This window comes from Lupinus angustifolius, chromosome LG13 (assembly GCF_001865875.1).
Source record: "Lupinus angustifolius cultivar Tanjil chromosome LG13, LupAngTanjil_v1.0, whole genome shotgun sequence".
NCBI lineage: Eukaryota > Viridiplantae > Streptophyta > Magnoliopsida > Fabales > Fabaceae > Lupinus > Lupinus angustifolius.
The window spans coordinates 14,290,003-14,354,804 of NC_032021.1; the positions used below are offsets into that span (position 1 = coordinate 14,290,003).

The window sequence follows — 64,802 nt, forward strand, 5'->3', positions numbered from 1 at the left end:
ATCTTACTACAATTGTATTTGTACTCAGTTGCATGCACACACATCAAGTAATTAAGATGAACCACCTCATGCATATGATTGTTGTTTATAATTAAAAAATGTTCTGAAATTTTATCCATTCCATTACTCAAATTATTGGTTACTAAAGTTAGGAAGATATCGAGTTCCGTTTCATTCCTTTGCGTTAATGATTTAATTTAATTTTTCTTACAGTTGGAAGCATGTGCACACCCCTTCTTTGATAATCTGCGAGACCCGAAAGTATTCTTGCCTAATGGGCGGGCAATGCCTCCATTGTTTGATTTCACAGCTCAAGGTAAAGTGAGGCTAAACTTGCCTTCATCGGTTAACTAAACATTTTGCAGTTGCTTATATTTATGGATCAATGCAGAACTTGCAGGCGCACCTGACGAGTTGCGTCGGCGTCTCATTCCTGAGCATGCAAGGAGTTGAGTTGATTATCAGGCATTGTAAATGGTTTTTTTTTTATTGATAGATACCTACCCCAGTAATATATGATCTACCTTCCCTAACAATCCAGGTCTTAGATATCCAACCCTGAACAATCATATTGATTATACAAATTATATGAACCTCAAGATCATGCAACTTCTTTATCACAAACCCTGTAGGGTAAATATCAGATGAATAGGGTTCCAACTTCCAACCATTTTTAAGTAGTTTATGACTCTGATGTTGCCTCAATTGTAAAGTTTAAACACATGCTTCATATAGTCAAGTATGTTTGTCCCATGAAGTGGACTATGTGGAACCATTATATGAGTAGGCATCTTTTTTTGGAGCATGTTTTCTCTACCAAAAGTGTGTCGGTCTATAAAAAATTATTTAAATCAAAAAATTAATAACAAAATCTTTTTCTGACCGATCATAATAAGTGAAGGAGAGCAGCACAATCTTATGGAGTGCTCCCTTTTTCTTAAAAGAAAGGCATCATTCCTTTATCATGCACCTTTCCACTAGTATGTTTTGTTTCTAACAAATTATCAAGTCTAAGTATAGAAAATGAAGACAATATGTTATTGTTCTAAAAAAATTAAATAAGGAGTCTGTATACTTCCAGGATTTAATATATATACACTGACAGTGTAAATGTTTTTTACAGTGTCAGTCAATCATTTTGGTAATGATACATTTTGGTAACTTCTATTCACTAATTGAGAAAACATTCTTTTTAAAATTGACACTATTTAGCAAGTTAACTTTTGTGAACACGTAAATGACCATTTGTCAAAATTCAAGTTGAATTTATTAATAAGTAGTGGAAATTACTCATTTATTGAGCTAAAAATAATATATATTTGGTAGTAATGTTGTATATATATAATAAGATTTTGATTATTTCTTACCATAAATGAAATTATCAAATATCTTTCCCTTTTATTTTTATAACAGATGTGATATATGCACCCCTTATTGTTGTGCAACAAACATAATTCTACATGTTAGAGTTCATTTGTACAACACATTAGTACAAAGTATTAGTTTGTGGACCACACTTTGAATTTCTATCAGAACTTATTTATTGGGTTATTCTACGCTACTTCTACAGGAATTTCTAAAATTGTAAAATCATCGACCAACCAAAATGAATTAGTTACTTAAACCTATGTGATAGGATACAGTATCATAAAGTAGGCTTTTTCGTATGTCGATGGAAAAAATATATTTAAGTTAAAATTTTAATAAATAATTATCTTTCTGACTGATTATAATAAGTAACACATTTTGTGATACAAAAGATGTTCTCTCATAGGTGATAGAGTTCCTTGATTATGTTATAAAATAGAATAAATTATATTAATATCCTGGAGTTTTAGTCAAACCACCCTTCCCATTTAAACCATCCCGAATTATATATATACATTATACTAACTATATCTATAAGAGAGAAATAAGTGTAATTTTTTAAATAAAAAATGGTGACAAATGTAATTAAAATAAACAAAATATGATATATTGTGAAGATGAATTCAAATAGTACATGAGTCAATGTCTATTCATTATTTTGGTTTAGTATAGTATAAAAGTGATTTAAATATCATATTAGAATTATTGACACAATTTATAATGAACCAAAAATAACTAGTAAACATTCTCTCTTATACTATTTGAGTTTGTTCACAATATAATATATTTTGTTTGAATTAATTACATTCTTACCATTTTTTGTTTAAGAAATCATACTTATATCTCATATAGTGAAAATAAATATAATATATTATAATTATGGATGATTTGTTTGGGTTAGAAAAATGATGATTTATATAAGAGTAAATTACATTGACATCCCCTGAGTTTTAGTGAAATTACACAAATCACCCCTCACTTTTCTACACCTACACAAACCTCCCATAGTTTTTATACTTCCATTACACTAATCACCTCTGCATAAGAAATAAGTGTAATCTTTTAAACAAAAATTGTGATAAATGCAATTAAGTTAAACAAAATATGATATATTGTGTAGTCTAAATAATATACAAATCAATGTATCTTTATTATTTTTGGTTACAAAATGCACTAACAATTCTAAAGAAATATTGTTTAAACCGTTCTAATAATATATTGTAACGAACCAAAAATAATAAAGAAATAACGTTTATCATATTTTTTGTTTAAAATATTACATTTATTTCTTATGCAGGGGTGACTAGTGTAATAAAAGTATAAAAATTAGGGGAAGTTTATATAGGTGTAAAAAAATGATGGGTAGTTTATATAATTTCACTAACACTTAGGGATTGTCAGTGTAATTTACTCTATATATAATTTCAAAAACTAAGAAGTATATGTATAATTTACTAAAAATAATACTAGACGAAGGTTGATGTTTATTAGAATTAGAAGTGGACCATCAGTGCTCTAACTACTGTTCAGAAATACTCTAGCACTCATTCATTCTTAAATTAATTATTGCTATTATTTTAACACCCATTTCCAAAGTTGATGACCCTACTAAAATCCAAAAAATACATCTAGATAGCACGTGTAATAATGTAATGAAATGATTTCTAACAAATTCATCAATCATGAAAGTTTAATATTCAATATAAATCCATTTTTTATTTGTTTTACTCAATTATTGTCTTTTATGTCTTTTTCAACACCTTTTAATATATAATATAATATTGGTAGGGGATTCACTTACTCCTAATAGTAAATGGAAACAAACTATCCATATTTTAACTATAGAAAAATCCAATAATTTAAATTAGTGAATAAATTTTATGTATTAAATTTTCCAAGAATAAATAACTAAGATATGAAATAATTTTTTCCTTATTTTTGGAGTTAATAAATATCTATAATATTTATATATTGTCAAACATAGATTGTATATTATTCCTTTGTAGTTAGGAGTAATAATATAAAAAATTCTTACTATTAAATAATAATTTGGAAAACTCTTAAACATATCTATCAGTACATCTTTTCCTTCTTGAACTACTTTGAAATGTTTACTAAAAGCATGGAACACGAGTTCTATAATTACTTAGCTGGCACCAGCTCACTAAGCCTCTCTTGAATGAAACCTGTTGTGGAAATAACAAACAAGATTTTATCTGATTTCTCCTTCACCCAAGTTGTCTGTAACTAATTTTGTTCAGAAACAGTGTACTAGGTTTGGTGGTGACATAGGTTTTGGTGCAATTAGTAGAGAAATGGAAGGTTACAAGAGATGGGTGAGACAGAACAAAGAGTTTGTTCACTCCTTCGAGACTTTGTCCGCTGTAAGTAACGTATTCATTTAGTTAACCTTCAATGTCTTTTTCATTTTATTTTAAAACCATTTTTCTGTATATCATCCTACTATATTCCACTAAAACATATCATTAATAGATAATTCCAATTGATTTCTTAACCACTTGACTCTCAAATAAAAGTAATAGAAAACAATGGTGGATATGTAAAATTTTTTTACGCTGTCAGTGCATAAATTTTAAAATCGTCTGAATTGTAATATTTATGTTTAATTAGTGTAAAAATTTATACACACTTGTACCATTTATTTGTATTATATTTTATTTTTTTAAAATGTGACTCATACAATGTCTCAGTACATATATATTTTTTTCTTTCTTGATAAGAGGGGTGGATTTTGTTGTTTTAGCTGTTTGACTAGGTAGTTAATTGTAAGACATAATTTCCATATATGCTCTAGTTAGACTTTCAAATTTGAGAAATACCTTCATGATAGGGTGAAAAAGTGTGGTGTTCTGTAGTCTATAATTATAATTTAGTTTTATCAGCATGAGGCAATCTTTTGAATCTCTTGTCAGTTTGAGCCAGTCTAAGTATATCTTAAATCAATTTAATTTGTAAACCTACAATGTGCTAAGCTTATGTTTCGATTTCTGTGAGCTATACTTGTTTGAAGGAGCAGTCACACATCCGAAAGTGATTAGTTAACCATATGGTGAGGGGATACCTTGTTTATACCAAAAAACCTGTAATGTGTTGGTGGCTTGTAGTTACTAGGAAAGAGATACTGGTATGTGTATGCAGTTTATTCGGATACTAGTTAGTTTCATTTTTATCAATGGAAAGACTTTCTTTTAAGTGAACTTGTTATATGGAATGGAAGGTTAATGAGAGAATCTAGTAACTATGGGTATTGTTGTTAACATTTTAGTTCCAATTTATTTTTCTGTGGCTCATATGAGTCAATGTTGAGCTGTATGTTCAAACTGCATTTGTTAGTTATTGACCTAAAGTATGTTAGTTGTTACCTTACTTTGGGAATGAAAATGTGAACAGGGGTTGATGTGGGTTCCACCTGAACTTTACTCAGACTCAGAGATTGTACCAGAAGCAGGTTTTGTAAAATTTTGGTAACTTTTGAATTTCAAAATTACATATTACTTTATCCCTCTTCAAGCACTTACATGTTCTTCTGGTGACAAAATGGGAATAAATTTTTTCAAAAGTAAACAAATATTGTGGTTGACCTGGAAAATGAAAAAGGTCGGCCCAATGCACAAAGCTTCCTCTTAGTGGGGTCTGGAGAGGGTAGCTAGAAATAAGTCTATCTATCATGTGTTTGTTTTGTCTAAACAATACTAGCTAGATATAAGTTCATCTATCAAGTGTTTATTTTGGTATAACGAGTGCTTTAAATTGCAGTTGTTGTTACTGTAATTCAGTCATTGTGGTCGTTGAATTTGATGCAGTCCAATGCGCCCAAATGTGGTCTGATATGGTTGCGTTGTAGCCCGATGCGGCCATGTCGGTGTGATTCAGTGTCACACTGTAATAGCGGTGTGATACAATTGTGGTGGTCAGCCACAACCGCAATATTGCAGCCGCGTCACGTGATGTGGTCCGCAATTTGAATCACTTAGTCTAAACAATGCTATCTAGAAATAAGTTCTTCTGTCAAGTGTTTATTTTGGTCTAAACAATGCTAGCTAGAAATAACTTCTCCTGGAAAACATTGTGCCTTCCAGATTCCAAGTGTTGCAGAGTTTCTAAGTCATGTTACATTCCTTGGAACAGCATTTTCTTTACAGTGGAACAATTTCTACTTTTCCTTTTTTCTCCTATTACATTTAGCTGCAACATATATAGTTGTTACTTAAAAAAACCTTTGTCTTCATGCAGTAACAACCATTCTGGGGATTATTACAACTATCAATGCACATATAATTGAAACAGCTCCTACCCAGGATATTACAGACTCTACCGAGTCTTACTCATTTCCCTATTCATTGTTCTTATCTGTAGTAGCATGCTTAGAATCATTAGTTGAAGGTGCCGCACAACATTACTATGGTGACAATAAGAAATGGAATTTCCTTGTTGTTACTGAAGCCTCAAAGTAAGTAGTATCCTATAATTTATCATGCCCCTTTTCTAATTATCTTCAGTTTTTGTCACAATGTTTTAAATTGTGGTTAGTGCAAGCCATTGCAGTCCGATGCGGCCTGATGCAGTTGAGCTACGGCCCGATGCGACCACATTATTGTGATTCGGTTTTACTGCAACTTGTTAAAGATGACTCATTCTCTAAATGTTAAAGATGACACATTCTTAGTTAGTTTCGGTTATGGTAGTTAGGGTTGTGTTTACTTTAAATGGTAGTTTGAGTTTTAAGCAACTATCAGTTTTTCCATTGTATAAATTCTTGAACTTTGCCTTGTGTAGATGAATTCCAATAATGAAAGTTCAATGCATTTTCTTATCTTTTGCTCTTTCAATTCCCTTCTTTTCTTTCTTGGTGAATTGCCAAGAAACTAAGACAACTGCAATATTGCGGCTGTATCACATGATGCGGTCTACAATTTAAATCATTGGTTTGTCATTACCTCTATTGCTATTGATCCATGTTTTTTGTTATCTTGAATGAGTGTAACTCAGGGTACTGGTCAGGTTATCTTTGTTTCGGAAAAGTGGATACAAAATGCTTCTATCAGGAATGGAGACTTCTAATGATGACACAGATTCAATTAATTTGACTTCACAAGATCAAACAGGCTCAAAGCCTGGTTCAGGTCATGCTTTTAGCTACATGAAAAACAATCACAGTCCAAACCCATATGATGTGGAAGAGAGAGCACTATCTGCCTTAAGCAGATTTGGAGAAAATGCCAAGATGGTGTCAGAACCAGTGACACAAAATGGGGTCGGCCAGAACCATCAAAGAGAAATTGCGGCTCAATGCACGATGCTCTCATCTAGTCGAGTTGACCTGAATCATCATCAAGAAGCAAGTATGGAGCCACCAGGCAATATGTTTTGAAGCTTCTTTTAGCATTTGTATTATTGATTATTACACAGGAAATTCAACTAATACTTGCCCATTGTGTTGTTACAGTTTCAGTGACAGAGAGACCAACACTCTTAGACATATTGTCCAAAAAGGGTCTTTGTGGTGTTCTGTGTTTTATTGGAGAAGTTCTATTTATTACCAGACCACTTGTTCATGTTTTATTTATCAGAAAGTACAGTATTCGGTCATGGACTCCTTGGTTCCTTTCCCTGGCTTTTGACTGCATAGGAATGAGTATTCTATCACTAGCTACAACATCTGTGGCTGGTGTAAAGGAGCCAAGAGTATATCTTTCTGCATCGGAAAAGGATGAGGTTTGAGTTTCTTATATAGTTACATGTTTCAATTATTTAACTTACATATCGCATACCAAGTTCGGTGTACCACTACCAGATTCCTTATAAAAGAAGTTATGTAAAAATGACCAATTGCATAAAACCGGTTACCATGAACTATGTAATTAACTAATGTTTTAGAGCTCTACCATGTAGACATGTAAACTGCATTTGTGCTTTATGGTTTTCTGCATGAGTCTTGGCTCTTGCCAATAAATCATTTCTTTGGAAATTGGTAATATCTTATTTGCCATTAATATCACATGCATTAGAAGAGGTGGTGCTGAATTTTTTTTGCTTCAGGTTAAAAGAAGAAAGCTGTTATTTGTATTATACATACTGAAAGATCCTTTTTTCAGCAACTATACAAGGTAGCAATGATTTACTTATTTTTCTTACTTTAATTACTCTTTCTCTGTTTTAAATTTTTTGCAAAGTGTCTCTCATGAGTTGGAGAGGGCGAGCCCATGTGACGTGGAGATCATGTGTTCAAATCCTGGAAAAACCTATTCTTTGCTTATGTATATCTACCCTCCCCATATCCCACTAGGTGGAAGACTCGTGCACTGGGCCATGTTTTTTTCTGTCGCCTTAGTTGGAGAAAACAATTGATGATAGAACTAACTAATTTGAATATTTTAGGCAAAAACTTCAAAGCATTGAGAAAGTTTTGGAACCAGTACCTGTCATAGGATTTCTGACAGGTTTGCTTTATACTTCTTTATTCTTATTTCCTTTATAGTACCTTTTTTGCTTTAATTTCTATTCATCATTCCATCTTGGTCAACTACTATAAATTTCTGATGACTTTTCTGAATATATCTTATTTTGCAGCTCAAGCTGTTGAACTAATCATTGGATATCAAACAAGATATACTTACATTTCAGGATCATGATATAAAACTGAAATGAAATTCTTCGACGCCGTCCGAGATCACGGGAAGATATTCTTTTTGTGTTTCCACAATTCCGGATTTATAAAATAACAAGGAGATATAGAATCCACTACTGTCTTGATTAACAAGAAACCAGGAAAGCTTGAACAATTCAGTGCACAACAATCCCATGCATGGAAGGTCTAATGTAGTAACAAATGTATTGCAGAGATGGCTCCACTGTCTACAACTGAATATAAATTGAGATATTCTTTGAGAATTTTCATATAATAAGCAATGAGGGTGAGTGTGATTATTATTATTGTTCTGAGCATCAATTGACAATTTATTATGAGTTTATTAAGCTTAGAAATGCATTATGTTTAATCTTTCAAGCATTAAGCTTCCCTGTTAGAATTGCATTACATATCAGAATAAAGTATCTCCTAGTATGAGGAGATAAATTATCTTCTCTTACCACTACAATCATGACATGTGTTTCATTTAACCATTTTCTACAAAAATATTTCTAATCACTAGAAAAATAGGACACATGTCATGATTGTACTGGCTGGAGGAGATAACTTATCTCATGTTGTTTGGAGATACTTTATTCTCACTACATATTTACATTGCTTTTATCTTAATTTTTTGGTTATTAAACTGGTCACAAAGCATGGTTTATAGCCACATGCTTTAATCCTTTGATCTATAAGACCCACACCATCTTCATTGGATACGTTCCTCAATTACCTTTTCTAGTTTCCTTGTTTCATAGGTTGCTTTCATTGCTACATGTGTCTATTGTTCCAAGTATATGAGGGCATTTGTCCATTTGTCTCAATTTCCTCTCATCTCATGCATGTTAACAGTTTCCTTTATTCTTCTGTACTTGAGCCAATGAAAGTTCTTTAAGTTTCTAACTAAACTTGGTGATCTTTGTTAAACTCCTGAAAGTAACAATAAACAACATGAGATAAAGATGATGATACTGAAAAGAAAGAAAAGAAAGAAAAGAAAAAGGCTACAGAGGTCTTCCTTTTTCCTATTAAATTTATTCATAGGATTTAAGTGGAGTCCCATATTATATGTGATAAAAAGTATCAATCAAGCTTAAGATAAAGTTTTATCGCATGACTATAAGACTTACAATGTTATATAAATTGAATGTTGAATGATAAAATATTAACAAGAAAATAGATTCCATGTAGCGGAGGTAAGAATATTATTGTGTTGGATAAGTAAACATACTAGACAAGATTGGAATAGAAATGAATGAATTTTGGAGAAAGTTAAAGTAGCTAAGAGTTAGAGTAGCTTCTATTGTAGAAAACAATGGTAGAATTGTGCCTTGGGTGGTTTGAGAGATTGGTAGAAGCCTCTGTAAGGAAAGTAAATCAAATGGAGGAGACCAAGAAAAGCAGACAAGATGATTAAAAAGACTCAGTGATCAATATTTTGTCAACGAACATAATTTATGATAGAACATTGTGGTGTCATTCGCTTCATGTAGTCGACCTCAGTTGATTGATGTTGTAGTCTTTCATATTTATAGTTGGGGGCAGAGAATAGTTAGGATGGCAGAAAATATATTCTTTACAAATGCGGAGGTTCTTTATAATAAGGTGACATGATCTCTACATTTTGGTGATTTTGCTTGGTATTAATGACTGGTTCAGCAGAAGACCCTTCTATATTCTTTAAAAGTTATATAACCATGCAATATTGACAAGAACTAGGAATAACAACAGTCAAACATTTTCTTATTAGATGGGCTCAACTATATAAATATGATGATTTTATAAATTCTATCACATATCATTCCAAAGAGAGATTGAAACAAACATAAACAAGAGTGAGCTTGATAACTCCAGAAAATAATGAACCAGTGTTACTTCAAAATTCCCGCTGCATTAACCCAGAAAAAAAAGTTATGGAACAAGAAGTAACAAGTATATATCTGAGTATCTGACAAAGATCTTTTTCTATTTTAAAAGAATTCGGATAGAGAATTTTTAATTGGTGTAATCAAATGAGTTAGTTATAGTAGTTGAGAGTTGTCATTTATAATAACTAGTTAAATTTGTTGAGCAAATATGAAAACTAGTATATTTGCAAGTATTTTTGAGGCATTTGATCAATAATTACATTCATTGAATACTCACAGATTTCTCTTCCTAACTCATCTCTCTCTTTTTCTGGTTTTCATCTTCATCTCCTACAATCTTCCTTTCTCCGCAATACTAACTTTTGGCATCAAGAGCCAACAAGAAGATAAAGTTTTTCCGCTACAAAAAATGGCCCAAACAACAGAAAATTTTGCCACAACTCTACCTATGCTAGATGGCAAGAACTGGAGCAGATGGTGCATACAAATGGAGGTCATTTTTGAATATCAAGATGTACATGATATTGTGAAAGAGAGGCTGCCAATCTTGGAAGAAGGAGCCATTGAGGCACAGCGAAATGCACATAAACAGAACAAGAAAATGGACTGTAAAGCAATCTGTCTCCTTCACCAAGCAGTGGACAATGCCCGCTTTGAAAAGATTGCAGGATATGCAACAACAAAGAAAGTCTGGGATGTGTAGGAGAAGCACTATGCTGGTGCTGCACAATTGAAGAAAATCCGTCAACAAACCATGAGGAGGCAATATGAACTCATGCAGATGGAAGAAGGTGAAAGAGTTGCTGACTTCTTCACTAGGTTGATCATACATACAAATGCAATGAAGACTTATGGTGAGAAGATGGATGATGCAACCATTATGGAAAAGGTCCTAAGAATAGTGACTCCAAAGTTTGATTATGTGGTGGTGGCTATTGAGGAATCGGGAAGAGTTGAAAACATAAAGATTGAGGAGCTTCAAGGGTCACTTGAAGCCCATGAACAGAGGCTTAATGAGAGGATCACAGATAGATCCTCACATCAAGCTCTTCAAATACAAACATCAAAGAAATGGGCATTCTGTGTAAATAATTCAAGGAAGAGTCAATGGAGGTACTCTAATTTGAAAGGTAGTTCAAGAAAGAATTATGCCAACAATATTGAACAACCAGAACAGTTGAATAGGAGAAAGGGTTGTAAGCAATTCAAAGGCTTTGATGAAGAGGTTGTGCAACTCATGATGACAATAGATTGCAAAACCATAGTAAATGACACTTGGTACCTTGACTCTGCCTGCTCAAATCACATGACTGGGTACAAAGAATGTATGTTGATTTTGACTCAACCAAGAGAAACAAAGTCAAATTTGCAGACAATAGAGTGGTGATCACTGAAGGAACAAGAGATATCCCTCTCAAGATGGAGAGTGGCAAAAAAGCACATATAACAGATGTGTTATTTGTTCCCAAAATGAGGACAAATCTCATCAGTCTTGGCCAACTACATGAAAAAGGTTTCAATATGGAGCTGCATATTGGAGTTATGGATGTCTAAGATAGTTAGAAGAGGAGGATCCTACAGACTCCACTATCAAACAACAGGACATTCCAAGTCAAGCTAGAAATTGTAGACTCACAATGCTTGAATGCAGAAACTACTTCAAATGAATCTTGGTTTTGGCACCTAAGGTATGACCATCTCAACTACAAAGACCTTAGATTGTTAAGCACTAAGTAAATGGTCATTGGTTTGCTAGAAATTAAACTTCAAAACTCATTTTGTGATAGTTGTCTAACCAGCAAACATGCCAAGACCTCATTTAGTAATCACACCCAAACCAGAGTTGTTAACTTACTATATATTGTGTACTCATATGTATGTGGACCCTTTGAGGTTCCCTCAATAGGAGAAAATAAGTACTTTGTCTCTTTTATTGACGAGTCTAGGAAGAAGATGTGGATCTATCTCATCAAAACAAAGAGTAAAGTATTTGAGAATCTAAAGAAGTTCAAAGCTTTGGTAGAAAGACAACGAGGGAAACTCTTGAAGATTTTCAGAATTGATAGAGGAGGTGAGTTTACCTCAAGAGAGCTTGAATACTTTTGTGAAGGACAAGACATCATTCATGAAGTTACTGCTCCATACACTCCACAACATAATGGAGTGGCTAAAAGAAGAAACAAAATTGTCATGAATATGGTAAGGTGCATGTTGAAGTGCAAAAGTCTGCCTCATAATCTTTGAGGTGAAACTGTGACAACAACTACATATGTACTAAATAGATGTCCAACTCAAGCCCTTGACAATCAGGTTCCTGAAGAGGTTTGGACTGGAAAGAGACAATCAGTGAAGCATCTAAGGGTGTTTGGTTCAGTCTGCTACAAACACATCCCATATTAAGTGAGAAAGAAGTTAGATGACAAGAGTGAACTAATGATTTTGTTGGATACAACCCAATAGGATCATATAAACTCTTGAATCCTATAACTAATAAAGTAGTGTTCAACAGCGATGTCTACTTTGATGAGATGAGCTCATGGAAAGAATCACTTAGAAGGGTTCAGAATAACAACTCAATAACTGTAATTCCTATGCAAGAGGATCAGGAAGTCACAGAAGAGTTAAATCCTGATCTAAGAACAATGAGTCAGGAAATCAGGGCTGCTGAAACTAGGCCAACAAGGACAAGGCACTTACCACTAATGCTCAATGAGTTTGAGATTTTTGTTGTAGATGTAATTACAGATGAAGGTGATTTGATTAACTTAGCACTCCGAGGAGAAAATGAATCAATTACCTTCTAGGAGGCGCTAAAGGAGGATGTGTGCTTCAAGGCAATGAAGGAAGAACTCAAAGTCATCAATAAGAATGACACCTGGGAAGAGGTTGAACTATATGATGGTAAGAAGCCTATAGTAGTCAAATGGGTGTATAAAGTCAAGTTAAGACCTGATAGAAGTGTCTCTAAGCACAAAGCAAGACTTGTGGCCAAGGGATTCATGCAAATGGAAGGTTAGGAGTATAATGAAGTCTCTGCGCAAGTGGCCATATTTGAGACAATTAGATTGATTGTTGCTCTTGCTAGTTGGAATGGTTGGAAACTATGACAACTTGATGTTAAGAGTGTCTTCCTCAATGGACCCCTTGAAGAGGAGGTTTACATACTCAGCCCCCTTTACACAACTCAAACCAATGACCATCTCAACTACAGAGACCTTAGATTTTTAAGCACTAAGGAAATGGTCATTGGTTTGCTAGAAATTAAACTTCAAAACTCATTTTGTGATAGTTGTCTAACCATTAAACATGCCAATACCTCATTTAGTAATCACACCCAAACCAGAGTTGTTGACTTACTACATGTTGTGTACTCGGATGTATGTGAACCTTTTAAGGTTCCCTCATTAGGAGAAAACAAGTACTTTGTCTCTTTTATTGAAGAGTCTAGGAGGAAAATGTGGATCTACCTCATCAAAGCAATGAGTGAAGTATTTGAGAATCTAAAGAAGTTTAAAGCTTTGGTAGAAAGACAATGAGGGAAACTGTTGAAGATTTTCAGAATTGATAGAGGAGGTGAGTTTACCTCAAGAGAGCTTGAATACTTTTGTGAAGGGCATGGCATCATTCATGAAGTTACTGCTCCATACACTCCACAACATAATGGAATGGCTAAAAGAAGAAACAAAATTGTCATGAATTTGGTAAGGTGCATGTTGAAGTGCAAAAGTCAGCCTCATAATCTTTCGGGTGAAACTATGACAACAATTACATATGTGCTAAATAGATGTCCAACTCAAGCCCTTGACAATCAGGTTCCTGAAGAGGTTTGGACTGGAAAGAGACAATCAGTGAAGCATCTAAGGGTGTTTGGTTCAGTCTGCTACAAACACATCCCATATTAAGTGAGAAAGAAGTTAGATGACAAGAGTGAACTAATGATTTTGTTGGATACAACCCAATAGGATAATATAAACTCTTGAACTCTTTTTGATGATGAAAAATACCACATCAAAATAGTTAGAAACGTTTGATGAATTAGCTTGACGATGAATTTGCATAATGGTTGTTAATGGTTCTTATTCACAGTTGAAGCGCCTTTGCTCCCCCTTAGGTAAGCAATGAAATTACGGAAGCTATATACAACCTGCATAAGCTATTATACAACCTGCAAATACTGTTTACACAAACAAGCAACCTTTATCCCCTTTTGACATTGTCAAAAAGATATAATTATTCAATTCTAGTCAAAAGTTAGAAGAGTTATTAGAGTTATGACAGACTGTAATTAATCAATTAATTTTGGGCGATTAATCAATCAACCAGCTGTAAGAAGCTTGAACAAATACACATTTATACATCATTTAATCGATTAACAGCAGACCTTAATTGATTAAATGGACAGCAAACAGCAACAGAACTGACTTAATGGCATGAAAGGCTATGTTTACTCAATTTAAGCATGGAATGAGTAAGCATTGATATATTTGAGCAGTTAACATCAGGCTTAAACACTCAATATTGATGCACACACTAAACATGATCAAGATCCATTAAACATAAGAGTATACTATTTGTGACATAATTACCATTCAAGCATGAGAAAGATAATTTGAAATCATTTAAAGCATTGTATCAATTTCAAAGCAGTAAATCAGCAGAAGATAGGAGTTATTACAATCTATATAAATACAAAAGCATAAAATAAAAGATAAGTTCTCAAGAGGGTAACAAGGAACAACAAGGTTCAATACTGGTGTCGTTAATCGATTAACAGTTTGGCTTAATCGATTAAATGCATTAGATACAGCGTTTTGGATGTTTTTTAAAAGCATGCAAGGATTTCAAACTTTTTAACAAATCATTTTTTAGCAGTCACATATATATATATAAAGCTTTTATACAAATAATCATGGATCATACAAGGAATATTTAGCATTCAACATGTTTCCATTTTGAAGCATACAAAGCAAATAAATCATGCAAGACAATAACATAAGCTCAATCAAGATATTTGTCATCAAGGATTCCTAGTTCTCTTCGAAGAACATAGAAAGTATCTCGTGAGAGGGGCTTGGTGACAATATCCGCTAATTGCTTAGATGTTTCAACAAATTCTAGCACACAATCACCTTTTTGAACATGATCACACAAAAAATGATGCCTTATTTCAATATAATTGGTTCTTGAATGCAAGACGAGATTCTTGGAAAGGTTAATGGCACTCGTGTTATCACACTTAATAGGGATCTTTTCTAATATAAGCCCAAAGTCCTTAAGTTGCTGCTTCATCAAGAGGATTTGAGCGCAACACACGCCAACGACAATGTATTTTGCTTCAGCGGTGGACAAAGTAACGCATGCTTGCTTTTTACTATGCCATGCTACTAAGGAATTGCCTAATAGGTGACAAGTCTCACTAGTGCTCTTTCAATCCAACTTACACCCAGTGAAGTCAGAATCAGAGTAACCTACCAAGGATAAGGAAGCATCCCTAGGATATCATAATCCCATATTTATTATTCCTTTTAAATATCTCATGATACGTTTTACATCAATATAATGTGATTCTTTTGGAAAAGCTTGAAATCTAGCACACATACAAACGCTAAACATAATATCGGGGCGACTAGTAGTCAAATACAATAAAGAGCGATAATCCCACGATATTTGGTTACCTCAATAGCTTTTCCCTTTTCGTCTTTATCAAGATTACATGTGGACGCCATAGGTGTGGATGCATCTTTACATTGCACCATATCGAACTTCTTTAGTAATTCTTTGCAGTATTTCGATTGATGAACGAAGATGCCACTTTCCATTTGTTTAATTTGAAGCCCAAGGAAGAAAGTCAGCTCACTCATCATTGACATCTCAAACTCGCCCTGCATCAACTCAGAAAATTCCTTATAAAAGATGTCATTAGTAGATCCGAAGATAATATCATCAACATATATTTCAACAAGTAAAACATGATTATCTAATCTACGGATAAAGAGAATGGTGTCGACCAAACCTCTTTCGAACCCTTTTCCTAATAGGAACGAACTCAATCTATCATACCAGGCTCTGGGAGCCTGTTTTAGGCCATAGAGGACCTTCTTGAGTTTATACACATGGTTCGGGTATTGGAAGTTTTCAAACCCTGGTGGTTGGTCTACGTACACCTTCTCTTGAATATAGCCATTTAAAACTGCGCTCTTAACATCCATTTGGAAGAGTTTAAAGTTCATGATCGATGCGAAGGACAAGAGTATCCTAATGGCCTCAAGTATGGCTACATGAGCGTAGGTCTCATCATAATCGATGCCCTCCTCCTAATTTTTGCCTTTGGCCATTAAGCGAGCCTTATTTCTAATTATCAAGCCAGATTCATCTAGCTTGTTATGAAAGACCCATCTGGTGCCAATTACATGATGTTCTTTTGGTTTGGGGACCAAGTCCCACACATTATTGCGCTCAAACTGGTTTAGCTCTTCTTGCATAGCTATACCCCAGTATAAATCCTCGATGGCTTCATTGATGGTCTTTGGCTCTATTTGAGATACGAATGCAACAAAATTACATTTGAGATACGAATGCAACAAACTTACAGAAATTACATAAAGAACTACGGGTTACCACCCCCATAGATATGTCACCTAACACCTTATCGAGTGGATGGTCCTTTTTGGTTTTCCACGCAATAGGCATGTCCTGATGTTCTTCATCTACTGTTTGCTCAGTATATTCTTGTTGGATTTGGTTCATGTCCTTTGAATGAACTTCTTCTAGTGTACCTAAAATGTCATCAGAAAGGACCTTTCTCTTCTCTTTTGGACAAGATTCGTCAAAGTGAACATGAATAGATTCTGCTACTTGCATGGTATATTTATTAAACACATGAAAAGCCTTACTATGTAAAGAATACCCTAAGAATATGCCATCGTCAGCCTTCGAGTCAAATTTTCCTAAAGATATTTTTCCATTATTTAAAATAAAACATTTGCACCCGAATGCATGAAGATGAGCAATATTCGGTTTTTGACCTTTAAAAATTTCATAAGGTGTTTTCGAAAATGTAGGTCTAAGTAGTTTTCGATTCATTACATAACAGGCAGTGTGAACTGCATTAGCCCAGAAATATTTTGGAGCCTTGCCCTCATTTAGCATGATCCTCGCGAGTTCCTCTAGAATTCTATTTTTCCTCTCAACAACTCCATTATGTTGAGGTGTACGGGGAGCTGAGAACTGATGCATGATGCCATGCTTATTACAAAACTTATTAAATTTATGATTTTCAAATTTTCCGTCATGGTCGGATCGTATGTAAACGATTTTCAGGTTAGACTTGTTTTGAATTTGTTTGGCTAGACATTTAAAAGATTTATATGCATCACTCTTTCATTCTAAAAACAAAGTCCACGTGAATATAGAAAAATCATCAACAATTACTAAATCGTAATAACTTCCACCAAAACTCATAATTTGTGATGGTCCAAACAAGTCTATATGGAAAAGCTCCAAAGATCTAGTAGTGCATATCGTATTCTTTTTATTAAAGGAATTCTTTACTTGTTTATATTTTTGACACATGTCACAAGAATCCTGAGTTTTAAAATCGAGTTTTTGTAAACCGATAACCAAATTATTTTTAGATAATTTTTCTAGATGNGCTTCACATGAATGTGAGCGACTCATCTATGCCAAAGCTAGATGTCATCTTCTTTTGAAATAAAACATTTTGAAAATAAGGAAGTGACATCCTCCAGATTAACCATATAAAGATTATTTACACGATATCCAACAAACTTTATATTATTAGATAATACGTCACAAATAATACAACAGTCAGAATCAAATGACACACGATTACCTTTGTCGCATAATTGCCTGATGCTCAACAGATTATGTTCCAAACCTTCTACGTATAGAACGTTCTCGATTATAGCATGGGTTGAGTTGCCAATCTTTCCGGTGCCTAGGATTCTTTCTTTGTTGTTGTCTCCATAAGTGACAAAACTTTTTTCTTTTAATGACAAGTCTAGGAATTTTGACTTTTATCAAGTCATATGTCTCGAACGTCCGCTATCAAGATACTAATATTGCCTATGTGTTTGTAGACATACTTGCAAAATAGATCACCTACTAGTTTCAGGTACCCAAATTATATTGGGTCATTTTCTGTTAGTAACCAGGGAGTTATCTCCCTTTCTTATTCAAGCGTAAACACCACTAGGTATCCCATATTTCCTGATGTAGCAGGAATGAGAGGTGTGGGATGATGGAACATACCCTAATCCAGTATGGTCACCAACGTTTCTCGTTTTACTAAGCAATGTATCTAATTGGTGTTGACTATTTGTAAGTTTTACGAGTTTTTCATTTAGTTTAAAATTCTCATTTTTCAAGTCCTCGCAAGACTCACAAGTAGTTGTTTGACATAAATTATTTTCAGAGCAATCGCATGAATTACAAGAAAAAATTAGATCTAAAGTTTCATTTTCCAATTTTAGCTCCTCTAATTCTTTTTGTAGTTGTATTATTTTCGGATCATTTAGAAAAATTATTCTTTTTCTATCGGCACTAATTTTTGCTAATTTTTTAAGCTCTTCATGCATCTCGACATAAGCATGGTATAAAACATCATATGAGGGAGAATCATCAGAAGAGGATGATGTATCAGAATATACCTCATTAGTAGCATTGTTTGTACTACCTGATCCACAAGCCTCATCTACTATGGTCATTAGGCACAGCTTGGCGGTCTCCTCTTCATCCGATGTGCTTGATGTCGTTTCTTCCTCCGATACATCCCAAACAATGTATGCCTTTTTCGATTTGAAGTCCCGGGGAGTCTGAATCAACTTTCTTCAAGTAAGTGGGACACTGGAACTTCATGTGACCCAGCTTACCACATTCATGGCAAGTGAAGCGCTCATTATTCTTGCCTTTCTTAGTTGATTCTCGCGCCTCTTTCTTTTGAAATCGCTTGAAACCTCCTTTCTTCTTTAGACATTTTCCAAACTTTCGCACTAGAAGGTTTAGTGTTTCTTCATTAATGTCTGAGTCAGAGTCGTCATTGTCTATCTCTTCAGTGGGTTGTGATGTTGTAGCTTTAAGAGATATTCCTTTCTTTTATCGATCAGACTCCTCATGCATGGTCAGACGTACAAGCTCCATCTCGTGCTCTTGAAACTTTCCAAACAGTGTTGCCAAAGGCATGGAATCTAGATCCTTGGACTCCATGATTGCCGTCACTTTAGGTTGCCATCTCCTATCAAGACAGCATAAAACTTTATTAGTGAGTTCTCATCTGGTAAACATTTTATCTAGAGCAATAAGATGATTAATAATGTGAGTGAATCGCTTTTGCATGTCACCAATTGATTCACTTCATAACATACGAAATAATTTGTATTCATGTGTCAGCGCATTCAGCCTAGCGCGCTTGACCTCGCTAGTGCCCTCGTGAGTCACTTGTAAAGTGTCCCACATTTCCTTGGCTCTTTGACATTGAGATACCTGAAAGAATTCATCGTAGGATAGGGCCGAGGTAATTATATTTTTGGCGCGAAGGTTATACTGAACCTTCTCGCGCTCCTCATCGGTTCATAAGCTTTTGGGCTTTTCTTTTGGTTCGCTATCCACTAAGTGAAGTGGGACGAATGGTCCACTGATCACGGCTTCCCAAATGTCCGAATCAATGGCCTCTATAAAAATCTTCATTCAGACTTTCAAGTAGGCGTATCCCTCGGTACTGAATATGGGAGGGCGGTTAATGGATGTGCCATCACCGCCAAAGGGGTTGGTGTAACCCATTTAAATTCCCTAAGGATAACGCGGATACGGTTGAGCTAGCATGTCGTACTAGCTCTGATACCACTTGTTAGGTATCTGTGGCCTAGAAACACCTAGAAGGGGGTTGAATAGGTGTAGCGGTTATCAATCACCGCTTCTCGCACCAAAACCCAGTTCTGGAAACAACTCAGTTAATCGATTAACAACAGGTCTTAATCGATTAACACACACAAAACAGAAAGATCAGAGCAGCAAATTGCACAGTTATTTATAAACAGATAAGGCTTCTTTGTTGAAATCTAGAACATCTAATCCTTGGTTTGACTCTACCTATCGCCTGAGAAAACCTTTCTCGCGAACCAGCCCCAAACAAGATTCTTGTTCTCAAATCAAGACCTCCTAGTCTTGGTGAAGAATCACGATCTCTGTGGTGGTAAGACACCAAGAAATCATTCCAATACACACTAAAACAGATTACAAAATCAAGGTATTATAAGCACAATAATGCTTGAAATATAACAATGAAAGACCTTAAGACTAATCCACTCACATTTGACTCAAACCATCATATACATGTGAGTTAATCAAAAACAGTAATCACAAGATATCTCTCTAAGAATCTTTACTGATAATGCATGAACATGGGAGCAAGATAAGGATGAGACTAAGCATATGCAAAACAGTATGCAAATAACAAAGAATCAATATTCAATATGGCATGTTAATCTCCATTCCTCATACATGCAATTCTCTCTGCAAAGCAGAATGTAAAACACGAAATATGCTCTCTAAATATGCTCTCGAAATATGCAATTCTCTCTTCCTTACACTTTTCTGGAAATTGGCTAAACTTATACAAGGTAGTTTTTATAGTTCCAACCATTGCAATCAGTTAAGCAGTTAAAACAGAAAACAGTTATAACATAAAACAGACTTGTTAATCGATTAAGGTAACACATTAATCGATTAACCAGTGCAACATGATTAAAACATAAATCAGTTGTAACAGAAACACTGATATACCATAAAAAAAGTTGAGTTAATCGATTAAGTCACCACATTAATAGATTAACCAACATATTAAACATGTGGTTCAAAAGGTAAACTACTCATATGTTATGCTTAACTTCTATACATATTTTAGCAATTATATTATGCCTAATATGCACATATAACATGTATGATTAATGCATGAACATACAATTAACTAGATGATATGTCTCATGAATATGATATGACAATTATAATGGCTTGAGATGTATGTTGACTTACTACATGTTGTGTACTCAGATGTATGTGGACCCTTTGAGGTTCCCTCATTATGAGAAAACAAGTACTTTGTCTCTTTTATTGATCAGTCTAGGAGGAAGATGTGGATCTACCTCATAAAAGCAAAGAGTGAAATATTTGAGAATCTAAAGAATTTCAAAGCTTTGGTAGAAAGACAATGATGGAAACTCTTGAAGATTTTCAGAAGATATAGGAGGTGAGTTTACCTCAAGAGAGCTTGAATACTTTTGTGAAGGGCATGACATCATTCATGAAGTTACTGCTCCAGGAGTGGCTAAAAGAAGAAACAAAATTGTCACGAATATGGTAAGGTGCATCTTGAAGTGCAAACACATCCCATATTATGTGAGAAAGAAGTTAGATGACAAGAGTGAACTAATGATTTTGTTGGATACAACCCAATAGGATCATATAAACTCTTGAATCATATAACTAATCAAGTAGTGTTCAGCAGGGATGTCTACTTTGATAAGATGAGCTCAAGGAAAGAATCTCTTAGAAGGGTTCATAATAACAACTCAATAACTGTAATTCCTATGCAAGAGGATCAGGAAGTCACAGAAGAGTTAAATCCTGATCTAAGAACAAGGAGTCAGGAAATCAGGGCTGTTGAAACTAGGCCAACAAGGACAAGGTACTTACCACTAATGCTCAGTGAGTTTGAGATTTTTGTTGTAGATGTAATTACAAATGAAGGTGATTTGATTCACTTAGAACTCCGAGGAGAAAATGAATCAATTACCTTCTAGGAGGCACTAAAGGAGGATGTGTGGTTCAAGGCAATGAAGAAAGAACTCAAAGTCATCAATAAGAATGACACCTGGGAAGAGGCTGATGTACCTGATGGTAAGAAGTCTATAGTAGTCAAACAAATGTATAAAGTCAAGTGAAGACCTGATGGAAGTATCTCTAAGCACAAAGTAAGGCTTGTGGCCAAGGGATTCATGCAAAAGGAAGGTTATGACTATGATGTAGTCTTTGTGCAAGTGGCCATATTTGAGACAATTAGATTGATTGTTGCTCTTGCTAGTTGGAATGGTTGGAAACTATGACAACTTGATGTTAAGAGTGCCTTCCTCAATGGACCCCTTGAAGAGGAGGTTTAAATACTTAGCCCCTTTTACATAACTCCAACCAATGACCATCTCAACTATAGAGACCTTAGATTGTTAAGCACTGAGGAAATGGTCATTGGTTTGCTAGAAATTAAACTTTAAAACTGATTTTGTGATAGTTGTCTAACCAGCAAACATGCCAAGACCTCATTTAGTAATCACACCCAAACCAGAGTTGTTGACTTACTACATGTTGTGTACTTTGATGTAGGTGGACCCTTTGAGGATCCGTCATTAGGAGAAAACAAGTACTTTGTCTCTTTTATTGAAGAGTCTAGGAGGAAGATGTGGATCTACCTCATCAAAGCAAAGAGTGAAGTATTTGAGAATCTAAAGAAGTTCAAAGCTTTGGAAGAAAGACAATGAGGGAAACTCTTGATGATTTTCAGAATTGATAGTGGAGGTGAGTTTACCTCAAGAGAGCTTGAATACTTTTGTGAAGGGCATGACATCATTCATGAAGTTACTGCTCCATACACCCCACAACATAATGGAGTGGCTAAAAGAAGAAACAAAATTGTCATGAATATGGTAAGGTGCATGTTGAAGTGCAAAAGTCTGCCTCATAATCTTTGGGGTGAAACTGTGACAACAACTACATATGTACTAAATAGATGTCCAACTCAAGCCCTTGACAATTAGGTTCCTGAAGAGGTTTGGAATGGAAAGAGACAATCACTGAAGCATCTAAGGGGGTTTGGTTCAGTCTGCTACAAACACATCCCATATTAAGTGAGAAAGATGTTAGATTACAAGAGTGAACTAATGATTTTGTTGGATACAACCCAATAAGATCATATAAACTCTTGAATCCTATAACTAATCAAGTATTGTGTAGCATGGATGTCTATTTTGATGAGATGAGCTCATGGAAAGAATCTCTTAGAAAGGTTCAGAATAACAACTCAATAACTCAAATTCATATGCAAGAGGATCAGGAAGTCACAAAAGAGTTAAATCCTGATCTTAAAACAAGGAGTCGGGAAATCAGGGCTGCTATAACTAGGCCAACAAGGACAAGGCACTTACCACTAAGGCTTAGTGAGTTTGAGATGTTTGTCGTTGATGTAATTATAGATGAAGGTGATTTGATTCACTTAGCACTGCAAGGTGGAACATGGTGTATATGTGTATTTGACCTGCACATGTGATCTAATTCTAATATGTTTCTATGTGGATGATTTGGTCATGAAGTAGGGAAGCTGAAATTCGAAAGTTGAAAGGAAAGCTTAAATCTGAGTTTAAAATGTCTGTACTTGAAGAGTTAGCATACTTTCTTGGCATAGAATTTTCGAAAACAGATAAACGAATCATAATTCACCAAAGGAAGTACACAACATATGTGCTAGATAGGCTTCAAATGCTAAGCTGTAAGCCTGCATTAGTATTAGTTGAAGGAAACCTGAAGTTGAGTGAAACAGGTTTCGAATTTTTTGCATATGCAACACTCTATAGACAAATTGTGGGCTGCCTTAGATTCATTTGTCACAGCAGGCCTGAAACAACCTATGGAGTAGGGATGATAAGCAAACACATAGCTAATTCTACACAATCACACATGATTGCAGCAAAGAGAATCCGTAGATACTTGAAAGGAACCCTATGCTATGGTGTGCTATTTCCAAACCAGAAGCAGAATTGTGAATCAGTTTTTGTGGGATGTTCAGACTTAGATTGGTGTAGAGATAAGAAGGATAAGAGGAGTACTTTAGGATATTTGTTCACTATCTTTGGTGCACCAATATCTTGGAGCTCAAGGAAGCATGATGTGGTAGCTCTTTTAACCTATGAGGCTGAGTACATTGCCACCTGCAATGCTACATGCCAAGGACTATGGTTGATGTACTTGATGACATAACTGAAGTATGGAGAGTTTGAAAATTTTGAATTAAGGGTGGATAATAAATCAACAATAAACTTGGCAAATAATCCTGTTAGTCATGGAAGGAGCAAACATATTGAAACAATGTTTTATTTCTTAAGAGACGAAGTTGGAAAGGATAGAGTCAAGATGGTTCATTGTTCAATAGAGATTCAAAATGCTAATGTATTGACAAAGGCACGCAAGATTGATAGATTCAAAAAGTTAAGAGACGTGTTGAATGTCTTTAGTTTCTAAAAGATTTCTGTTTTTTTTATGTGTAGTTTTTACTGCTATAGATGGAGGAATATTATTCCTTATGAGTAGTAACTCTTTGATTAAGAGGGCATGTTAATTGGTGTAATCAAATGAGTTAGTTATAGTAGTTGGGAGTTGTCATTTATAATAAGTAGTTAAGTTTGTTGAGCAAATATGGAAACTAGTATATTAGCTTGTATTTTTTAGACATTTGATCAATACAATTACATTCATTGAATACTCCGTGGTTTCTCTTCCTAATTCTCTCTTCCTAACTCATCTCTCTCTTTTTCTGGTTTTCATCTTCATCTCCTATAATCTTCCTTTCTCTACAACACTAACAAGAATCACAGGAGCATCACATTGTAATTATAGTATGATACCTAAATCACAATAATAAGGCTATATCTAACTATAATGTAATCACATTGGACTGCATCCAGCCGCATTGAATATTTTTAAATCACAAATAATTTACTGCAATAGTTACAATCTGCATGGCAATAGTCAAGTGACCACAATTATAACAACTACAACCATATTACAATCACATTAATGGCAACAGTGAAGATACTTTGCTCACTGTCACATATTGACACTTTTCATAGTCATTTTTCTTTCTACACCTATATTCTGTTATTAAGGCTTTAACTCTCATGTTCTACTGATAGAACAAAATATTTTACTATCCTATGTCTTTCAGGTAATAACGAATAAAATAGCCTTTATAAAAAACGAATAAAATCAACAAGACAGAGAAATAAAAAAGCCATGTATGATATGAACGAGGTAAGGCAAAGTCCGAGGATTTCATTGTCTTGTATATTTCTAAAAATGGGGTATTGAATAAAATGTATCATTAAGGATATTTGTGCACTTTTTAGATAAGGAATTAATATATTTTGTTTTTTTGGTATTAAATATCAAGGTTGAACAACTGAAATATTGAGTTTATTTTGTTCTATTAATTCATATATTGTGTTTGTGCCACATATATTTATTTTGATTTCTTATGCTTGTATTTTATTTTACAAACTCTGGGGTTTGGTTAGTTTGGATACTTTGGCCAATTACGCAACTACAAAATTACATATTTTACTTTTTTTTCCCTCAATAAATGATGATGTATTGAAGTCTATATTTTTATACTAATAGATATTTGAGGGATAGCAAAAATTTAATGGGAGTTGGGAACTATCCATTGTTAACACATGACACATATACTTATAGAGAGCATTATGAAATTTGGGTTCATTTTATGTTATGCTCTATAAATAAGTAAAAAAAAACAAACATGTGTTAACTAACTAATTTCAGTAGCTGCTTAAAACAAATGTATTTTTTTAATAAAGGTAACTTTGTGTTTGAATTTTTAATTTTTTTCCTTTGGAAGTGTAAACTCTATTGTACTAGTGAAAAAAATTTGAAATGATCTAGTCTATATCAACATTATCCCGAGTATCCATAATATTACTGATTTCAATTCCGAAAATAGTCTCTTCGTTTATTGGATTAAGGCTACATACATTTAGTATCTTCAAATCTTATTAAAGGAGAATTTCTTGCACTGAAGTTATAAACAAAGATGCAAATATCTTAATATATAGATAATGAGAGTTAGAGGTGTATGAGGAATTGAAGGGTTGAACCCTTTACCCCATCACACCCATTTCTCAAAAAGAACATGTTGGTTTTGTCCCCATATTTTTGTTATTATGTGTGCCTTAAATTGGTTAGCAAGGTTGTTCCTTATATCATAGAGCTGAATGAGGTTGCTTTGAGCTCTTACCTTTCACTTTTCCATCTTATGGCTTTACTCTTGCCTTCACTTGACTTGCTTGAAAATTAAAATTATAAGAATATAAGGATACACGATACAATTAATTGCAACCTTAACAATAATGAACACCGAAACATAAAGAGAAATATGTATACACTGACAATATACGATTTTTTTACATTGTCACTGTATCATCAACTATTCGTTCTTAATGATTAATGACTCTTAAAGTAAAAATAATACAAATGAATAGAGATGATACATTAACTATATATAAATTTTTATACCGTCAGTACGTCAATATTATTATTAAAGGTAAATGCTACTTTTTACTAAGCACTTATACATCTAAATACTCATAACCTTCAAATATAAGAACAGAATAATATATCATCTTACAAGATAAGTTTTCAAGTTTTAAATTCGAATGGTGATAACAATAAGACGTTGGTTTATTGGTGTAATGTCCCACTAAATCATTAAGAATGAAAAGGTAAGAATTAGATTACTAAAAAGATTAGTTTATTACAAAAGGTAAGATGATAAACTTAGTACCAAAAATATTCCAATACTCATACTACACATTTTCTACTAAGTACAGTGTATCCTTCCTTTCTTGGACATGTACATACCTCAATTACTATGTAGCCAAAAAAAGTTCTTTTTTCTTTAATTTTGTTATATTTTACATAATTGAAAGGAGTTAGTTTCCTTATATAAAAGATGAAAGAAATAATCTTGGTAATATAAAAAAAATCATATATCTCTTTATCAACCATCGTTAATATTTGTCCACTAATCATCTTTTTACTATATAAGTAGCTATTAATGCTAACAACATAATTGAAAAGAGAAAGGAAAAAAATATTCACAATAGTATATGCCTTTTTTTCATGATGTCACAGTATCATTCATCATTTGTATTTAATCATTATTGATCCTTAAATATAAAAATACAAATGAATTATGTACTGTATATAAATTTTGTATATAAATCTTTCTACTCACATATATTACACTCAATTGAAAAAACTAATTATTAATACTTAAGAAAGACATTTTTTCTCTCTAGAAAGATGTGGATAATAAGGAACAGGGAAATCAATAACACCTTTGTCAACACCTTTTTTTCTATTTGCTTTGCCGCTTTAGTTAATCAAGAATCATTAACTAATTATTTTTCCTTATGATTATTAATGGAAATTAGAATGGCAATAATAGTAAATGTGACTTGTTAGGGATATTTTGTTAAAAATATATCATCTTATTTTGGTAATTGACACCTATAGTAATTGCCTTAACTCATGTGGAACAAGAATTTATTGTTTCAAAATATCTCCAAAGTTGTGTCCAGTACCAATTACAACGAAGTAAACAAAAAGTAATGAAAGTTTAATTTTTTTATTAAAATATCATGTTTTCATTAGTACGGGGTAAACTTTATGACAGGCTATGGAACTTCATATCATTGTGCATTTATGTCTATTACCTTAAACGTGAATTAAAGTAAATTAGACAGTGCATTACCAAAAGTAAGCCATTTCTTAAAACCTATAAACATTGAACTCTAACTTAAAAACATCACTTCTTAACAAAGATTTTACACATTTGATTCCCTAACCATTGTATTACATTACATAATGTTTATCAAAACCTTTCACAACCTTTGTAACACAACTAGTAGAAGTGCTTTGAATCTAAATATTAGCATCAATACAATGTGTCATTAACTAGACCAAAGGGTTTATAAATAAATAAAAACTAGGCCATAGGTTTATACATCACTATCAACCAAAACTAATCACAATCACCATTAACCATATTTGATATTATACATTGATGAGAGAGTTGGGATTCTATTATTTTATATTTGCATAGAAATTATGTTCAACTAGACCTGTGTAGTCCAATGAACAATTCAGTTTCCACATCTGTACCTGGACTACTGCTTTCTGCATTGCCTTGATTTTCTTTCTGATCCTTTGTTTCTGCCTTTGGCTGGTTACCATACTGTACAGGAATTTCAGTAATATTAAGTTTGCAGTAAAATTCATTAGTTTTGTCATCTCTATCCAGTGATTGAAATTGCAGACCGCATCAAGTGATGCGGGTGTAATATTGTAATTATGGTGATCATTATAACAACATCATACTGCAATTGTGCTGTGATAATGAATCACAATGATATGACAATTTCTGGCCAGTGCGACCGCATTAAATTGTATTTCGACCGTATCAAACCACATCAAGTTTAAAAATATTATTTTTATCACAAAATAATTGACACCATATTTACCACCCGCAGTGCAATATGCACAACGAGGCAACTACAGTAACCACAACCGTAACCGAAATTTAAAATACAGTGTATATTTATCTTTATAAAATCTTATTAAGAGCCTAGAGTACTGGTTCCGCGCTACAAAGATTTCTAAAATCTAAAACAAGTACTTAATAAATATCTGAAAACTAAATTATAGACGGCATAGTGTAACTTACCTGCTCAGAGAGTCTGACATTTTCAGCAATTAAGGCTTTTTCCTGAGTTGTATTCAAAATACATTCGTTAGAATATGTTTAATATGGTACTAGCTGGTAAAAAAATCTCAACTTTCAGAAACCATGGAAAAATAAAAAGAACTTTTTTTTGTACTATCAAGGACCCAATAGATAAGGAATTAATCTATTTCAGAATATGTGTTTGTCTTTCCCAACAAGTGTACGTCACACAAACCATACGATGTTAAGAACTTTGAAACATCTTAGAATGATATAGAAGTAAATTGAAACACAATTAAGATGCACATTCAAGCAAACAATTAGTGTTAAATCAACATAATAATGATATAGTCCTGGTAGACTGGTAGTTTATACAACAATAATTATGGTTATTTTCTTGCAAATTACTACTATAATTTAATGATCACAATTGTATGGTATTATTTATCTCTCCATTTTGAAACAAAATTGTTTTCAATAATGCATTAATTGTATTTCCCATATTTAAATTTATTTGGAAATGCCATTAATTTTTGCAATTAGCATTAATTTGAAAAGGGTTCCAAGATTGTTCTCCAGTTTCTTATCACATTACTATAATACAAAATCAAATGCAAGATATGACACAAATAGATTCAAGTTTAAAAGATTTACCAACATATTCTTAATCTAGTCATGTAAGGTCCCACTAGATATTCAGAATGACAAAAAAATTAGAGTTCTAAGAGCAACACTTGTTGGGAGGAACAGTCATACACCTCGAAAAAGATTAATTTCTTACTATTACCCATAGGGTGAGGGATATATCATTAATTATACCAAAAAAATTAGAAGATGAACAACTTACTTTTTCTTTTAGATGTTCAATTTGTTCCTTGTAAACCTGAGTCTGAAGAATAATACAAAGTTGAGAATCATATCATATATTCATTAGAGTTGATGAAATCTTAAAATAAAAAATTATATTGGTTTTTTACACTAACCTTTCTTGCACGAACATTACATACACTCTTTTCTAACTGATTTTCTATATCTTGCAGTTCTTCTAAGGAGCATGATCCCAAACCTTCTCCCAAGAGTTTACTGAGGGATGAAAATTACACATGAGATATGTCAATATGTTATTTCATTGTTAGTAAAATTTGACATTGAATGTAAACAAAAAATGTTAAGATTAGTAGAAATTGAAGATCTTGAACCCTTTTGAAGCTTCAAGAAGCTCAATCTTCTTCATCAAGTTTTCCGTTTCATGCTTCAAATGCTGCCATATATTAGGAAATTTTATTCAATCTTCAGGATTCTAAGTTGAATTCTTGAATTGGGTGTCTATAACAATAGTAAGCAAATAATAATTTCCTACTTATGTTTGCATCTACCATGCATAGTTTATGTTAATTATTTAGATTTTAGAATTTTCATTCATACTTTAAGTTTGAGTGTTATGACTCTATAATTGTCAGAGTATTTTGGATTAATAAGTAACTTAAATAAAAGCTCAGTGATATAAATTTATTAACAACTCCTCAATCACAAACTTTTGAAAAGAAACATTTACTTTTATTTTCACCCAACTTGCTAATTATTTATTAGAAGACATGCTATATGTTGAAATATGCTGCAAATTTGTAGATATAATTCTATGCTATAGCAGCAATGTTGGTGCATTTTCCTAGTAGCTTCTAGGTGCTTGCATACTACTTTGTTTAACCCTTCAAGCTATCAAAATTACTCCTGCAATTGTTGTTCAAGATAAAATGTATGCAGTACATGATTTTTATACACTGACAGACAATCACCTGCTACGTACTCATTTTCAACGACTCTTCAAAAAATAATACAAATGAATGATAGATCATATACTGATTATGTATAAATCTTTACACTAACAACATAAATATTACACTCTTATTGTTCTATCTAATATATGTTAGTTCATCTATGATCCATCTCCTTCCACATTCACCAATGATTTCTACTTTCTAAAACCAACTTTATACACTCCACACATATACATTTATCATATGCATATCTTTTGATTGTGACTATAATGTTTCTTTGGGAAAGAGTTCAAAATATGAGTTCTTGCGTGGATTAAGAGAGATTACAACAATTGCATATATGATCCACACTTTTTTCCATTATAGTATGTCTAATTTTACTCACCCTGTATGAAGTGTATATATTAAACATTTTTTACTACTAGGGTGGATTTCATTTGAAAGATGAAATTTAGTCTAGATGAATGACTCTTTAACAAGGCTAGGCATGCTGCAAAAAGACTACTAACAATTGTACTCATCAATAGTAATGAAATTTTTAGACCAAGTATAGTATATATGCTTAGACCTCGAACGAGGTTTGTCAAGAAGTAGTAACTCTTACATTGTTTATCTCATTCTCTTAGGTATGACTTAAATTACTCTTTTCATTGTCAATTGGTTTTGAGATAAAACCTCAACAATAAAAACAATAGAAGTACCACTTAAACTGCTTCTATAAAGTTGTTTCAGCTAGGTGTCAAATCAATATTTCCAAATGAGAAGAATATAATAAAAAAAACAAAAGAAACAAGGAATATATGAGATATAAACAACCTGCATATTTTGTTCATCTGATACATGTGATGTTTGAGAACTCCTGGTATGTCTACGGAAGCGTTCAATTGTTTCCTGCATGCTTTTTATTTAAACCCAATATCACTATAATTAGCTTATCCATGCTCAAAATAATACTAACTAATAAGTAAAGTAAATAGCCTGCAATTTCTAAAAAAGTGTGGGGAAAAAAACAAGGACATAATCAATATGTTTTGAGCATCTATTTCCTTTCTTTCTTTAGAGCATCTATATCTGTTATACATGAAATTGTTAATATCCAAAGACGATTTCTTTGAGGTGGGAAGGAGAAGAGAAAAATATCATGGGTGAGTTGGGAGAAGGTTTGTACACAGAAGGAAGCTAGTGGGTTAGGTATAAAAAATTTCAACCTTTTTAATTTGTCTTTGTTAGGGAAATGGAGGTGGAGAATGGTTAATGAAAAATATGTTCTTTAGGTGAGAATGTTAGTCTCTAGATATGGGAATGAATTTTTGGAGAGTGTTTCTTAGTCTACTTTTGATTTTTTTAAGAGAGGTGCGTCTTGGTGGAAAGAGTTAAACAATCTTAGTCTAGCTAGAGAATGGGTGGAATGTGATTGATTTGCGAAGGGTTTAAGAAGGGGTTGGGAATATGAAATGATATTAAGTTTTGGGAAGATTTATGGGTAGGAGGGGGAAAACTAAAACTTCTTTCGCAAGACTTTATCATGTTGCTTTAAATACAGGAGCCAAAATAAGTAGCTCAGGTAAATGGAGAAATGGAGAATGGATCTGGCAAATTTAATGACAAAAAAGCCTTTACCAATGGGAGCAAAAGGAAGCTGAAGAATTATACAAATTTTTCACGTCTACAATGCCTAAACAAGATGGAGTTGATACATGGATTTGATCCCACAATAAAGGAGGTCTCTATATAGTAAGGAATGCTTACCAGACACTACAACAGATGGAAGGAAATAGTGATAATGTTATCTTCAAAAACCTATGATTAAACTTTGCCCAATGAAGATGACATATTTAGCATGAAGGATCATCATAAACCACATGCCTACAAATTTAAAATTTAAAAGAATAGGTGCTTTGGATCCTAAAATTCCAACAACATGTGCTATATGTGGTTATCTGGATGAATCAGTCGGTCATGTTTTTTCTCATGTGTTATATGTGGTTATCTGGATGAATCAGTCGGTCATGTTTTTTCGGTCTTAATTATGTACTTCATAAATATGTTAAGACACATTTTATAAACCATGAGGACATGGTTAAGGTGGTTAAAAAGAAGAAACAAATGTGGATCTTTATATGGTTTACAAGCATTTGGATTATCTAGCAGCTTAGGAACCTTTAATTGTATTACTTCTTGTTAACATCTCTTTAGACTTGTGTGGACTTGCAGTATCTCTTGTTCTCCATGTCTTCCTAAGTTTTTAATAAAATCCTACATTATTTGCTAATAAAAAAAACAACCAGAAAACTAACCGGCAAAAGGATCACGAGTTAAGGCTGCCTTCAAGGCGGATACTACGACTCTGGTACCATATTGAATTTATAGGGTTGAGGTTTGGAAGGAGAGAAATGAATTACCAAAATAATAAATTAGATTGATAATTTTGTGAATAATGAAGTGTGATTATTGTAAATGTAAAAGACATAATATTTACCTCTATTTATACTAGTACTAGACTCCTTATTAAATAAGTAAATAAATTAAAAAATAAAGTAATTTCAAATGTAAGAGATGTTCTAAGATAATCTAACAAACCTAAGATATAATAATGATATTCTCTCGATATCCAATTATCTTCTAGATATTCTCTATAAGACAATTTGATATATTCTAATAGTTCTCGAACACACCACCTAAAGTTGGACATAGCAAGAAGAGATAAGACACAAAGAAGAAAGGAAGCTTGAGAAAATGTTGGTTTAACATAAGAAATTTTGGTATAGTGTTGACAACAAACAATCAAATAAAGGGCAATGTTCTATAAACTCTTCTTACATCCCAATAGCATTGATCTATATATTATTGTACATTAAGATTACAAGCTCTAGCACACTCAATTAGAATTTTAAGAATACATATCTCCTCAACCAAGTATCATTAGCTCAAGACTCATAAGTATTTCTAATTAGTGCAAGATATAACAACAAATTTGAGTCTAATATATAGTATTGGTCTATCTCTTCACTCAAACTGTAGACAATATGAAACTTCTTATAATAGTATATTTCAAGCAATACCTACAATCTCTGTTTTAATTGAAATATCTCATTCATTGGGAAATCTATACAACAATCTTCATTTTAGCGAATGTTTCGTTCTACCTTGTATAATACTTAACTATCTTTTCCAACTCCTTAATGGGACTTCCTCCACATGAGAGTCTACCCTCTAACCCTTTTAGTGTTGAGTAATTTTGACAATTTTACCTAGAGCATAACCTTTAACTAACTTATTGTGTAGCTTCTCCAAATTTGTCCCATTGCCCAATGGAACCCACAACCTAGCTATCTGTTGCTAGAAAGTACTTACACACTATGGAACTTCAAACCAAAGTTCACTAACTATCGCACACTTCAATGCTCAATCTATATAAACCATGGAGCTTTGTTAGAAAACCTCAACAATTATCACCATTTTCTATACCTACAATCAAATTGACCTTAAGGAGTATACCCATATCTTACAACTTGCATTGATATTGTCACGACCAGATCTTTTGTTATCTTGAGTTACACGACTTAGGAAGATAAAGAAAAGAATTTCAACTCTCTTTCAAAAGATTTGGAGTCGCCGCCGTGTTTATGTGATCAAAATATAGAAAACACTTTTTATGCCCAATTTCAGAACATGTTAGTCTTTAAATTAGAGATATAGATTCGAAAGTTGATTAAAAATTAGAGAATATCTCAACACTTTGTCCGCTCATACTAAGATAGTACCCTCATTAATTTCACTTTGTCTTGATTCCCCATTGCACATAGGATACATAAGAGCGATATACTAATATTTATATTTATTCTTTTTTCACAATAATAGAATATTTACATTATATTATATTGAACATTTACAAGTACAAGAAACTTGGAAGGTCTTAACTCCCAAACTATAATGTTTGGTACATTAACACTTGGGCTAAAACCAGTAGACACAAGGTTACCAGTTTCCACTTTAATAAAGAAATAATAATAGTATATCTATAATACATAATAATAATCACAACAATGTTATTACTATAGTAATATTAGTGAAAATATAAAAAGCCTTGGAACAATGTTTGTGTTTCCCATCCTCTTTTTAACAGAGAGGTAAGGATCACACAATAACAAACAAAAAACAATATATAATACTTTTAACCTTTTTGTTTATCATAAAATTCATTTTTATTATTAAAAACATAAAGAGAAACACATATTTGTCTTTCTATTATTGGAGATGATCCTTATTCGTTCGTGTAGATAGTTACGTTGAAAACTGTGGGTATATACTTCATATTATTTCATGAAACACCATACGATCCTCACTAGAAACTTTCTCTTTTTTTGGCAAGTTACATTAACTGAACGAAGTTCAATAACTTCATAGGGTAAGATGCCATAAGCCTAAGTCCTGCCCTCATATTCTTAAGCCAAAAAACTAGTTTTAACTTATTGAGCAAAATATCTCAATGACAAGGAACATGTAATTATAGTTAATTTATGTGGTTCAGATCATTATATAAGAAGAACCCTTTTCTGTTTGTCTCTTTCATCAACCTTGGGTGTCAGAGTTATAGGACATATACATGATGTATGATGTGATGTTATGATAAATGTTATGCATATGATATAACCCTCATAACCAACATAAAATAACTCTTTACCCATTACCAGTGGGAAGCAAGTACAATTTCTTTAAGCATTATTCTGTTTTTCTATACTAAATTTTGCCATCTTTTGCATAGTAAAATATAATGAACCATAATCAAGTAAGTACTTGTGGGACAAATGATGACATTGCTAACTTGATATTTTGTAAAAGCACATATTGCATGAAAAGCTACAAACTCCGTTATTCTAGAGGGAGTTTATATATAAAAGCATACAAAAATTAAAAGGCAATGAAACTTGTATTCTTTAAGTTACACTAAAATTATATTTTTATCCTTAAAAGTATACTAAAATCAGAACTATATATCATCTCCGGTGATAGTCTCTAGAAAAGCAAATATAAGTTTCTATTTGGTGAGGTCCGGGTAAAGTAAATGTAATTAAGTTCCAATTTAGTCGGGTATGAGAATGATAGATATACAATATGTTCGAGAATGTTTAAGGAAGCATACCTGGAGCTTGAAAATTCATAAAGTTTTCCTCTTGGAGAGAAGATGATAAGAGCAACCTCAGCATCACAAAGAACTGATAGTTCAAAAGCCTTCTTCAGAAGTCCATTGCGCCTCTTAGAAAATGTTACTTGTCTACTTGTGGCATTCTCTATTCTCTTCATTTGAGTCTTTCCTCTCACCATTTCTACTATTTCTTTCAACTATACTGAATCAAGAACTACAAAATCATGAACATACAAAAATGAACTTTGAAATTTAGAAAATGTTATAATAGTAAAATGAAACAAGTTCACTTCATAGTAGAATGAAGATGAAGAATTGAAAACCCTGAAAGCTGTAACATAAAGAAGATTCCAACACAGATCAGAATCATGTACTTAACCATTAACATCAAAAAATGCTAAGAATTAATGTATAATGAGGTAGATGAAGTTTATATTTAAAGGGTGAATAGAAGTTTTAAAAGAAGCAGAAGAAAAAACAAGCCATGCTTCATAAATACACATTTCAATGAAGAAAAAACAAAACAAAATTATCAAAAGAAAGAAGTGAAAGTGTTTCACAAAGAAGATCTAAACAACATGAAACATATATATATATCTCAAACATAAGGGTTTTTCTATTATTTCCTTCTTTTCATGATATATTGATTCTGACCTGGATGATAAACAACTTAAAATCCAAGTAGTTGTGAATAAGCGAAGTAGAAAAAGAGCTTCTGAAAAAGCTAGAATCAGATTTGGTGCACCAAAGAAGCAAAATCCCAGAAATCTTTTGACCAATGAAGAGAGAATAAAACCTTTGTATGCATAAAAAAGGAAAAGAAGTGAAAGTAGAGAATAAAAGGAAAGGAAGCACCCAAAAGAGAGTAAAACTGCAGAGAGACACAGAAAAGAGAGAGAGAGAGAGAGAGTTGCTATAAAATGAATATTGACGAAGACTAACTAACCTTTCCTTATTCATCCACATGTTCTCATTGGTTCCATAGGTACCTACCATCTTAACATACCAAATATTTATGGTAATAATAGAAAATTCAAACCTCATCCTTTTCTTGTTTTGGTAAAAACGGAGTTATTGGCCTAAAATAGAAAGGATACAAGAGTCCGTATCCTCTCCGGAATATGAGAGAGTACTCGAGAGGAAAGTGCTGTAAAAAATAAAACAAAATATGATGTCACAATTGAGATCTTTTGTTAGTTTGTCTTGTATCTAACATATTATTATTAATAATATTTTGATTAATATGTATCAAATGAATATTAAATTAATTTTTAAGTTAACAGAATTACATGTGATAATATTTGATTGGTTGGAAATAGAGGGATAAATATATTTTAGTATAGATGATTTTTGTTCTGCACTTTTAGCCTTCAAAATTAAAGTAAAAATAAAACTTCTCTCTCTAGTACTAGAGAAGAATAGTTTGGGATAGAATAATCAAAGAATAATATAATAATATTTCTCAACTCTTTTTTACATTATTTTATATTATTATTTTCAAAATACGCTTGATAAAAAATAAATTCGAATTTGATAAACAAGTATCACTTTTTACAATATTAATACAATTTAATAAATAAAAAATGGGGAAGAATAGAGAAGAGAGATAATAATAGGTGTGCATGATTTATGGGAAGCAACAACATGATTAAAACTTAAAATGAGAAGAATAGTACAATGTTAATAACATATCTAACATAGTCCGTACAGTTACGTACCCAAAGAGCCAATGAGGAATCGAAAACGCAACAATTTGTCATTATATTTCGTGTCAGATCCAGATTCTTTTTATCATTTGTTACTTGTAAAGTTTAAAGTGTGCCTCATTTTTTCCAAATCTACCTTCTCCTTAAATCAAGAAAAATATATCGAATAAAGTAAACTAGATTCTCAATGCCAAACAAAATTCTTCTGCCTAAGCCTTTGTATAGTACCATTTATCTATTATAGTTTGTTTATTTTTTTAAATAAGCTTATTTAATGATGTGTTTTTATTTGGGATCACAATTAATTTATAAACAGCACATATTTGGTATAAATGGTGATTTAATTTTAATTATAAACTTTGAGATTATAAACTTAAAAAAATCAACCAAAATTTTGAAGATATTACTTTTTATATTTATTTATTTATAAGTTTTCTCTAAAGTAAATTGGTCGCTTCTTACTAGTTTATAAAATAAGTTTATAAAACAAAATAAAGATGGTATTATGAAAAAGCCAAATTTACACTCTACAAAATTAATGGGCAAGTTTGTTTTCCCCTCATATATTGATATTCCAGAAAAAGAATCATCTCTAATATAGAAAATTATTGCTTGCTTTTACCATTAGAAGTGTATCTACGCTAAAGTGTTACTTTTTTTTTTCCTTTTATTTTTGATTTACTAGCTTCTCCCATAGTGGATTGATACTCTTTTTATTCCTCTAGCAACTTTACCTTAAATTTTAACCCGAAATTGAAGGAGATATTGAACATAAGTGGAACATCTCACTCTATATAAAGAGAATTGAGAGCAGTTATTCCAACAACATAAGATGAAGGCTTGTACTATGATTGTCAAAATTAGGGATGATAATGAGTTTGGTTGAGTCCAGATAGTTCATTAACTGGACATATCCCATTGCTTCATTTTAGACCCAGACTTATACTGATATTCGTTGGGTCTACTACCCATAGGTCCTGTTACCTAATGGAACTGTGTATACCTACAAATTTAAAAACATTAAAAATAATTGTGAGCAACTTATGTAATTGTGTGTTTACTATTTACAATATGATGATATGTTATTTAGCTAATCAATAAAAGAGAAAAAATTATAAAACATTATTTGAAGTTTAAACACATTTTAAATTGATTATTTCAATATTAAGATGTAAAATTGATTTAATAAAAATTGTTCAATCAACATAATATTATATTACACATATCATTAACAACAATTAAAAATGTGTTGGTCTAGTGATGTAAGACCTCATTGGATCTCTAAGGTCGATGGTTCGGTTCTTGTAAGCGACACTTGTTGGGAGGGGCAGCCACGAACCTCGAAATGAATTAATTTCTTACCAAAAAAGGCAAGGGGATACTCTTAGTAGCACCAAAATAATATCAGATAACAACATCAAATTAGTACGTAACAATGTAACATCATTGTTTAATAACATAACAATCATATTTATGATTAACAAAACTAACGGATCCGGGTACAATCACTCTGAGTACCTCATTGCTCGGACTCAGATTCATCCAACAACAAGTCTTGAAATCTTGAGTCTCAATTACCAACAGCTTCAAAAACACAGACTCAGACCCAACCCATTATGTGTATTTTTGCGAGTACCCACAGGTTCAGGTATCCATTGTCATTCCTAGGCAAAATGATAGATTTGGATCTTAAGGGTGAATGAAAAATCATTCACATATTCATATAGATTCACTTAAATCATATTTTTAAATTATTCAATTCATCCATATCCAAATTTATTAGATAGATCCAATTCATCCATATCCAAATTTATTAAATAGATCCAATTCATCCATATCCAAATTTATTAGATAGATCCAATTCATCCATTTAAGTTACAATATTTACACTCAATCTCAACTATTCATTTTTTAAATCTAACGGATCAAATGAATGTAACTTAAAGTTCATATGAGATTCCTTTTTTTCTCTCTTCTCACTCATTTGGATCATTGGATTTAAAAAAAATACTGAGATTGAGTATATATATGCACCACATCATTGATGAATAAAAGTATCTGAATCTATTCATTTATATGGTATCAGAGCAAACTAAACACTTTAAAGTGCATAAATAACAACCATGATGAAAAAAATGAGACAATTCCTTGACATCCTCAAAATTGATGATGCTCTAAGGAGGAAGTTCTCTCCCTATGATCTCAATTCCAATGACAATCCTGGAAATATAATCATTCAGATGCAGCTAAAATGTGAAAACTATGATGAATGAGCTAGAGTTATGAAATGGTCATTAAGAGTCAGAAGAAAATGGAGTTTCATTGACAGAACCATAGCATAACCCAAAGAAAGATCTTCAGATTTGGAGGATGATTGTTCAAGTTATGTTGGTATCATGGATCTTCAATAGAACTGAACTAACTCTAAGAACTTCCATATCATACTTAAAAACAACCAAGGAGATGTGGGATGACATCAAAGAAAGATTCTTTGTTGTGAATGGGCCTCACATTCACCACTTGAAATCAGAACTAGCACAAAGCATGCCATGGTAGCCTATTATGGAAAGTTGAAAGCATTGTGGGATGATATTGCAATTCACGAACAAGTAATAACATGTACTTGCAACGGGTGCACTTGTGGTCTCACTATGAAACTCGAGAAACGCAAGGAAGGAGAAAGGTGTCCCACCTTTTTTATGGGCTTGGATGATGCAACCTATAGAATGATTCGTTTCAATCTGCTCGCGAAATGTCCATTACCTTCATTAAGCAAAATGTATTCCACTCTTGTGCAAGAGGAACGTGTGTGCGATATCACCCAAGGAAGAGACATGCTACCTGAAGCCATGACTCTCACCGTCCATGCAAGTGCAAAGGTTAGGGGTCGTGACAAAAGCAAGGTGGTGTGAACTCACTACAACCGAATTGGTCATGATGCATTAGGTTACTTCCTCATTATTGGATACCCATAATGGTGGAGGGGTCGTCCCCGCAATGATGAACGTGGAGCTGGTCGCGGACACGCACCGAATCACAACGGCGGAACTAGCTCTACGTCTCAAGCCTCAAAAGGTATTATCCGTGCGAATGTCGTGCAAAATACTAACTTCAATATTGGTGATGATATGAATCATGGAGGATTGAGCAAAGAACAATCGAAAACACTTGCAGAAATGCTTAATTTATCCAAGGTGACTCCAAATGAAAGCATGACGGATAAGTCTAAAATTATTCATGGATTCTTGATAGTGGGGCATCAAATCATATGGCAGGTAATTTGCAACACATGTACAATGTGAAAGACGTATTTGGCTGCCCTTTTGGGCTTCCTAATAGGCAAACAACTTCTTCTATTATGGAAGAAACAGTAAAACTTGATGAAAATCTACATCTTGACCACATACTTTATATCCCTCAATTAAATTGCAATTTGATTTCTATATCTCAATTGCCAGATGAGTCAAATTGTGATGTCTTCTTTTTTGGTAATCTATGTGTCATACAAGACCTAACCTCGAAGATGTTGATTTGTGCAAGTGAAAAAAGGGATGTACTCTATTTCTTTCAAGCAAATCCTAAGAAGAAGGTATGCAAAATTGAAGGAATGCATGAACTAAAAGTGTGGCATAAGAGTTTGGAACATCCATCATGAAAAACTACTCAATTTACTTCCAATAACAATAGTGTTAGTGACTTCAATAAAGTGTGTGATACACGCCAAAGGGCAAAACAAACTGAAGACACATTTCCCTTAAGTACTAATCAAGCTTCTAATATATTTGATTTAATTCATTGTGATTTATGGGGCCTGTACAGAACTCGTCCACCTTGTGGTGCTTCTTATCTCCTTACTATTGTTGATGATTGTTCGCATGCGGTGTGGACATTTTTTATAATTAACAAGAAACAAGTCACCAAAACGTTAACAAATTTCTTCTCTGTGGTAGAAAGGTAATATGAAAAAAGGTTAAAACTGTGAGAAGTGATAATAGAACAGAATTTATTTGCATGAAAAATTATTTTCTAGATCATGGAATAGTTTTTCAAACTTCATGTACAAACACACCTCAACAAAATGAGAGGGTCGAATGCAAACATCGCCACATTCTTAATATTGCACGAGTCTTACTATTGCAAGGAAGTTTGCCTATTAAGTTTTGGGGAGAGTGTGTGTTGGCAGTTGGTTATTTAATCAATCGCATTCTAATAAATTTTTTAAAAATAAAGACACTATATGAAGTGTTACATGGACAAGAACCCTCCTACACATACTTACGTATTTTTGGTTCCTTATGCTTTGCTCGCAAACACAATACCAATAGTGACAAATTTGCAAGTAGAAGTAGAAGATGTATCTTTATGGGATATCCCTATGGGCAGAAGGGTTGGAGGCTTTATGATATAGAAACTCATGAGTTCTTTGTCTTAGATGTTCAGTTCTTTGAAAATCAATTCTCAGTCAAAGATTCAGAAAACAAGCACAATCCTTATTCTCTTGCCTACTAAGACCATAGTATTTGATGAAATAAATGATATTATAGCAAGAATGGGCACACATAATACTAATACGACGTCTGAGGTCACATACACTACTCCTCCATCATATGAGGCCTTCAACTTCTCCCTTGCAGTATGCACAAATGATTGAACTTCTGCTACATCGTCTTCTACTATAGTTCATGCTAGAGATGCTGCACCAGCATGCTAGGAGGGCACATCTGAGGTTGATTTGACATCCCATCCTCCTACTACGGAAGTCGTTGTTGCACCTCCTACTTTACTTCTTGGTCATGGAAATCATGTGAAATAGAAATCCACCATATTATAAGGGTTTGTTACTCATACTACACAAAAATTGAGTCCCTTCCCAAATTCATCTGCTCCATCACATTCTTCAGGTACTCCCTATCATATTGCTCACTATGTTACTTGTGATAGATTTTCCATGCCTCATAGGCAATTTCTTGCAGCAATCACTTCAAAAAAAAAAGAACCTTTGTATTTTCATGAGGCGGTAAAAGATTCTAGATGGAAACATGTCATGGAAGATGAGATTAATGTTGTAGAACGAAATGATACATTGAGCACGTAAGAATTGCCTCTGAGAAAGAAAGCTCTTGGGTACAAATGGGTCTATCACATCAAATATAATTCTAGTGGCACCATTGAGAGCTTTAAAGCTCGTTTAGTTATTCTGGGAAATCATCAACAAGAATACATAAATTACACTGAAACTTTTGCTCATGTTGCCAAGATGGTGATTGTGTGCACTGTTCTTACCGTAGTTGCAACCAAATCCTGGGAGCTCCATCAACTGGATGTGCATAATGTTTTTATCCATGGTGATCTCCATAATGAGGTGTTCATTTGCATGCATCTTGGGTTTTCAGTTACCTCCTCAAACATGGTGTGCAAATTGCGAAAATCATTATATGGCTTAAAGTAGGCTCCACATTGTTGGTTTACCAAGTTGTATCAGACTCTTGTTTACTATGGCTTTCGACAATCATGCCTGAATTATCCCCTCTTCACTTTGTATGAAGGACGAGTTCAACTTACCATTCTAGTTTATGTTGACTATATGATTATTGTTAGAAATAATTCTTCATCCATCACAAGACTTAAAACCTATCTCAACAAATATTTCCACATGAAAGATCTTAGAATATTAAAGTATTTTCTGGGTATTGAGGTTGATCATAGTCCTATAGGCATTTTTCTTTGTCAGTGTAAATATACGATAGATATTATTTCTGAAGCTGGTCTTCTTGGCGCCAAACATGTAGGTACTCCATTAGAGCAAACTCACCATTTGTCATCAGTTGTTGGATCTCTTTTTGACAACCCGGAGTGTAATTGTTGTTTGGTTGGGCGCTTGATCTATCTTTGTTTCTCATGCCCAGAGTTGTCATTTAGCTTGCACTCTTTATCCCAGTTTATGCAGGAGCCTCGTACAATGCATGAGGACGCTACCCTTGTGTGGTTCGATATTTCAAAGGTAATCTAGGACAAAGCATCTTACTTTCGAAACACTGTAATTTTAGTCTTCATGGATGGTGCGATTCTGACTGGGGTGGTTTCCCTCTCACCCTTCGATCCATGACTGGTTGGCTTGTCCAACTAGGCCAATCTCTTATTTCAAGGAAAACAAAGAAACAAAATACAGCTCCTCGGCTCAAGCTGAGTATTGTTGCAAGGCCACAACTACTTGCGAACTCAAATGGTTAAAAGTAATTCTCTCTTATCTTGACATTGCTCATCCCCAACCTATGATCCTTAACTGTGATAGTCAGGCGGTATTCCACATCGCCAAAAACTCAGTGTTTCATGAATGTACCAAGCACATTGAAGTCGATTGTCATTTTGTTTGTAATGAGGTTCTAAATGAAAATATCTTTCCTACCTATGTCTCCTCCATTGTATAGCTAACAGACATCTTCACCAAAGCTTTAGATAAACCTTAGTTTAATTTCTTTCTGGGCAAGTTGAGCATTCAATGAAGAAAGTTCTCAGCCCCATTCGCACATCAATAGTTTTTATTTGACGATGCTTTACTTTTGGTGGAAAGAATTCTGGATATCGTCATGTGCATAAATGATGCTCCTAGTGTTGGTGATCGTAAGGGATGTTCAGGTTATTAGTTATTTAATGTTGAATACATATTTCAATTTAATGCCATTCCTAGTGCACAACATTAATTTATATAGAGAATTAATATTTTATTGGGTCTTCATTTGAATCAAGTGAGAAAAATAAATTTGGGTCTTGTACCCAATCATGGATGGTTAGAATTAAAAGTTAGTTAGTTACATAATAGTATCGTGCATGTATATTTTAATCTTGACAGTTCAAATATAATCAAATAATTCATATTAATTGTTTTCATTTATCACAACGCACTGTTATGAAAAGATCTCTCTATATATATATATATATGTTTGAAGTGTGAACAATTGTTACATAAAAATGATGAGAAGGGTGGACCGGTATTAGATAAACATACATGAACAATGTTTATATAATCACTTAAAAAATCATGTGTTTATCTTTTAATCTTGAAATTCAAATAATATTTCATGGTATCTATTAATTATTCTCATTTATCACATTAGCAAATATTAATACTTGAATTGTTATATATATAATCTTTATACTACATTAAACTAATTTGTTTTGTTTGGGTAAGGTAGAAAGATTGTTTTTACATAGTAAATTACATGAAAAAGTATGATGTTATTTATTTATGTTATGATTATTTTGGTTGTTTTTTACACTATTTTTTTTTAAATATACATTTTTTAGTATTTACCATCATATATGTTTTTACTATAAATTTTTAATATTGCATAACAAAGGCTAAAAAAACATATTAAAATAAAATACAATATAAAAACCAATAAATAAATAATAAGTTATTTATACAATTATAAAAAATAAATAATACACAAATGTTATGTTTTATATAAAAGTTTTAATAAGATACGGTGATGATGTGAAGAGTTATGAAGTATGGTGGAAGAGTAAAAATAATGAGGAAAATAAAAAGTTATGATGGGGTAAATTAAGAAATGAAAATTTTGAAAGAAAAAAATAAGCTAAGAATAAATAAATCAACCCATGATTTTGAAGCTTTTGTTAATAGCTTATTTTTTCAAAAAGAAAAAATCGAGTTTATATTTTTATCTGATTGCCAAACATAATCTACAAAATATAAATTATACCAAAAATGGGCTAGATTTTTAAGTTTAGGTGGATAAGTGGCATAAAATTGTGCTTGTTAACTCAGTTAAAAATTCTGTGACTTTAATTGAATCAAATTAAAATAAATAATTCAACATTAAAGTGAATTGGACTTGAGTTAATCATTAACTAAGCCGAGCTAAATTCATCTTAACCCATCTCCACAATTACTTCTAAATGTACCATAAGCCATGCTTCTCCGTGACATAAGTTAGCCATAGTTTGCTTGCTACCAATTTTTCAACAAGGATCTTCTTCATTAATGGAGAAGTGATTGTTTTTACATATATTTTTAATGGCAAAAATTTGATTTTATGGTAAATAAAATGATAAAATGTTACTATATGTTATTATGTGACATTTACCTCTCCATTAATGGAGACTCCATTAATGAAGAGAATCCTTACTCCCAATTTATGCACTATCTAGAACCAAGGAGGGATGGAGGAGCACCCTATTGGGGGCATGTGTCCCACAAAGTCTCACTATATATTTATATTTATGTCATATATGTACACTTGATTTATTATCTTATTTATATGGATAAATTACTTATAACAATATATTTAAATATTAAAAATTATAAGCCTTTTATTTTAATTATACTATAGTTTTTAGAATAATGATTTGTTGTCCCAAATCATGTCTCGCAACAATGACAACAAAGTAAAAACAGAAAAAATAATAAAAGTTTAATTTTTTTAATTAATGATATATTTTAATTTGAGACATGGTTTGAGATTGAGACACCATATCCTTATTCTACTTTTTAACTCATTCAGTGTTATGGTAAAAATACTTTTATTATAGAAAATTTGTATAACATTTATATTTTATAAAGGTTGAAAAGTCTTTACTCTAAATAGAGAAATATACACACCTATGACTATTTGACTACTGTTCATATATCTTTTTGAGTGTTTCTGATTCAAGCCTACTTTTCCATCTCAGACACAAGTATGGCTGATTATTAAAGAGAAACTTGAGATCCTCATTGTTACCAATTATTTGTGTAACATAGTTTTTTCCTATTGAATCACTTTGATTTCTTAGAAGTAAGCAATTCTTACAATTGTCAAGCTTCAACAACTAAAACAACATTTCTGCTATCCATTTTCAATCCATATCCATTAGCAATAGCCTTGGAGAAAATATTGTGAAATGGAACAAGCAACAAATGTACTCTATAATGCGATTCAGTACACGAGACTCCTACCTAGTGGGCACGCAGCCTTACAAGCGAAACTGTTTCTAGGATTTGAATCCATAATCTTCAAGTCAGAATGCAAGCGACCTTCATTAATCTTGAACTAACGAGGCTTTGCACCACCACCGGTCTCTAGATTATTAACCGGAGTAGATGGAGCACTCCTTCTGGTGGCAGTTTGCCCTGTGATTGTCCTACCCATAAACTTTCCTGCCCTGCTTAATCCGCTACCAACCGCGCCGAGACTACTGCCAACAAAACCAGCTCCAGCACCAATGCCGCTGCCAACACGGCCAGCCCCAGCGCCAATGCCACTGCCAATAAGTTCAACACCAGAGCCAACTACTGATGTTGCTCCATCTAGTGCATCCATTGTACTTCCTATAACTCCTTCCTCTTTCAGTTTCTTCCTTTCTTGCAGTATCCTTTTCTCTGCTTCTAGTGCACCCAATTGTTCTTCCTTGCTGAAATGATGATAAAGGACCTGGAATTTCAATGTGATTGATTATAAGTACTTTCAATCAACTACAACATCCCATGCAAGTGAACACAAAATAAACTTTTCAGTCTAGTTCTAAATTTATATCTTATACATATAAAGCATAGAGGACGAGCCTTCCATACATCATTAAGATTGCTTGCCTTGTAACCTGAAAGTCATGGGTTCAAATCCTAGAAACATAATCTTTGCTGCTTATGAGGGTAAGACTATGTATGTCTACCATTTCTAGACCTCAGAAGGTGGGAGCTTCATGCAACGGGCCACCCTTTTTACGGAAGTGTGTTATTTATATCATATCTATTTATACCTTTATTGTCAAGGTTCCTCGATCCTTCTTATCTTTCACCTTTTGTGTATCAAGCGATGACAGCAACCCTAGTTCGAACTCCTTTTCAGTTTCTACTTCCAGGTCAATAAGTGGTAATTTCGCGATCCCTAGTCGCTTATCTTGCCCAATGTCTTCATCATAAACCTATGAGTAGAGTCATGAAAAACATTTATGTTAATTTTATTAAATCAATCATGGCACATAAAGTTGAGAACATTTAAAAGGTGTAGTTGCATAGAGGCAGATAAATAAACCCTTGATCTAAGGGAAGACTATGGTTCAGATCACAGAGACGAATCTAACATGATTTCAGCATATGGACACATTTCAGCAAGTAGATATTCTCATATATACTACCAGAATGTAGAATTTTCACCAGTATTTCAGCCAGAAGTTTCCTTTTTCTTTTTGCATTTAGACCCTCACGGCCTCACTTACACAAGTATTTGAGACCCTCACCAGTATTTCATGGTTTCAATCCAAAACTCAACTCGCAAACAAATCTTAGGGTATTGTCGTCATATTCATCATACCTTGAACATTTCTGAAAACTTTAAGCCTTCAGAAATTTCTCAGTTTCTTCCATAAGTAATTAGCATAAGTTAAGACATATTCTACTTTTATAAAACTGCTGTAAGCAAAATGTCACAGCACATAACCATAAGAAAGGAGGCTGAAGAAAGTAGCACAAAAGAAGTAAGCAAAGCAAAGCATTAGTGATGCAAAACCTCGAGAATGAGTGATTGGGTCTCCTTGTCTTCTGCAATCAACTCAAATACCTCATTCCAAACAGGATTCAGGTTGTTATCAATAACCATGGTTTTAACCTTAAAGAGTGGCCGAATATGCACAACTACGTAAGGATCAGACTTCCCGATCATTTCCTTATTCTTTAAATGATCCGCTTTCACTACGGTCACTGTAAGTCTTCCCTGTGGTTTAAGCTCCAGTTCACTGGGGAAAACCAAAAGAAAGATGATTATGCACTCATTATTTAGTATTAACCTAAGTTACATGGTAAATGATACCAATTCTAGTACAAGATTCGTACCAGTTCGTCACTTTTTATATTATTACACGACTTCCTTTATGAAAAACCATGTAACTATAGTATTAACAGAAATTGGCATTTCATTTTGTTTTTCTTTCTTTGGGAGAGGGTGGAGGGGAAAAACAATGAAACAAACTTTTCATGAGGAATAGTTCAGCAACAATTTCAAACTAAACTTAAAAGATAGTTTACCAGATATTCTAATAAACCTAGTCATGCTTTTATATGCATTTAGAAAGAACTATAACAAATGGAGAAAAAATTCAATATCATCAACATTACCTAGTATCAACAGGTACAGCTCCAAGTGGAACAACAATCCTATGAGGCCATTGGAGCATATCAGTAATAATAGATGTCACAGTATCCTATGAAATGTTGGCTAAAAGTTAGCATGGTTATAAGTATTAATTCAAAATCAATGCAAGGACTAAAGGGACAAGCTCATAAAATAGACAGAACTCACATCAATCATGTCTGAAATTCCGGGAAGAGCCGTCAAACTTCCACCAACAGCCTTCAGAGTATAATCAATTCTAGGCTTGGGCTGATTATATGTAAAAAGAAAAGTCAGTAATTCCAAGACCAAAAACTAATACTATGTAGACCAAACAATGATGATAAAGGAAATCCAATAGTACTATTACAATACTGGTTTAGGCAAGAGATAGAATCCAAATTATAAAAAAGAACATGTCTAAAGTCCACTTATTCACAAACTTGAGAAGGGCATGGTATTAATAATGGTAGACCAAACATCATCACACTATGATAAATTGGTAAACCATTGACACTATTTCAATTGAGGAAAACAGATTGTTGATGCAAGGGGTCATTCATAACCTTCACAGTTTTTTCCTTAACCAACTGTTCTAAAAAATGGCAGCACAATGCACATCACCTAGTGGGGTCCGGGGATAGTAGACTTATGCAGTCTTACCCTTGCAAGTGAAGAGGTTGTTTCCAGGAATTAAACCCATAAACTTCACGTTAAAAGGCAAGCAACCTTACGATTGCGGCGAGGAAAACAAGTAACTAATTTCTCACAATCATCATTAAGTGACAAAATGCATATATGCAACTTCAAACCAATGGTCCTTGCAATTTTTTTAACTTGATTTGGTGGAGCCAACAAAAGAATGTGCACAAAGGAAACTGTAAAAGGGAAACTCAAGTAGATCACACCCCTTTCACAAGGATTACCTCAGCAAGTAGGGCAACAACAACAGCAGAAATGCAAGGGATCTCTTCAGAAAGTTGGAATATTACTCGGATAATGCTAAAAATCTGGAGATCCTTGAACTGAATCAAAACAGGATAATACTCAAAATTTTGGGAATATATTAATGAAATATGAAATTCATCATTGGAAAAACAGTGCATAGTATAACCTGAATAGGGATTGATGCAACAAGTGCAGCTTCAACAGCCAAAATAATATTGGGATCGCCACCCCAACGGAAATCAATGTCCATTGTGATTTGACCTTTTTTAAGACTCTGGACGCGAATACCTGCATGGATGACAAAATTATGCATGTATAAAATGTTGATATAAAGAAATGATTCAACAGAGAATCTTACAAAGGGAAACAAAAGGGTACTCTAAGATTTTAAGAATCACTGTTATCAGCAGGCTTCTGTTGTGTAGGATATACATTAAATATTCTGATTTATCCTTAAACCCACATAACTCCAGACTTTACTTATCCATTTCATTCAAGACATAAAATATCTTGAATCTCACAGTAATTGGTTATTACCCTGATTTCAAAAATATACCATGGACCTCATTGTAGGAAGTGATTCACGTGAGAATAATTGTTATTGTGAAAAACGAGAACGACTAATATGGACCATTAGATTTGAATGGCTTTTTAAAAGTGACCACTAACTAACTTTACTTTTAATCTATCTTAACCACCCATCTATGCCTCTAACACAGATATAAACATGTAGTTCCACTTGTTAGAGCAAGAAGATAAGTATGAAATGAGAGCAGCTAAGAGTTGATGATCGGAAAATGCTTCACAGAGAACATTGAGGTTCCTTCAAATTTTAGACTGCAACTGATGATGGGATTTTCATTTAAATGGAGAATTTAGTAGTAGCTGTGAATTGTTTTAATTTGTATTATAAAGCTATGTTTATGTCTACATGGATTCCTCGGCAAAAGTCGAAAAAGGAAAAGCAAATTAAGTTGATTGTTTTCATGATTGGAAAACATGCCTCTAGATCACAAGGCAAACAACTTTACTGTTGCACTCAGACTTGTCTTCTAAAACGCAAAAACTAAAATTATTCCCATTAAAACAAAGAATTTGCTTCAGGAAAAAGATAAGAAATATCGAGTCCTTATAAAAGAAAATAACTAAAAATATAAGCAAAGTGGCTCAAAAAATTCACCAAAGCTGTTCCATATTTTTGGATATCAGTACTATAAATTGACTTCACACAACCATGAGAAGAGCACCAAAGAGATGCCATGAACACAATCATATACCAAAACATATTAAGGCCATATGGACACACTAGAAAGATCTAACAATTTTATAGCATCTGAATGTTATGAAAATAGAAAGATAAATCAACATCATTATCTGAATTTATACATTCCTTACATGCAGTAGTGAACTTGGAAGGGAAAATAATGAAGAGAGTAATTATTGTTGGTCATTACCTTCAATCTTTGGAGCGACATTTCCAAGAGACAGCTTGCTAAACTTCAATGAAGTTATTCCAGGGGGTCTGTACTCTTCCAATAGTGGTTCAACAGATTCTCTAATCACCATTGTTGCTGCCTAAAAGTAATCATAACCAAATCAAGATTACAACAACAATAATGAAGTCTTTTCTCACTAGGTACGGTTGGTTATACCGGTCAAATGATACTGCTTTATTCTATCAAAAACCAGACCCTACAAATGGCCATTTTGGATCAAATCCTTTGTAGTAGATATCTTATGGATCTAAATCCTTCGTCTTCCTATACTATAATTATCGGTTTATCTTCCCTCATATCAATCTATAATATAACCAGGGGCTTCTACTAATATTCTCACATATATGCCCAGACCATTGTAGGCATGATTTTATCATCTTTTTCTAAAGATTCACTCCTGATCGTATCCTTTCTTTGTTGTATGCACACTCTTCTGGTACAACATTCTCATCTCAAGATAAAGGAAGATTTGCATGGAAAATCAAAATACAAATGTCTAATAGATCCTAAGCACAAGAGGAAAAAAGGTTTATGTCTAAGGAAAGCAACGTGGAAGCTGCACAGAACAGAAATTTTTTTATAGTAGTTGAGACTTTTGTAACAATAAAGTTATTGTGCTTCAAGACCTGGTGGTCACAAATTCTAGTCATGGAAACAACCTCTAAACTCAGGGTAAGACTGCATATATCTAATCTTTTCTAGTCCAAATATTCTTTTAGGATAAAAACTATTAGAAAGAAAGTAGAAATACAACTAGGGGGTGTGATTCAGAACAACTAGGCCAATCATACCTACATCTAACAGTATTGTTCATATTACTATCAAAGATCAACATAAAAACTGTTGTAGATTACTATACAAACATATAAAGTGAATCCAAGCTTACTCACATCTGCCACAAATGGCCAAATTTTGGACAGAAGCTTGTTTAGCCACTTGACCTGAAAAAAGCCCATGCAAGGAAAAGAGTCATACACAGAAATCATGCACATTTTACAAGCTATGAAACAATAATAGAACAGTTTTGTTGAATCACTTCAGTAGAAAGCTAAGTAATTACAATAATGCATGAGAATCCCACCTGCTCATATACAGGAAAAGATATCCATTCCGGAAAATTATCGCCACAAATCTTCTTTAAATCGTCTCTGTTTAGGGATCCAAGGAGTTTAACATCAACAGCCTGCAGTTAAAAAATAATAATATTAAGATAAGGAAAGAAAATATATTCAAGACAACTTCATTTTTTACTTGTCTTCTTCTTCTGTTGTTGTTGTTGTTGAAAGAAACTTATGTTTTTTAATCAAACTGATTGCTTAACAAAGCTATTTCTTTCTAACAAATTCTTTTCAGCTATTATGTTTCGTCACGAAGGGGAGCCTTGGAGCAACGATCGAATTTGATGCCATGTAACATGGAGGTCACTGGTTCGAGTCATGAAATCGCACTCGTGTGAATTCATGTAAGGCTGCCATACATCCACATAGTAAGTCTCACACTTCCTTGAACACAATGCATTGCAAGATAATTATAGCACTAGGTATACACTTTTTAGCAAGAAATAGTATTGAAAATCATGATAGTCCTCCCTCATATATGAATATTTCTCACATTGATTACACCCCTCCTTTATGGCATTTCCTTAATAAAAATCCCATTGAAGTATGTCATTGAGGAACCAGGATCCTCTCCAGTATGGGATAGAGAAGTTTTATGTATAGTTTATACTTGTATTTTTAAGGGTAAAAATGTAATCTAGTTGTAAATAAAATGATAAGAGTGTGAGAGAATTCTGACTCGTCATTGAGGTACCATGATCTTCATGATCTCCCAAAATTTTCTTCTCAAAAAAGTCAAAAACTCACCATTGTTTATGTCTCAATTTATCACTATCTCTTCAATACCGATTAACAAAACACAAATTCAAGATAAACAACACAAATCACCATACCTTCGCAATTCGCTTGGCGCTTCGGTACATCATCATACGTTGCCACCCAGCCATCAATGCAATTCCAAACACCATCCCAAGAAAAATTCCAGAAAACAAACCCATTTTCCTATATTCCAAACAAGGTTGCCCCTTTGATACGTAACCCAACAAAAAACACAATGCATAAAAGGAAAATCAAAACCAAAGATACCCACATGAAGAAAAAAACATTAATCTAGCCAAAATGGAAACTTACTAGTAAAATTTGAGAAGAAAGATCAACGTGTGAAAATGAACACCAATTAGGATGGAATCTGAAAAGAGAGTAAAAATTATATTTTTCAGTTATATCAGTTATGTAACTCTCTCTGGGTATGTGTGTGTTTCAAAATTGTAAGAAACTGAAACCGTTTTCTTGATTGAAACGTCACATTAATCACGTTCTTTTTCCTCTTCCTCTCGTTCACCATCAATCACCCTTTCATTCAATGTTCTGCAATTATTCAATATATCTATGATTTTTCCTTTTCCGTTTGTTTTTCTTTTCTGGGTAGATTTTGTTTTATTAATTTGTATCACATTCCTATTTTTATGTTGAGTGTAAAAAATTTAACTTTGGGAGAATTATATTGGTCCAAGTTCATAAATTTTAGAGGCTCTTATTCAAGACAAAAAATTGGTTCAACCTCTCTTAAGCTATACACACTTTTAATAACAATAAAAACCGAACATATGATTACATATCCGAATCGAATCCTAATTTAATGAAGAAATACACATTGATAATACATTTGTACCAATTGGTCTCACATATTAAATATTTTAGTAGTTTCACTATTTACTTGTATTACATAATTAAATAAGAAAAAAATAAACCTGAGCTTTATATAATATCAATGTACCATATATTATTCATATTTAATTATCATCGAATCTTTAGAACTAATCTAAATGAATGATTGATGATGTAGTGATTATATATAAATTTTTATATTGATATTATATAGATTTTATACTCTATTTTTTTTTTTACATTATTTCACCTATGAGTAAGAAACTAATCATTTTCAGGGTGTGTGATTGTCATTTACAACAAGTATTGCTCTCATGAATTAAATATTTGACATTTTAATATTTTTACAATCTAATAGAATCTTACACCATTAGACTATCGTTTTGTTGATACACTCTAATTAAATATTAATAATGAATCGAATAATGATAATATAAAATACTCTTAAGTTGCCCATAGATGCACAAAAGAAAGATGGTGGCACTAGGCATTTCAAAAAGTGCATCATTTCCATGAAAACACATTGAAGACTCATTGTCCGTGTGAAAAGAGGAAAGGAAGAGTTCTCATACATAGAAAGGCAAGTCTTGTTAGAATGTTTTATGTTTTCAAGTGAAATTATTTTACTGGAACTGATTTATTAATTTCATGTTTTTGTAATTTCCATTATTTATTTCAGTTTCGTTGAATTATTCAAAAAAATTCATTATTTCATTATTTCATCATTTTGTTAGTCTTTTATCTAGTTTTTGGAGGTGTCTTGTTTTAGTTTGTGCTGCAATTATGTATATGAATTGTGTTTCAAATTCTAAAATTTGAATGTTAATTAAAATAGTAGTTGAACTTGAAATAGACAAATGATATCTTATAGAATACAATTTGAAGTGTAACATAATTTTTTAAGAACAAGCAAATTGTTTAACCGAATTACGTAGTGGATGATTGATTTGGTTCCTACACAAAATTACACTAAAAGTTGAACCGTTACCCCCTTAATCACAAGCAATGAATGTTATAAAGCAACACAACATCGCTACCTAAGATTAACATGGCTAGTCCATTATCTGAATATCCTAGTTACGGATGGCATGCAACGTATCACCCAGGTATATTGTAACCTATGTTTCTCATCCTTGAGTATACATGCATGTGAAACAATATTGATATACTTCACTAAGGTTATGAATTATTAGCCAATATCACTCATTTTGACTAAGACAACACCAAATCAGAACCAACAATGAGCGGCGGACCAAACACAAGTTCTAGTCATGACATCAACAATAAGATAGCAAGGATCACTCAAGCATATCAACGAGACATAAACAACCTCCTCACTTAAGCGCTAGGAGTGACTTGGGCGAGGAGCCACCATGAGTTTTGGCATTACAATTATTGGTTTTGCCGCTTGAGTGACAGTTGTCGCTCAGGTGAGAGAACTCCTCGCTTAAGCGCCAAGAGTGACCTGGGCGAAGAGCCACCATGAGGTTTGGCATTGCAATTCTTGGATTTGTCGCTTGAACGCCATATGTCACTCATGTGAGAGGGAAAAATATCGCCTGGGCGACTCTCTGGCTTGGGCGAGGCTACTGTTACAAAATCCATCACATGTCTTTTAGTTAGTTAGAGTAAGTTAGGATATGGTTAGGATATCTTAGGTTATAAATAGACACATTTTTTCTGCTTTTATGAATCATCTTTTGTATCAATCATAAAGGATTAATGCTTCTTCATTTTCATCTTTCTCTTATCAATAAAGTGTTTCTTATTCATTGAGATCTTGAATCTCTTTCACTCCATAGTTTCTTTTTCTTACATGGTATCAGAACTCTTTTTCACAAAAGCGCTTTGCTACATTCAATGGAATCAATCATATCATCCACCAATTCCCCAAATCCATCATAAGAGACATACTCACCCTATTATGTTCATCCTTCAGAAAATCCAGTAGTAGCTTTAGTCTCACCTTTACAAAATGGTGAGAACTATCACCAATGGACAATGTCAATGATAATGAGCCTTAGTTCCAAGAACAAGATCCCCTTCATTGATGGATCCATTCGAATGCCCCTTAAGTCAGACACCATATATTCAGCTTGGGAAAGAACAAATAACATTGTCATATCTTGGATTACAAGGTATGTTCCCCCTCTATTTCCCAGAGCATACTTTGGGTGGATAAAGCTTATGAGGTTTGGGAAGACCTTAAAGAGAGATTCTCACAAGGGAATCTTGTAAGAATTGCTGAATTTCAGCAACCTGTGGCTAACCTGAGGCAAGGAGAATTAAATGTTAATGGTTATTTCGCAGAATTAAAAATTCTATGGGATGAGCTAGATAATTTTAGACCCTGCCTAAGATACACTTGTGAGGTCCTCAATGACATCAAGAAATGCAAAGAAGAGGACAAGGTCATCAGGTTTTTGAAAGGCCTCAATGATGCATATAATAGTGTAAAGTCTCAACTCTTCATCATTGAACCTCTACCCAACATGAACAAATCACTTTCTTTAGTCATACAACAAGAAAGACAGATGTATGGGCAAGATTCAGATGCAAAAGCCATAACTTTTTCAGGCAATTGGAGAAGAGGGTCATCATCAAATAGAGGTACAAACAAGATTGAGAGAGGAATCCCTGCGACATTAGGAAGGGGTTCTTGGTCCAAGACTTCATGCAATGAAAAGTTATGTATACACTGCACATACCATGGAAACTTGTTATAGACTTAATGGTTTTCCAGCTAACTTCCAACTCACATAGAATGAACAAGTCAATTCCTTGAGAGCTGAGACACGTCAGGAAAATCAACAGAATAATCAAAACAAGGGGATCAAGAGAACACCATATTTGGCCAAAGTCAAGAACACTATAATGGCCTTGTCACCACGCTTCAACAAAAAGACTCTCCTAATAGTGCACAACAGCAGAATAATCAAACCCGTGGGAACACCTCCAACATATTGTCTGCAACATATGCTTCTCACAATGAGGATGACCCAGGTATGCACAAAAATGCCTATGGTAAGTCTTGGATTTTGGATAGTTGAGCAACAAATCATGTTTGCTCCACTTTATCCATGTGTTCTATTTATCGCACCATTAAGCCAATCATAGTATGATTGCCAAACGGAAATCAAGTCAGTGCCAACCTTTCTGGCACTGTACTAGTGTTACAAAATCTAATCATGCATAATGTCTTATATCTGCCATCTTTCTCATATAATTTTGATTTCTATCCCTAAGCTAGTTTCTTGTATGCCATGCACCATTTCTTTTGATGAAACTTGTTATAAAATTTAGGACAAGACTACTTTGAAGATGATTGGTACAACTAGGATCATCATTGGAGTATACATGCTAAAAGTTGCTAAATTCTATCACAAAATCAACTTTACTTGTATTAATCATATTGATATTTCTGATTCTGAGTTATGGCACTATAGGTTAGGCCATACTTCTCATAATAACATGAACATGCTTATGAGCAAAAACTTTTTTGTCAAGTATAGTAAATCTCAGCTTTGTGACATTTACCACCAAGCAAAATAAAAGAAACTTCATTTTCCTATTAGCAAGAGACAATCTTTAAAAGAATTTGATCACATACATGTTGATATATGGGGGCCCTTTTCTGTAACTTTGTACATGGGTATAAATATTTCTTAACCATAGTTGATAATTGCACTAGGTTAACATGGATATTTTTGATGTAATGTAAGGCTGAAGTTTCACAACTTCTACAAAGTTTTGTTTCCTTAATTGAAACTCAATTTTCTACTAGAATTAAAACCATTAGAAGTGATAATGGTGTGAAATTTTTAATGAAGTCTTTCTATTCATCAAAAGGAATTTTACACCAAACTAGTTGCATATATATCCCCCAACAAAATGGTATAGTTGAGAGGAAGCATCAACATGTTTTGAATGTAGCAAGAGCTCTTCTAATACAAAGCCAAATACCTAAATTATATTGGCGTTATATTATCAAACATGATGTGTATCTAATTATTTTTTTGTCAACATTTACTCTGCATAATGCTTCTCCTTATGAATCTTTGTATAAAAAGTAGTCTGACATATGCAATCTAAGAGTTTTTGGATCTTTATGCTATTGGAGCATGTTAAGTCACTCTAGAGACAAGTTTGATCCCAAGGCTATGAGATGTCTGTTTTTAGGATTTAAGGATGTTGTTAAGGGTTACATTGTACTTAATCTCTCCACTATGGCCCTAGAAGTTAAAAGGAATGTCATTTTCCATGAGACTATATGATCGAGGTCGTACCCGATGTAAATAATATAACAATTAAGAACTGTAGTACTAGGAAGTGACTCATAGGTCATTTCTCAAGGATTATCTTTCAAGCAAAGATTCAAACACCTTATACTCACACACACAAAGGGGGGTTTTGTTATTGGATTAGTATGAACAATAAGCAAATTCAGAAACAATAAATAACAATATGATAAAATGGCTAAATCCCTTTGATTCATTTGCTCACAACTCAATCCTCGGTTTCAAAACATTATTTTCAGATTCCAACTATTAACTTCCGAATTTGTTGAGAATCAATTAACTAAGTGATAATCAATTCAAAGTTCCAGAACCTAAACCTCTAACTAGGCGAAATCAGTATAAGCATGAAAAGATTAACAAATTCACACGAACTAAGCATTCAGGCACTAGAGAGAGTAAACCAACTAAGCGAAGACAAACTCAACCAACCAGTTTCTAAGCAGGGGAATTAAGCAAACCATATTTAGAAATAAGATAGAAGAAATCAATAATAAAGAAACCGAAAATGCATTAATAACATAACCTCAAGAGTTGTGATACATTACCAAAGGAACATAGTCTAGAAATTTAGCCTTCTATGGTAATGGAAGAACAAACCGAAAACGAAAAATGAAGAAGGAGTGAAACCCTAGCAGAGCAAAAAGAGGGGAAAACAGAAATGTGTGTGTTTCAAAGTGAGGAAAAGTAAAGTGTGTATGTTTGGAGTGGGGAATCCGAATTTAACCCGTCCAACGCACATATAACCGACTTGGGCCTAAACAATGGGTCCAAAGCTAAATAGCAGTAAAGAACTCCTAAAGTAAAAATACTATCTTCACTTCAACACATATCCTCCACTTCATAATTCCCAAAATACCATTACTGCCGAATATCTGAAAATGATAATAGATTTAATGAGGCCAAATAATCCCAAATAAACTCATTTTTGGAATATTAGTCCAATAAAGTCTAAGAAACTAATCCATGTGAAACAAAGTCAATTAGCCACCAAGAATCACCAATCATACTAAATTAAGGTTATGCATAGTGTGGAATATATTATTCATCACTATATTCCCCTATAAACCTAAGATAACTTTAAATAGTGATAATTCTGCCCCTTGTATGGATAATCATGATCCTTCCACCTCCTATGAGGATGTTTCCCCCCATTTTCCTAATTGTCCTCTAATAAGTGATATTTCCAATAATGAGGAAGAAATTGTGCTTGAATAATATGAATGCAATTCACCTTCTCATCAACCTTCTATCTTAGGAAATTTATATACCAGTAAGAGTAGTAGAAAATATAAGCCTTCATCCTACTTACAGGATCATCATTGTGCCCTTATGCATAACAAACATCTTTTTGGTTTCTCCAAGTACCCTTTGACTTTCTTCTTGTCTTATAATTCTTTAGGTGCTTCTCATAAATCCAACATACTTTCTATTAGCACTCAAGTAGAACCAAAGACCTATGCCCAGGCTATCAAATATCCAAAGTGGTGGGATGTCATTTACAAGGAATTACAGGTTCTAGAATCCAACCACACTTGGTTTCTTACCCATTTACCTCCTTATAAGAAGACTATAGGCTGTAAATGGGTCTTTAAGATAAAATATAAGTCAGATGGGAGTATTGAGAGACATAAGGTCAGGTTTGTTGCAAATGGATATAGCCAAATAAAAGGAGTTGATTATGTAGACACCTTTTCACCTATAGCTAAGATTAGTAATGTTAGGCTGCTCCTTGCTTTAACTTTTATATATAACTGGCATCTTAAGCAACTAGATGTGAATAATGCCTTTTTACATGGAGATCTCTTTGAAGAGGTATACATGATTCCCCATCCTGTTTTACATATTTCTGATCTTACACATGTGTGTAAGCTAGAAAACTCCTTGTATGGACTTAAACAGGCTAACAAGTAATGGTTTGCCAAGTTGTGCACATTTCTAATCAAGCACAACTATAGGAAATGCAAGGGTGGTCATTCCCTGTTTGTCAAATAGGATTCATCCACATCAGTTGCTATTGTCCTAGTTTATGTTGATGACATAATTCTTTCAGAAAATAACCTTCATGAGATTAATAATCTTAAGATACTTTTTGATGTAGCTTTTAAAATCAAAGATTTAGGGAACCTCAAATTCTTTCTTGGATTTGAAATTGCAAGGAACTAGTCAAGGATTTCTATGAACCAAAGGAAGTATGCCTTGGAGATCCTATCTGATTGTGGCATGATAGGATGTAAACCTACCACCACACCAATGACCCAAATATCTCACCTTTACCAAGATGACAGTGGCCATTATTCTAATATCTCTGCTTATATGATATTAGTAGGAAGGCTTATATACCTCACAAAAACTAGGTCAAATCTTACTTTCTCTGTAAATTAACTTGCTCAATTCATCGCTTTACTAATTAACTTGCTAAATTAAGTTGCATCATAAATAACTCCTTGCCATGGGCTTATTCTTTCCAAGAAGCTCTATCATCCAATTGAAGGCATATAGTGATAGTGATTGGGCATCATGCCCTAACGCAAGAAGTTTTGTTTCAGGTTATTCTATTTATCTAGGTGATTCTTTAATCTCTTGGAAATCTAAGAAACAAAAGACCGTTTCTGGGAATTCTTGTGAGGCTAGATATAGAGTCATGGCCCTCACAACTTTTGAGATAATCTGACTCACTTATCTCCTTAAGGATTTACATCACTTATTCTCCAAACATGCTTTAATTTTTTGTGATAATCAATGTGCCATTGACATTTCATCTAATCTTGTTTTTCGTGAGAGGACTAAGCACATTGAGTTTGATTGCCACACTGTTAGGGGAAAATATGCTAATGGTCATATCAAAATCTTGTTTGTTCTTATTCACTTACAACTTGCAGATGCACTCACCAAAGCCTTAGGTCCAAAGGATTATTCTACTATTCACTACAAGCTTGGGCTCCTCAATGTATGTGCCCCAGCTTGTGGGGGGTATCATAAAATATTGCTCATTTTGGCCAAGATAACACCAAATCAGAACCAACAATGAGCAGCAGGCCAAACACATGGTCTAGTCATGACATCAACAACAAGATATCAAGAATCACTCAAGCATATCATCCAGACACAAGCAACCTCCTTGCTTAAGTGTCAGTAGTTTCCTGGGCGAGGAGCCACCAGGAGGTTTGGCATTACAATTCTTGGTTTTGGCGCCTGAGCGACAATTATCGCTTAGGTGAGAGAACTCATCGCTTAAGCACTAGGAGTGGCCTGGGCAAGGAGCCACCAAGAGGTTTGGCATTACAATTCTTGGATTTGTCGCTTGAGCACCAGATGACACTTAGGTGATAGGGCAAAATATGGTTTGAGCGACCCTCTAGCTTGAGCGAGGCTACTATTACAAGATCCATCACATGTCTTTTAATTAGTTAAAGTCGGTTAGGATATGGTTAGGATATCTTAGGTTATAAATAGACACATTTTTCTCTTTTTATGAATCATCTTTTGTATCAATCATAAAGAATTAGTTCTTTCTTCATTTTCATATTTTTCTCATCAATAAAGTGTTTCTTATTCATTAAATTCTATCTTTGAGATCTTGAATCTCTTTCACTCCATAGTTTCGTTTTCTTATAGGAATTTCGCAATCTCACTCGATAAAGGATCCCAAGGATATATCTCATATTATATACGATGAATCTATATCATTTACATCTCTTTACATGGCTTGTCACATATCCAAATGCAACCTTATATCATTCGATTATGGTCAAATGACCACATACACTCATATAATAATTGATAAGCGTTCTCATGGTAAGTCAATATAGTACACTATTACTTATGATGTGTACCTATGTGTAGATTTGAGGAAAATTTACGTGGATAGTATAGTCAACCTACACTATCACACATTTAGTATAAACTTCGAAATAAGTACGGAAATAGTGTAAATTTTGTGGAACTCGTGGATGGATTCCACGACTTTAGGGAAGTCGTGGACCAGGAATATGACATTCCTACCATCTCATGCCTCAAAGGCACGAGATTCTTACGCTGTGTCAGAGTTGATAGAAGTCGTGGACAGGGAACACGACTTCCATGTCAATGTCGTGGACGAAGAACACAAGATCCAAGTTTTGTATATGATGCACGAGATCCGAACAAAATATATACACCCTCTGCCCCCATCTTAAACCACACTGAAGGAAGAAAAATTTGGAGAGTAGTTTATTATCTTCTAAGAATAGTAATTCCTAATTGAAGAAGTGTCATTATACAAGGTAACTAAAAATATTTTATGTTTTTAAGTTCATTTAGTTGTATTAATTTATTTAATGTTACTCTATGTTTATATGTAGATGGTCATTATTAGAGATATTGTTAGTGATTTTAGTGATGAGGAGGACATTGACCTATATGGTGATGATGATGATGTTCAGATTACCACCAGTGAACCGGTTGGCATAACATATGCTACTCGCTAACGTTGATTATCAGTCTGGACAAGATTTTCCATATGCAAGTAGTTACATAAGTAATGATATTGATAATGATATGTTTGTTGGTATGCAATTTGAATCAAAGGAAGCAACAATAAATGCTGTAAAACAATTTCATATTAGAAATTCTATTGATTACTATGTGGATGAGTCTAGGCCAGATAGATATGTTGCAAAATGTAAATGTTATTGTGTTGGGTGTGAATGGGGAATTTGTGCATCGAAAAGTGTGAAGCATGATATTTGGGAGATTAGAAAAATTAGTGGAAGACACACTTGTGTATCCACTAATATTTCTTAAGATCACACGAAATTGAAATCATCATTCATCACAAACTATATTATTCAATTAGTATTTGAAGATCCTGGTATACCACTTAAAGCATTAGTGAAAGAAGTAGTCATTCGTTTTGGTTATATGGTGACATATAGGAAGACTTGGTCTACTAAACAAATAAACATGTCCCAAATTTATGGTGATTGGGAGGGATGGTACAAGGAGTTACCTCACTGGTTGAATGATGTCCAATATTATGCACCAAATACAATTATAAGATATTCAGTATCTAATCATGAAGAACATAATACTTTAATTCTTGATAGGATATTTTGGGCTTTCAAGCCATGCATTGAAGAATTTTCTTTCTACAAAAAAATCCTTCAAGTGGATGGCATATTCTCGATTGGAAAATATACTGAAACATTGCTAATAGCTAGTTCAGAAGATCGTAATAGACGTATATTTCCAGTAGCATTTGTCATTATAGAAGGAGAGACCAAAGAAGCATGGGAATAGTTTTTCTACAATCTTCGGACATATGGACATTAGTTTCGGTTAGAGAACTTACTAAAGGTTTATGGACATGAGTTTCAACTCATTGGTAATGAAGAATATTGGCCTCAATTTTCAGGTCCAACCTTCATTCCTAATCCGCTTATGCGTAGGAACCATACTGAAAGACCAAAAAATACACGCATACACAATGAGATGGATGATTCTCAATCCCAACAAATTAAAAAAATGTGGATGGTGTAGGACTGAAGGAAGTCGGTCAAAGTTCAAGGCAAACCTAACTTATGTAATTTTAGCACTTGTGTAATATATTGAAATTCAAATTATGTAACATTAACTTGTGTAATATATAGAAATTCTAAGTACTCTTACATTCGAATTGTGTAACATTAACTTGTGTAAATAACCTAACCCTAATTATGAACCCTACAACCTAAGTACATAACCTAACTGTAATTAAATACCTTAACCCTAATTAAAAAACCTAATCCTAATTAAATACTCTAATTCTACTTAAATACAATAAACTCTAACTTCATTCCTTTAAACCTAATTAAATACCCTAACCTTAATTAAACACAATAAACCTTAATTACATTCCTTAAAACCTAAATACAATAAACTCTACTTAAATACAATAAACCCTAACTTCATTCCTTAAAACCTAATTAAATACTCTAACCCTAATTAAATACAATAAACCCTAATTACATTCCTAAAAACCTAATTAAATACAATAAACTCTACTTAAATACAGTAAACCATAATTACATTCCCTAAAACATAATTAAATACAATAAAATCTACTTAAATACAATAAACCCTACTATATACACTAATTAAATACAACCTACACACCATTAAATCTCATCAAACACTTCAATTCTATCAATAAATACAAACCCTTCAATTCCCACCAGAAAATTCTAGTTTTTCGTTTACAAAGGTGGAAGTCGTGGACCAGATCCACGAGATTGGCGCAGATTAAATGAAACTCGTGGTCCCCATCCACGAGTTCAAAGCAGGTTCTTTACTGTTTTTTTGAATCATCGAGTGGTGACATAAATGCCCCAGGGTAAGTGAAACGACTTCAACAGAAGTCGCACTTCACATCCACGACTTCAATCGAATTTGTACACCTTATCCATGAGTTTGGTCTAGGCTAGGGCATGGGCTAGGGAATCAAGCAAGGTAAGGGCACAACTTCCAGTATCGGCTTTGAAGTCGTGGACCTCATACACGACTTCCACCAAAGTCGTGGACCCCATACATGACTTCCACCAAAGTCGTGGACCTCATACACGACATCAATTGACTATAAATACGTAATCATCTCCCTTTCATTCTCACACTAAATCCTTCCAAATCCGAATTACTTCAAAAATCGAAATACTTCCAAATCCTTCCCGATTTCTTTACTCCAAAAAATGGAACATATTAGTCCAGGTCCTATTAACCCTACCCTACTCACCCTTCAAAAATACCATGTCTCCACCTACAAATGGAATGGTTGTTGAAAGATATTTTTGAGGAGGTTTTCCCCTCTCAACAGTAGTGCCAATTTGTTGAAAGCGGAAATTCCCTCATTTCGGTGTGTTTCCTTTTTATTTGATTAAGTAAGTGAACTCGGTTTTATTCTTTGTTCGCCATCTCGACTTTGTTGAAATAAATTCCAACGCCAGTATAATGGTTTCAAGAATATTCCAGTTACAACTTACTTCTAATAATCATGTGAATAAGTTATTCCTTCGAGAATAAATAAATTACAGAATGTAAAAAATAATAAATAAAAGTTAGTAAGTTACTTTCATTACTTTTGTATATTAAAAGGTGTTTTAACAAATAAATTTATTG

At 33.3% G+C, this 64,802-nt stretch overlaps 5 protein-coding genes across 8 annotated transcripts in view; 3 read left to right on the forward strand and 2 right to left on the reverse strand.

Moving 5' to 3' along the window:
* The window catches only part of LOC109363159 (shaggy-related protein kinase theta-like), a 5,128-nt gene extending 4,314 nt beyond the window's left edge, over window positions 1–814 (forward strand). For both annotated transcript variants that reach the window (XM_019609301.1, XM_019609302.1), the window contains 2 exons: window positions 214–316; window positions 392–814. In XM_019609301.1, coding sequence (XP_019464846.1) covers window positions 214–316; window positions 392–453 — 165 coding nt within the window. In that variant the 3' untranslated portion in view covers window positions 454–814. The remainder of the gene's footprint in view (window positions 1–213; window positions 317–391) is intronic.
* Window positions 3,529–8,361, forward strand: LOC109325988 (peroxisome biogenesis protein 16-like). Of its 2 annotated transcripts, XM_019558640.1 has the most exons (8): window positions 3,529–3,752; window positions 4,780–4,837; window positions 5,623–5,839; window positions 6,379–6,746; window positions 6,836–7,104; window positions 7,429–7,496; window positions 7,768–7,829; window positions 7,960–8,361. In XM_019558640.1, exons 1-8 carry the CDS (start codon window positions 3,684–3,686, stop codon window positions 8,019–8,021), a joined length of 1,173 nt encoding a protein of 390 aa, XP_019414185.1. In that variant the 5' UTR covers window positions 3,529–3,683; the 3' UTR covers window positions 8,022–8,361. The 2 variants fall into 2 exon arrangements, with proteins under 2 accessions (XP_019414185.1, XP_019414186.1); XM_019558641.1 differs by lacking the exon at window positions 7,429–7,496.
* LOC109363626 (uncharacterized mitochondrial protein AtMg00810-like) lies at window positions 22,910–23,928 on the forward strand. The gene is made up of 2 exons (XM_019609877.1): window positions 22,910–23,190; window positions 23,268–23,928. The coding sequence occupies exons 1-2, from the start codon at window positions 22,910–22,912 to the stop codon at window positions 23,926–23,928; spliced, it is 942 nt and encodes a 313-aa protein (XP_019465422.1).
* On the reverse strand, window positions 27,648–35,741 carry LOC109363298 (MADS-box protein SOC1-like). The gene is made up of 8 exons (XM_019609512.1): window positions 35,731–35,741; window positions 35,390–35,594; window positions 31,063–31,144; window positions 29,668–29,729; window positions 29,452–29,551; window positions 29,316–29,357; window positions 28,469–28,510; window positions 27,648–27,979 (listed from the first exon to the last, which is right to left on the reverse strand). Exons 2-8 carry the CDS (start codon window positions 35,569–35,571, stop codon window positions 27,857–27,859), a joined length of 633 nt encoding a protein of 210 aa, XP_019465057.1. The 5' UTR covers window positions 35,572–35,594; window positions 35,731–35,741; the 3' UTR covers window positions 27,648–27,856.
* LOC109363350 (synaptotagmin-5-like) lies at window positions 45,849–56,001 on the reverse strand. 2 transcript variants are annotated; one of them, XM_019609588.1, is made up of 14 exons: window positions 55,991–56,001; window positions 52,992–53,041; window positions 52,840–52,897; window positions 52,602–52,710; window positions 51,732–51,833; window positions 51,541–51,591; window positions 50,609–50,729; window positions 49,321–49,442; window positions 49,133–49,231; window positions 48,396–48,476; window positions 48,212–48,297; window positions 47,607–47,832; window positions 46,858–47,022; window positions 45,849–46,532 (listed from the first exon to the last, which is right to left on the reverse strand). In XM_019609588.1, the coding sequence occupies exons 4-14, from the start codon at window positions 52,704–52,706 to the stop codon at window positions 46,152–46,154; spliced, it is 1,539 nt and encodes a 512-aa protein (XP_019465133.1). In that variant the 5' UTR covers window positions 52,707–52,710; window positions 52,840–52,897; window positions 52,992–53,041; window positions 55,991–56,001; the 3' UTR covers window positions 45,849–46,151. The 2 variants fall into 2 exon arrangements, with proteins under 2 accessions (XP_019465133.1, XP_019465131.1); XM_019609586.1 differs by having other exon boundaries at window positions 52,602–52,733; window positions 55,991–55,995.

Bases quoted from the DNA above. Each gene is read 5' to 3' on its own strand.
- LOC109325988 (XM_019558640.1), top strand. From the start codon at position 3,684: ATGGAAGGTTACAAGAGATGGGTGAGACAGAACAAAGAGTTTGTTCAC. The intron at 3,753-4,779 runs GTAAGTAACGTA...AAATGTGAACAG, and splicing joins CCTTCGAGACTTTGTCCGCT to GGGTTGATGTGGGTTCCACC. The intron at 7,105-7,428 runs GTTTGAGTTTCT...TTTTTGCTTCAG, and splicing joins CTGCATCGGAAAAGGATGAG to GTTAAAAGAAGAAAGCTGTT.
- LOC109363626 (XM_019609877.1), top strand. From the start codon at position 22,910: ATGGATGTCTATTTTGATGAGATGAGCTCATGGAAAGAATCTCTTAGA. The intron at 23,191-23,267 runs GTGTATATGTGT...GTCATGAAGTAG, and splicing joins GCACTGCAAGGTGGAACATG to GGAAGCTGAAATTCGAAAGT.
- LOC109363298 (XM_019609512.1), bottom strand. From the start codon at position 35,571: ATGGTGAGAGGAAAGACTCAAATGAAGAGAATAGAGAATGCCACAAGT. The intron at 29,552-29,667 runs GTTCAAGATCTT...TTCATCCCTCAG, and splicing joins CTTCTTGAAGCTTCAAAAGG to TAAACTCTTGGGAGAAGGTT. The intron at 28,511-29,315 runs GTAAGTTGTTCA...AATACAACTCAG, and splicing joins TTGAACATCTAAAAGAAAAA to GAAAAAGCCTTAATTGCTGA.
- LOC109363350 (XM_019609588.1), bottom strand. From the start codon at position 52,706: ATGGGTTTGTTTTCTGGAATTTTTCTTGGGATGGTGTTTGGAATTGCA. The intron at 50,730-51,540 runs GTGAGTAAGCTT...GATTACTTTTAG, and splicing joins TTTGGCCATTTGTGGCAGAT to GCAGCAACAATGGTGATTAG. The intron at 47,833-48,211 runs GTAATGTTGATG...GGTTTTCCCCAG, and splicing joins GCTGTACCTGTTGATACTAG to TGAACTGGAGCTTAAACCAC.